At 43.9% G+C, this 71873-nt stretch overlaps 1 protein-coding gene across 4 annotated transcripts; it reads left to right on the forward strand.

The window, feature by feature from the left end:
• The first annotated feature begins 33053 nt into the window (after positions 1-33053).
• TP53INP1 (tumor protein p53 inducible nuclear protein 1) lies at positions 33054-52654 on the forward strand. Of its 4 annotated transcripts, XM_028110434.2 has the most exons (5): positions 33054-33285; positions 41870-42124; positions 42694-43051; positions 46558-46595; positions 47746-47835. In XM_028110434.2, the coding sequence occupies exons 2-4, from the start codon at positions 42013-42015 to the stop codon at positions 46577-46579; spliced, it is 492 nt and encodes a 163-aa protein (XP_027966235.1). In that variant the 5' UTR covers positions 33054-33285; positions 41870-42012; the 3' UTR covers positions 46580-46595; positions 47746-47835. The 4 variants fall into 4 exon arrangements, with proteins under 4 accessions (XP_027966235.1, XP_027966215.1, XP_027966218.1 ...); XM_028110414.2 differs by lacking the exon at positions 46558-46595 and having other exon boundaries at positions 47746-52654; XM_028110417.1 differs by lacking the exons at positions 33054-33285; positions 46558-46595 and adding an exon at positions 33684-33853 and having other exon boundaries at positions 47746-52654.
• The last annotated feature ends 19219 nt before the right edge of the window (positions 52655-71873 follow it).

Consider the following 71873-nt stretch of genomic DNA (forward strand, 5'->3'; position numbering starts at 1 on the left):
AGCAGGCTCCCCGCTGAGCAAGGAGCCCGATGCGAGGCTTGATTCCAGGACCCAGGGCTCATGACCTGAGCTGAAGACAGACGCTTAACCAACTGAGCCACCCAGGCGCCCTTCTTTCTTTTTTTAAATAACAGCTTTTTTGAGCTATAATTCTCATATCATACAACTTAACATTTAAAGTGTGCAATTAGTGGCTTTTACTATAAAGTTGTGAATACAGCCATCACCACAATCAATTTTAGGAACTGTTTTCATCACTCCAGAAAAAAAACCCATACCAGCTACCTAATATATTAGTTTACTTTCTGTCCTTATAGATTTAATTATTCTGCACATGTCACATAAATGGAATCCTATAATAATCTGTTGTGTCTGGCTTCTTTCACCTAGCATAATGTTTTTATGGCTCATCCATGTAGTAGCGTGTTTCAGTACTTCATTCCCTTTTATGGCTGAATGACATTCCATTATGTGGATATTTCATATTTTATTCATTCATTAATAGATGGTATATCCCATTTTATTTCATTTTATTTATTTCATTTAATTTTTTGGTGCATTTCATTTTATATGTGAAGAAACCAACGCAAATAAATGGCTGGGCTGTTCAAAGCCAGGTCTCCTGGCTTCCAATCCAGGACTCATTCCATAAAATCCACTAGGTCCCATAACTTAAAAGTACACGTTCATTTCTACTTTTTTTTTTTAAGATTTTATTTATTTATTTGACAGAGAAAGACAAAGCGAGAGAAGGAACACAAGCAGGGGGAGTGAGAGAGGGAGAAGCAGGCTTCCCACAGAGCAGGGAGCCCGATGCAGGGCTCGATCCCAGGACCCTGGGACCATGACCTGAGCCAAAAGCAGACGCCTTAATGACTGAGCTACCCAGGCGCCCCTCATTTCTTCTTCTAAAATACATCTATCTACGAAATTCTGCAATAGGGAATGACACTAAGAAATGCAGCATAGCTCCTATGACTGTCACCTCGGTGGTCCAGGCAGCCTCCTCACTATGTGCTATTGCCATTTTAGGGTTTTTCCCAATTTCCAGGGAAAAAAGAAAAAGAAGTCAATAAAAAATGGGTCTCTGTAGAACACAGTTCTCACTGTTGCCCCGGTCCGTTTCTCTGATTCTATGTCTCTTCTCTGTAGTTGTCTCTGAGCAATTCATAGGTCCTTAGAACGAGCCTGTGAAAGCTGAGAGAAAGAGAGAAAGTTCCTGATTAAAAAGAAGTACATCATGGGGCGCCTGGGCGGCTCAGTCGTTGAGCATCTGCCTTCGGATCAGGTCAGGATCCCAGGGTCCTGGGATTGAGCACCGAATGGGGTTCCCTGCTTGGTGGGAAGCCTGCTTCTCCCCCTCCCACTCCCCCTGCTTGTGTTCCCTCTCTCACTGTGTCTCTGTCAAATAATAAATAAAATCTTTAATTAAAAAAAATAAAAAGAAGTACATCAGAAGTCGACAGCCATCGCCACTCAACTTCAGGTGCCAAGGCACAGACTCCAGAATCCATAGGCCACATATGCAAATGTTATGAAATTCATCCCACTTACTCTTGTTTACCACTAGTTTTGTACACTTAGATGAGGCCCTCGGTGGGGCAATATCCTGGTGGAGACTACTATAATATAATAATTATTTCTGTATACAGAGATTTTATTCAATTTTAAAAGAAAACAACTTTTGGGGCACCTGCGTAGCTCAGTTAGTTGAGCATCCAACTCTTGATTTCAGCCCAGGTCATGATCTCAGGGTCTTGAGATGGAGCCTAAGCCAGGCTCCACGCTCAACGGGGAAGGGAGGGGAGTCTGCTTGGGATTTTCTTTCTTCTTCTGCCCATTCCCACCTCCCCTGCCCTGTGCTTTCTCACGCTCTCTCTCTAAAATAAATAAATAAATATTAAAAAAGAAAACAACTTTAGACAAAACTTTGACCCTATAACAAATCTGTCTAGCTTTAAATCAAATTCCAAGTGTAGCCAACATCTACTTTTCAGCAGCTAGCAAGAGCACCCTTAATGAGCCACATTGACATTTCTTCATCCCATGTGGTGTAAAACAAAACCGATCTAGGCTCCTTGACAAGCTTTACATGGTCATTTGAGCTTTACAAACAGTTTCTCTAGTGGTATGCCAAAATCATTAGTTTTGTATTCTTTCCAGATAGCTTTACTGTAACATACGGTAATGTTTATCCTGGTACTGAGTCTTCTATAAACAGGCAACCAATGCTCTACGATAGAAAAACAATCTATATGCAAATGAAACATCCCACAGGTGTTTTTGTTTTGTTCTGTTTCGTTTTCAGTAGGCTCCATCCCCAGTGTGGAGCCCAACATAGGGCTTGAACTCAGGATCCTGAGATCAAGACCTGAGCTGAGATCGAAAGTCAGATGCTTGACCAACTGAACCACCCAGGTGCCCCACATCCCACAGGTTCAAACCTGGATATACAAAGAACAGTCTGTATACGTTAATCACAACACTGTGAAGATCCGTTCAGGCTGCTATAAGAGAATGCCACAGACTGGATTGCTTATAAACAACAGAAATTTGTTTCCTGCAGTTCTGGAGTCTGGGGAGTCCCAGACCAAGGCGCTGACACATTCAGATTCTGGTGAGGACTCACACCCTGTTCATAGATGGCCATCTTCTCGCTCTGTCCTCAGATGGTAAAAGAGAGCAAGAGAGCTCTCTGGGGTCTCTTATAAGAGCACTGATCCCATTCATGAGGACTTCACCTTCACGACTTAAGGCCCCACCTCCAAAAACCAGCACATTAGGGATTAGGATTTCAACATATGAATGGGGGGGGACATAAATATCCAGTCTGTAGCATATAGCAAGGATGATAAAGTTGAATAAATTAACTCGGAAGCATCAAAATTAAATGCCAGCCTCGTAAGCCAGACTAAGAGAAGGAGGCTGATAGAAACAAGAGAACATTGTCAGAACTTACTATGCAGAATACCAGGCTGATGTTGCAACCTCAGTGAGATTTTTTGCAGTTCATCCCTCACTTCCTCTTTGTCTCCAGCTTTCCTCTCTTCTTGGGAAATTCCTATTCCAGGATCTCAGTGAACTAACCAGCTTAAATCTGGGTAGATCTCCCAGCCAGGACTGTTCCAGTCAATAGTGGCCCGCCGTGCCTTTTATCAATATTTGTGTGCTAAGAACTAATTCTAAACGTATTCTGATTCCAGTGCATCTCCTATGCTAATGTAGTGCTCTGTCCTGTCATGGCTGGGGACATAATGAGTCCCACAGATGAGCCCTTCTGGTCAGCAGACCTCCTTCAGAGGAGGGAGCTCCAAAGGAGAGGAGTGGGGGGTGGGTGAGGGTGTGTCTAAAATGAAAAACCTGGAGGTGCCTGGGTGGCTCAGTTGGTTAAGTGTCTGCCTTCGGCTCAGGTCATGGTCTTGTGTCGGGCTCCCTGCTCAGCAAGGAGTTTTTTTCCCCCTTTCCCTCTGCCCCTCTACCTGCTTGTGCTCTCTCTCTCTCTGTTTCTCTCTCAAATAAAATCTTTAAAAATAAATAAATAAATAAAATGAAAAATCTGGTCTTTCCCTCCTGTTGTGGGGGGAAGAAAACCTCAGTTCAGTCTATCTCCTGAGTGTTTCTTTTACTATCCACACAAAACACTTCACTTCTGATACTTCTGGTCACCAAATGTATGTGTGGGGGTAGTTTCCCCACAACAGCAAGCAAGTTTCCAACACCAGCTAGGTGTCTTAAAATTTGACTCAATTCTGACACTGTCTACCCAGAGATACACAAACTCATTTCAGAGGCCAGTCGCAAGCCCAGGTTATTTATTACCTGTGCTTCTGACCTACCAACTGTAGAGGGAAGTCCCAACAGCCCCTGCCTTGGGTTTGTTTAATTTGCTAGAGCAGCTCACAGAACTCAGAGAAACACATCTACTAGTTTACTAAGGGATATGATAAAGGATACAGGTGAACAGCCAGATGAAGAGATACATAAGGCAAGATCTGAGAGAGTCCTGAGCACAGGAGCTTTTGTCCCTATGGAGTTGGGTTTCATCATCAGCCTCCCAGTATGGATGTGTTCACCAACCTGGAATCTCTCTGAACCCCCCATCCCCCAGTACTATTGGGATTTTATGGAGGCTTCATCATGTAGGCAGAATGTGTCATTAACTCCATTTTCAGCCCTTCTCCCTTCTCAAAAGAATGGGGGAAAGGGGCAGAGTGGAAAATTCCAAGCTTCTAATCATGGCTTGGTGTTTTTAGTGATCAGCCCTCAACCTGGAACCACCCAGCATTGCCTTCTTAGAACAAAAGACACTCCTATCACCCAGGAAATTACAGGGATTTCAAGAGCACCGTGTCATGAACGAAGAGCAGAGACCAATATATTCTTTTTATTATCTCACAGTGTCCCACCATAACTTCTGAAAGAGACTGGAAGCAAAACATCAAGGCATACTAATACAGGACTAGGGAGAATGCACCCCTGATTTGGGAGGGTCTTTCATCTGTAAGGGTGAACGAACCAAGAATAACCAATAAAAGCTGAAGAATACTACACATAGCGTGATTACATTGTCTTAAAATCTCAAAACTACATGTCCCCAGGGATATATCCAAATTTGGAAATAAAGACACGGGAATGACAAAACACCAAATCCTGGATAGTTGTTACCCTTGGGTGACAGAAAGCAGTGCTTTCAGGGAAAGAGAAAGGAACTCAATGATATTAGGAGTTTAATTTCCGAAGCTGAGTGGTGGGTACATGAGCATTCAGAGCACCATCTTTTCACAATGGAGTTCATTTTTTTAAAATTCTGTCTTAACGACTAATAAAATAAACATTGATGGACACCACCACATAAATGAGAGCTCCTTCCAGTCCTCAATTCGTCTGTTTCATGTGCCCAAGTAGTCTTTTTTTTTTTTTTAATTTTGGTAAAATATAGATAACAAAACTTACCATTTTAACCACAGTGGTGTTCTTTTCATGCTACGGCTCCCATGTGACAGGTGAATAGGGAATGGTATCAGCATAAGACAGAAACCCAGTTGGTTCATAGGCAGTTTCTCCAGTCTGTTAATATTTTGATGTGATCAGGGCAAACCTTCTCACAAAGGAAATGTTCATCATATTCGAAGACCCTAAGGAAAAAGCTGAAAATCTCACATCAGTGCCTTCCTTGAGTGGATATAGTGGCTGGTTTTGTGGTTTCAAGAACCTCTGCATTTCCACTACCTGAAGCAGATGAGAAATTATGAAAACCCTCTCCTTATGCATAAATAAAGTGATTCAAGAAAGCTAGATTGATCATCTCTTTTGGAAGATGATTAAGCTGCAAAAAAAGGCCATGTGTTGAGGCACCGGGGTGGTTCAGGTGGATAAGTGTCCAACTCTTTGTTTTGGCTCAAGTCACAACCTCAGGGTTGTGAGATCGAACCCCACATTGGGTTCGTGCTCATCACGGAGTCTGCTTGGGTTTCTCTCTCCCTTTCCCTCTGCTATCCCCACACCAACCCTGCACGTGTGCTCACTCTCACGCTCTCTCTCTCAAATAAATAAATCTTTTTGTTCTTTTTAAGATTTTATTTATTTGATGCAGCGAGACACAGCGAGAGAGGGAACACAAGCAGAGGGAGTGGGAGAGGGAGAAGCAGGGAGCCCGATGCGGGGCTTGATCCCAGGACCTGGGATCATGACCTGAGCCGAAGGCAGACGCTTAACGACTGAACCACCCAGGTGCCCCAGTAAATAGATCTTAAAAAAAAAAAAAAAGAAAAAAGAAAGTCCATATGTTTGACTGCAAATGCCAATGAGGAGTGAAGTGTGCCATTAGGATGGTTATCATTTTTATCAGGGCTCTGCTTACAAACTTCTTAAGATTTTGAGTGGCCTGTTCTTAACTCTGTTTTTCCCATAAGCCTTTTTATTTTTAGTGCACGATTTGGCTAAGTATGAGGTTTTTCAAAAATACAGAAGAATCATTTTTGCTCCCTATGTATACTTGTATGTTCTAAATAATTTTTAAAAGTAAGAAAAGGCTGTAAAGTAGGAGAGTAACTTCTTTTCTCTTTTCTGGGCGGATGTCAACCCGGGGGTTAGGCAAATCAAAATAGCTTAAACAATAAGGAAAATATATCATTTCATACAACATAAAGTTCCAAGCATAGGGTGACAAATGTAGAGTGGCATAATGATGTCTTCGAGGACTGCATCATTTTCCATCTTCCCCCTCTGCCATCTGTAGCACCTTGGTGTTCATCCTCAGCTTGTACCTTCTGCTCACAAGATGGCGGCCATAGCTTTAAAGCTCACAGTGTCATACAATTGTGTTCAAAGGCAAAAAGAAGTTTTTGCTTTGGAATCTTTTTTTATATTAGGGAGAAAACTCTTTCCAGAGGTCCACCTGCAAATTTCCTTTCAGGTTTCTTTGGCCAGTGTAGGATCCCATGGCCAAGCCCTAGCTGCAAGACAGGCTGATTAATGAGTACCTGGCATTTTCAGCCTTTAGAGAGGGAGGCAGCTCTACCAGCAAGGAAAACACAATGGGAATGGCTCTTGGGTTGGCAACAGCACTGTCAGCCAAGGCAGTAGGTAACTAGACAGGTCTGTCTGCAGACAGAACCTATGCTTTGCTCCATGATGCCACCTTTAAGATTCTGACAGCTCTTAAATGGCCTTTTCATCACAAAGTCTATAATGTACCACACCCTCAAATTCACCCTACCTTTCTGCCTCCCATCTTCGCACATCCAGTTCCCTCAGCCTATGACTCTGTCTCCTCCCACATCTGCTTTTAGACATAGAGTCCACTCTTGAAATTGCCACTCAAACACCATGTCTCGGGAAAGCCTTCCAAATAATGGATCATACTTTGCAATTTTTCCCTCTGGTCTCCCATAGCACTAGGAAACTCCCCACACAAGGTCTAGCACAGGGTCTGCAAAGGCTCAACAAGTCTGATGAATTGAACTGTTTCGCCCTCTGAGCTACAGAAGGAAGTGTAATAGAAAACAAGTTTCTCTTCATAGTATAGTATTTGGGGGGATTTGAGTGAAGAAATATGGCACAAAAGAGCTACCCCAAAAGTTTAACATTATCTTTTTCTGGTGTACACTCTGTTTTAATTATAAAAATATTTCTTGCCCAAATTCTTTAGGAAGTTTACCTAAAAGCAGTTGTTTTCCTCTCCCAAATTATTGGAATGACTCTTTTAACTCTTCCAAATTCTTTAACTTCTAAGCACTAGTCTTCATCAATTTTTCAACTGCTTCTTAAAATTAGCAACATGGTAAGAGTTGTTGAAGCTGGATGATAGGTGTATGGTAATTCATAACAGCACTCTACTTGTGTGTATGTTTAGAATTTGCATAAGTAAAATTAAAAATTAACTGGTTCTCCATCTTTTGGAACCTTTGAAGCCTATGGCTATGTATTTAGTAGAAAGTATAGTAGACATTCAAATATTACACATGGGAAATTAGTTTCCACTCAATTCAGACACAAAATCTCCAGGCCCTTTGGTAAGGTTTTCTTCTTTCCTTCCCCAGATTCAATGAGTCATGAAGCTTTATCCTTCCATTTACTTTTGGCAAAAGAGTGCCAATGCAGTGTTTGAGCATATGCCAGCTCATCAGTGATGTTAAAGTTCTTCATTGTTGATGTGTACTGATTTTCTTTTGATTAGGTACTTCTGTGGCCGTGTTGGGTCCTTGTCAGGTGGGTTCCAAATGTGATGGTTTCACGTTTATTTAAGTAAGATGGAGAACTTTCATGAAAGAAAGAAAGAAAGAAAGAAAGAAAGAAAGAAAGAAAGAAAGAAAGAAAGAAAGAAAGAAAGAAGAAAGAAAGAAGGAAAGAAGGAAAGAAGGAAAGAAGGAAAGAAGGAAAGAAAGAAAAGAAAGAAAAGAAAGAAAAAGAAAGAAAAAGAAAGAAAGAAAGAAAGAAAGAAAGAAAGAAAGAAAGAAAGAAAGAAAGAAAGAAAGAAAGAAAGAAAGAAAGAAAGAAGAAAAAGAGAAAAACTTTTGACTCATCTGACACCAAATTTTGGTAACAATAATTAACCAGAGGCAAAATTAACCAAAATTCTTTTAGGTGAGATAACAACTTCACTGTTCAAGTGATCTCAGTAAATGTCTATTTCAGTTCAGATAAAAGGAACTACAGAGGCTGCATTTTATCACATTTTTTTGTACAAGATATACACAGTGTTATAGACTTCCTCCCTTGTTTCCTCTTTGCAAAGTTCTGTCTGTTCTCCACAGCTTAGTTTAAATTCTGCCTCCTCGGTGAAACCCAAGATTGAGGTCTCTATTATAATAAAAACAATTTTTATTACAATCTTAGCCAACTTGTATCAAACTCTTATTATACCAGAGGCAACAGGTTGAAGAGCAATTATCCACCTACTCACCAAATTCATTTGGGAAGAATATTAAAAATAGAGTCCCAAGTCCCTCCCCTAGAGATCCTAATTTGGGAGCTCTGAGCAGAGCCAGGGAATTTGCACTTTAGTAGGGGCCTTCTGGTGATTGTTTGGCCCAGCTAACTTTGGGAAACCAGGTGGAATGGAGAAACCATGGGCCCTGGACATTCCCTTGTGGCCTGCAGACCGTGAAGGTTCATTGGCTTCCTGTAAAATCCGCTGCTAAGTGGCTTTTATCATGCTCGGGCTTCACGTATATTGTTCTATTTGGTTCCTGCAACAACCCCATGAGAAAATTGTTACTATCATCTCCGCTTTATAGTAGAAGAATCAAAACAGAGGCTGAGGGAGATGCTGGCCTGCCCAAGACTCTACTGGCAACAGAGGAAGTAAACCCAGGCCTGCCGTGTCCCAGAGCCAACTAGTGTTGTCAGTGCCACATGCTGAATGTGCACACTCTGCCTTTAGTAATCCTCTCTTTATGTGAATGAGCTTATTAAAGTTAGAGATATAAAGAGTTAAGTTGGTTGGCTCCTCTGTATCATGGTGGGTCAGCATGGAGTTGGGACAGTTCTCAGCTTTGCAGCCAGAACCTCAAGGTTTCCAGTTCATGCAAACTCTAGCGACTAATTGCTTAACCAAACTCCCAGGAGGCTGACTGAGCACGTATAATGCCAGTATGTTCATGAGCGGGAGGAGGGCACCTACCTGATCGTCAACCCAGTCAAGGAACCAAATCACAGGTCAGAAGATAGTTTGGTAAATCTGGAATCAGAAATAGGAGCTGGACGCCATGGGGAGATGTTTTCATCATGCCAGGCTAACCAAACAGATGACTGTTTCTGTAGGGGAAGGATACATCAGTCCAGCAAATAGGGGTGGGGGTCAAGAGATGGAGTTCTCATCAGCTCTCTTAAGAAAGCACTGAATAAAAGGCAACAATTCTCACCCTCTAGTCTTCCTTTTAAAGCAAATCTCCATAAGCACATGCCAGCTCATCAGTGATGTTTGTAGAAGTATTTTGGTTATAAGTATCTAAAAGCCCAACTCAACCTGGCTTAGGAAATGTATTTGCTCACAGAACTTAAAATCTAAGGGCAGAAGACCTGACCTCATCATGGCCAGATTGCGGTTCAAATCGTTTCTTCCTCTCCATATATTGTGTAATTCTCAAGCTCCACATGGAAGCAAGATGGCTGCAACTCCTGCAGCCACAAGGTTCAAGTCCAAGTACAACATGGAAAAAAAAAAAAGAGGGAGAGCCTCTTTCTAGTGGCTTCAATTTAACTGGCTTAAATTAGTTGCTCGCCTTTGAACCAATCATGAGGCAAGAGGAATGTGAAATGCTGATTGGCGTGGGCCTACATCAGGTACTGTTCCTCTTGAGGCAAAGGTGGAGCCCCAGACATTTCATATCTTGTGGAGGGGTGGATGCCCAAATAAACAAGATACTCTTGCTGAAAAAAAAAATGGGGAATAGATGTAAGTAGACAAATACCTACTCAACTATGGCTCCATGCCCAATACAGTTAAGGTATCAGTTGACAATGTTAGTTTTCTTCTGACAATAACCACATTCCAGGCACGCCTTCTTCAGGATACAGCCCGCAGTCAGCTTCTTTGAGCTTGGGTGTCTCCCCCAAACCATTGTTGACAGAAAAAGTTAATAATGACCTGAATATCTGACTGGAAATGACCTTGAAGGCAGTCTCTTCAGATGAGCCATTTCCCAGTGCTCCTTCAGCTTCTTTCCTCCCCCGCCCGCCTTCCTTCCCTCCCTTTCTCTATCCCTAATCCTAGGCCCTGTAAGTACAGTCAAAAGAGCACCATACAAAAGTCTAGCAAACAAGAGCAATGAAGAAAGTTTCCAGGAGACCAGCAGCTGCAGGTCACAGGAGTTCTATGAATGTGTGCTCTCTCTAACTGCCTTGGCTCCCCTCTGCCTGAGCCTTGGTGGGATTCAAACTCAGGGCCTGGGAGGTGCACCTGGAACTTTCAGTGATGGTACACACAGGGAAGCCTTGGAAGAAGGAATAGTTTGGTAAACATCTCACTATGCCTTCATCTGCTCTTTTCTCCTCCCACACCTTCCTCCTAGGAAGATAAAATCTGGCTAAAATGATCAATTAAGATAGCTTGAAAGGGGAAAATAGACTCAAGAAAGCCACCTGCAGAGTGGAATGAAAGGGAGCCCTCCATCCCATGCACACCCCCTCTCTGTCCCTGCCTGGCCCCCCAGCAGCTTCAGGGAGGGCAGAGAAAGGCTTACCCTTATCCTAGGGGCAACCCAGCATTTGGATGACCCAGGTGGGGCTGGCAAACCCCCCACGCAGAAAGACAGCAGTGAAGAGCTGTCATTTTGGAAACAAAGCTGGGTTTGACTTCCTGGCTGCCACTTACTCGTGCGGGAGCTAGAATGCCTTGGGTTTGAATTTCAGGTCAGTCGTTGAGGCACATGTCTTCACTGAGACATTCAGAGACTCAGTACCTGTTCTGGGGGTAATATCCCCCACCTCCTAGCACAGGGCTAAGTATTAAACTGGGTCATGTAGAGCCCCTAGCACAGGCGAGATACTCAACAGATGGTCAGTCAGTCTGCCCTTCTCAAAGAACCCCTACTACCCAGTCTCAGTTGCCGACCGGAAGCTGCTCTCTCGCTAGGAACTAGGAGCTGAAGCACACAGGTGATATCTGTAACATTCTCCAAACTATTTTATAAGCATGTGCTCTTGCTATACACATATGTTTCACATATTTACAATACCCCATGGATATCTATTTTTAGGGGTATAAAAACATCTGGATTTATACAGCTTCCTCCAGATGTTTTTCTATACATTGGATTTAATGTTACCCACAATAAAAGGAGTGAATTTCGTTTGGGAGGGACCATTAGCACTTTGAGCCTACAAAGACCCTCAGAAAAAGATAGATCTGTCCACCAATAAACTTGCATCTGAGGGATCTTGGGCTAGGGGGATCTTGCTGTTAGCATATTCATGTGCATGAGACTTAGACGTCCTTTGCAATCATTTTTTAATTAAACTTCTTATTTTGAGGTAACTGTAGATTCGCATGCAGTTGTAAGAAATAATACAGAGAGAGCTCAGGTATCCTTTACCAGTTTCCCCCAACAGTTGCTGTAGTACAAGATCAGAATCAGAATATTGACTGTGAAAGAGTCAAGATACAGAACATTTCCATCGCCACAAGGATCCCTTTTGTTGCCCTTTTATAGCCACACCTACCTCTGTCCCCTCCTTAACCCCTGGCCACCACTGATGTGTTCTTCTTACCCATAATTTCATTCTTGTCATTTCAAGAATGTTGCAGTATGTCACTTTGGAGGTTGACTTTTTTTCACTCGGCATAATTCTCTGGAGATTCATCCGGGTCATTGCTTATATCAATACTTTGTTCCCTGGGGCACCTGGGTGGATCAGTGGGTTAAGCATCTGACTCTAGATATCAGCTCAGGTCTTGATCTCAGGGTCATGAGTTCAAGCCCCAGATTGGGCCCCCGCACTGGGAGTGGAGCCTACTTAAAAGATAAATAAATAAAATATATAAATATAAAAAACTCGTTCTCTTGTACTGCTGAGTACTATTCTATGGTATGAATGTACCACAGTTTGTTTAAACATTCACACATTGAAAGATGCCTGGTATTACAAATAAAGCTCCTGTAAACATTCATGTATGGGTTTTTGTGTGAACATGAGTCTTCATTTCTCTGGGATAAATGCTTGGGGGTGCAATTGCTGAGTCATGGGATAGTTGCATGTTTAGTTTTAAAAGAAATGGCCAAACTGTTTTCCAGAGTGGTTGCACCATTTTACATTCCTACTAGCAATGTCTGCGTGATCCAGTTTCTCTGCGACCTCACCAGACTTTGGTATTGTCACTATTTTTTGGTTTAGCATTCTGATAGGTGGCCAGCATTATTTCACTGTGATTTTAATTTGCATTTCTGTGATGGCTAATAACGTGGAACATCTTTTCATGTGTTTATTTGCCATCTGTATTCCTCTTTGGTGAAATGTCTCTTCATGGATTATACCTATTTTATAATTAGATTTTTTTTTTTTTTTTTTTTTTTTTAGTATTGAGTTCTGAGAGTTCTTTATATATTCTAGATACTGGTTCTTTGTGGAATGTGTGGTTTGCAAATATTTGCTCCTGTCTTGTAGCTCCTCTTTTTATTCTTTTAATGGGGCCTTTCTCAGAGCAAGTTTGTAATGCTGATGAAGTTCAATTTAACCATTTTTCCCTTTATAGATCATACTTTCAGCATTAAGTCTGAGAATCCTAGATTCTGAGGTTTTTCTCCTATGTTCTATTCTAAAAGTTTTGTAGTTTCACATTTAAGTCCATGAGTTAATTTTTCTATAAGATCTGAGACATAGGCCAAGATTTGGGGGTTTTTTTTGTTTGTTTTTGGCCCATGACGTCTAATTGTTCTAGCACCGTTTGTTGAAATAAGGTTATCTGGGCCACAAGGCATGGGATGATGGGTGCCGCCTTCCTTAAAGCACAGCATGGCCGTCCCCCTGAGGGGATGCCACCACTGGGGCCCTGCACAGGCACGCTAGCTCCCAGGCCCTTCTCCAAGAAATTTCCTCCTCTCCCTCCCTTCCTGGAACCACAGGCCTCACCCACCTCCACCTCTCCAGGGACATCCCACATCACCTGTCACTTCACTGGGCTTCGGCTTTCCTGGGAGACTGGAGGAGCCACTGGTTTCAGGTGGCTCCTCCCACTCCACAAGAATCCCTCCAGCCACGGGCACAAGAGCATGGCTCCTTGCTTGAAGGGAAGATAGAAGGGGCGCCTGGGTGGCTCAGTCAGTTAAGCGTCTGCCTTCAGCTCAGGTCATAATCCCAGGGGCCTGGGATGGACTCCTGCACTGGGCTCCCTGCTCAGTGGGGAACCTGCTTCTCCCTCTCCCCCTGCTTGTGCTCTGTCTCTCTCTCTCTCAAATAAATAAATAAAAAAGAGAGAGAGAGAATGAGAGATAGAGAGCACGAGAGGGGGGAGGGTCAGAGGGAGAAGCAGACTCCCTGCTGAGCAGGGAGCCCGATGTGGGACTCGATCCCAGGACTCCAGGATCATGACCTGAGCTGAAGGCAGTCGCCTAACCAACTGAGCCACCCAGGTGCCCCAAATAAATAAAATCTTTAAAAAAAAAAGAAAGAAGGAGAAAAGGACACCCAGAGAAGGAAGAAACGTAAATGAACACTTCAATATATGGTCACAAAACTATTTTATGTGCTAGTTTTTACTTGTGATGATTGCCTTATTAATAAGATAGGAAGAAAAAAATCGGTGCTTGCTTTTATTAATATTTTCATTTAACAAGCACTTATATAGCGGGTCTCACATACCAGGTGCTGCCCAGAGCTGTTTACAAATACTAACTTGTTTCGTTCTCATAATGACTTGTATCAGGTAGGTAGGTCCTATCTTTGTCCCCATTTCACAGATGAGGAAAAAAACTGCAACACAGAGAAATTAAGTAACTTGCTCCCTCGGGGTCACACAGCTGATAGTGGCAAAGCCAGGATTTGAACCCAGTTTGTCTTTAGACCTTGCAGTCCTAATTCCATGGTAATTACTGAGCGTTCCTCTTGAGAAGTGAATTTTTTAAATGTACTCATCTTCATAATTAGAAGCTCATTTGCCTTTAGCTTGACGTTTATGATCCATTTTTTTTTAATTTACATCTAATTAGCCAACGTAGAGTACATCACTAGTTTCCGATGTAGTGTTCAACAATTTATCAGTTGCGGATAACACCCAGTGCTATTTTAAAGATCACTTCTTCACTCTCTAAATCAGTCTTGCATGCCATTGACTAACACACTTCATCATTTTGAAAAATAACCTCTTTCATCTTTTCAGAGAACAGCTTTCCAGGAGAGCTCTCTTCCTGATGCTATCAGAGCCATTATTTTTCTTATGTAGCCTTTGTCAAGTTGCTGCAATTTGATAGATGGGAGAAGCAAGGTTGAGGTGACACAGCCAAGAAATAAGTAATAGCTGGTTGGTTTCACAACTAATACCACTATGCCTCCCTTTGCAGGTGAGTCGGAATTTTTCAAAACACATGTGAAACGTACGTAAAGGACTCTAGAAACAGAAGGTATGGTTGTCTGTTGTCTCCATGCATGAGAAACCCTAACACAGAAGCATTCCCACCAGCCTGGCCCTGAAACCTCCACAAGAACATCCAAAGCCAGTCTTGGCCAAATAGATGGGCTAGAGAAGCAGCCCCAGAGGAGAGGAAAGGAGAGGAGTGACCCACTGTCACTGCCCAAGTGCTTCCAAGCAAAGGCTGCACCAAACCTCTTAGAGCAGGAAGTTAGGTGACGCACATTGTTCAGAAGCTTCAGCTCGATCCTCCAATCCTAGTAGCTGTGGCTTGACTTTCATGCCTTTGCGGTCAAAGCCACCTCAACTCCAGCACTGGGGTCTCCAAGAAGAAGTCAAAAGTGACAGCTAAGCCTGCCCCCTGCCCCCACCCAGGGCCCGATCACTTTGACCCTAGGACTGCAACAGGGCCCCCAAAGGCCCAACTGTGTGGCCGATGTCCACTTTGTGGCTCATTTTTGCTGTGATAAATTTGGGATCCCAATTGTGTTTATACTTTTTGAGACTTTATTATTTACTCCCACAGAACAGTTGTATTTTTTTTTAAGATTGTATTTATTTATTTGACAGAGAGAGAGAGAGAAAGCACAAGCAGGGAGAGAGATCCCAGGACCCTGGAATCACGACCGGAGCCAAAGGCAGATACTTAACTGACTGAGCCACCTGGGCACCCCTCCCACAGAACAGTTTTTTTAAGCTTTAGTTGGATGCAAACTCCTCAAGGACATAAATTTCTGAATTATCTGTATCATCCCAGGACTTGACAGAGAGAGGCCGGCACAGAACTCCACAAAGGTGTGCTGCACGGAAGAAAGGTAGCCAGTCTTCCTGTGTGACCTGGAGGGGACATTTGGTAGGTTTCCTTTTCCTGTAAGTATTTTTCCCATGGGTGAGAATAGAAGGTATATACAACTTGCAGTCCTACTTCTGTTTTCAATGAACATGATATAGGCATTTTCCTGGGTGCTAGAGTCTGAATAACTGTGCCCCCCACCCCAAATTTATATGTTGAAAACCTAATGCCCAAGATGACAGTATTAGGAGGCAGAGCCCTAAGGGGGTCAGGAGGCTGTGAGGTTGGAGCCCTCATAAAATGGGATTAGTGCTCTTATAAAAGAAAGCCCAGAGAGCTCGCTTGTCTCTTTTATCATGTGAGGGTGCTATGAGAAGTCTGTGACTTCAAGAGGACCCTTACCAACCATGCTAGCACCCTGCTCTTGGGTTAGCAAGATAAATACATTTCTGTTGTTTATAAGTGACCTAGTCTCTGGTATTTTTTTATGGCAACCCAAATGGACTAAGACACCATATTACCACAAATTCTTCCCATTTTCTTCGTGCGTGCACGTGGTGCGCCTGCACCCACATTTTCTAAGCTTTTTTTTTTTTTTTTTTGGTGTTCAGCCTTTAGATTATTTCCTCTTATTAACTATTGTAAATAAAACTGTGGCCAGCCCTTTCATCTGCATCTTGGCCTGGTTTTTTAGGATTCCCTGAACTGGAATTGCTGGGTTAAAGGGAATAAACAGCTTTTGCTAATTTGATAGTTAAAAACACGTCATCTTGTGGTTTTAATCTGTATTTCTTTCCTTGTTAATGGTGCCAAACATTTTTCTTTATCTTTGTTTACGAACTGTATTTCCTCCTTTGTGAATTGTCTGTTCGTGTCCTTTGTCCATTTACCTGGTAGGGTCTTAACGTTCCTCTTACCAATTTGTATAAGTTTTTTTCCATTTTAAAGATTCTAACCCTTCTTATATTTGCTGAAAACAATTTCCCTCTTTCTGTGGCCTTGGGTTTTAATGCTATAGTGTTTGTTTATTGATATAGATATTTTCTAATTTTTTATAACTTATTTTTTCTATATTTTTAATAACTTTCTCCCATACTTCTATTTTTTTTAAGATTTTATTTTTTTATTTGAGAGAAAGAAAGAGTGTGCATGCAAGAGAGCACAAGCAGCAGAAGCGGCAGAGGGAGAGGGAGAGGGAGAAGCAGGCTCCCGGCTGAGCAGGGAGCCCCATACGGGGCTCAATCCCAGGACCCCAAGATCATGACCAAAGGCAGACACTTAACCGCCTGGGCCACCCAGCCTCCCCCCTCCTGTACTTCTATTGTTTCTAACATTAAAATTCTTGAAAGAGAGGCCCGTACCCACCAGGTCGCTTTTCTAAACTCCACTCTCTCCAAAATCCACCATCATCCAGCTGTTGAGTCTAGGACTCTTTACAAGCTGCTCTCTATAAAGTCACCAATGACCTTCTACCACCTTTTAAATCTTGTGGCCCCCACCTGACCCGCTGCAGGCATCTGGAAGGTGGAGGGCACCTCTCCTCTTGGCCTCCAAGGTGGACCCTGTTAATTGCCTCCTCAGCACCGTCTGCCCTTTCTCACTGGCTGCGCCTTCTCAGTCCCCTTCACCGGATCCTCCTAATCCTCCCATTTCTACAGGTGCTGAGAGATGTCTTCTCTTGCTCATTAAGTCTTATTCCTTAGGTGATTAATCTCCTTTAGTCCTGTGGCTATACATGCCAACTCCATGCCGATGACTCCCAAATTTCTGTTGCCAACCTGAACCTCACCCCTGAACTCCATACTCCAGCTCCCTCTGCAACATCTCCACTTGGCGATCTAATAGGCAACCCAAACTTAACATGGCCACAAGACCAAAGTCAGATCCTTGATTTAGTCTCCTAGACTCGTCCTCCTTGTCCCAGCAAATGGCAACCTCAACCTTACAGATGCTCACACTAAAAGCTTTGGAGTCATCTTTGACTCCACTCTGTCATACCCTAAAGCCAGTCTATTGGCAAATCTTATCAAATGTATCTGGAATCTAATCACTTCTCACTTCTGCCAATCCAAGACCCCATTATCTCTCACCCGGGCTCCTGCAGTAGAATCCCACCTGGTCTTCCTGCTTTCACTCTTGGCCCTTGTATCATCTGCTCCCCATACCACAGCCTTTTTTTTTTTTTAATTTTTTATTGTTATGTTAATCACCACACATTACATCATTAGTTCTTGATGTAGTGTTCCATGATTCATTGTTTGTGCATAACACCCAGTGCTCCACGCAGAATGTGCCCTCTTTAATACCCATCACCAGGCTGACCCATCCCCCCCACCCCCCTCCCCTCTAGAACCTCAGTTTGTTTTTCAGAGTCCATAGTCTCTCATGGTTCGTCTCCCCCTCCGTCCATACCACAGCCTTTTAAAAGTAAGGTGAATCGTATCACACCATGCTCGGAAACCTCCAATAAAGTCTTTACCATGTCCTATTTAAGTCTGTACCTATTGTCTCCCACCCCACCTTTTTGACTATCTTCTCCCTTGCTTACTCCGCTCCAGCCAAGTTGGTTGTGTGATTCATTCAAGATAACCAAGCATGCTCCCACCTCAGAGAGTGCACACCTGTTCTTCCCTCTACCTGGAATGCTCTTCCACAGCTACCCTTGCTGCCTCATCTGCTTCAGACTCTACTCGAATGTCATCTAATGAAAGAGGCTTCCCTTACTCTGCTTTATTTTTCTTCATAGCACTTATTGTCACCTACATATGGTGTATCTATTTATTGTTTATTGTCTATCTCCACTGACTAGAATATGGCTCTGTGGTAGAAACCTCAAAGTGGTTCCCCATGATCCTCACCTTCCAGTATTCATGCCCTTATATAATCCCCTCCCCTTGAGTGTGAGCTGAACCTAGTGACTTATTTCACAACAAATACAATATGGAAAAAGTGATTGGACATCACTTCTAAGATTAGGTTACAAAACACTAACTGTTATCCTGCTTCTTACTTGACCTCTGGCCCAATGGAAAGGCCCACATTGCAATGAGTTGATGTCTCTGGCTGACAACCAGGAAGACATGAGGCCAACAACTACATGAGTGAGCTGGGAAATAGATCCTCCCCCACTAGACCTTGAGATGACCACAGCCTTATGAGAGACCCCAAGCCAGAGGCACCCAGAGTCCCCAAGTCATGTCCAAATTCCTGATCCATAGAAACACTGAAATAATAAATGCTTGTTGTTTTAGGCCTCTGAGTTTTGGAGAAATATGTTACACAGAAATAAATGACTAAAACGAGGCCAGTGGAGCAGGATTCCTATTTATTTTATCCACATTGTCCCCAACATCTAGAAAATTGCGCACAGTAGTTACTCAGCAATATTTCTTTTTTTTTATTTTTTTATTGTTATGTTAATCACCATATATTACATCATTAGTTTTTGATGCAGTGTTCCATGATTCATTGTTTGTGCATAACACCCAGTGCTCCACGCAGAATGTGCCCTCTTTAATACCCATCACCAGGCTAACCCATCCCCCCTCCCCCCTCCCCTCTAGAACCCTCAGTTTGTTTTTCAGAGTCCATAGTCTCTCATGGTTCGTCTCCCCCTCTGACTTACTCCCCTTCATTCTTCCTCTCCTGTTATCTTCTTCTTTTTCTTTTTTCTTAAAATATGTTGCGTTATTTGTTTCAGAAGTACAGATCTGTGATTCAACAATCTTGCACAATTCACAGCGCTCACCGTAGCACATACCCTCCCCAATGTCTATCACCCAGCCACCCCATCCCTCCCACCCCCCACCACTCCAGTAACACTCAGTTTGTTCCTGAGATTAAGAATTCCTCATATCAGTGAGGTCATATGATACATGTCTTTCTCTGATTGACTTATTTCACTAAGCATAACACCCTCCAGTTCCATCCACGTCGTTGCAAATGGCAAGATCTCATTCCTTTTGATGGCTGCATTCAGCAATATTTCTGAATGAATGACTGAATTTGAGTTGTGCTAGGAAGACGGACTGTTTTGCTCTGGACAATGTGGTGTGTCTATGCAAGTACTGGAAACTACTTCAACCATTTTATTACCATTTGTTAAGCCACCCTGAATGCAAAGCCAACACAGAGTGGGCGGAGCCAAGAAAATAAAGTCGCAGAGTCAGAAACCCAATGAACACACCTGCCCTACTTGTAAATTTTTTGGTTACTTGAGCAAAATTTAAACTAGCTTGGGCTGACTTTTCAATAATTTGAAATGAAAAGCATCCCAACTACTACAGTTTTTATGGCATCATTCTCTCCCCTGTCCCCAAATGTTCTTCTTTATCTCTTTTTCCCTCTGCCTACCCCCTTAGTGGTAGAGATTACAGTTGTCTACCCAGTTTCCATTCTCCCTTCTTCTCTAACAAGAGAATCCTGATTTAGTGAGAGCAGTAAGGGGTCTAGCTAAAGAACTACATTTCCCAGCCTCCCTTGAAGATAGGTCATGTGACTAAGTTCTGGCTAGTAAGCAGAAATTATGGGGTGGGTCTTCTGGAAAGACTTCCTTGAAAGCAGGCTCACTTGGCTGCCCTCTTCCGCTTCCCTGCTTCTTGAAATGTGATGGTGGGACCTAATGTGGCCATTTTATGATTGAAGCAAATTTGAGGATGAAAAACACACACTAAATACGGTGGAAGAAAAGAGAGGGCCTAGGTCTCTAATGAAGCCAACATACTAACCCTGAGAACCCCACCTCAGAACTTCTGTGATGAGAGAAATAAAAATCCTAATTTTGTTCCTTGTTTTTTCTGTTATCAATAACATAAGTGACATAACCCTTAAATGTGAACTTCCCTGGAGTCTGTTCTCGTCTTCTCTTTTCATGCACACACTTTTCCCAGCTCATCTCATCTACTCCCATGACTCCAGGAAACATCTATGTAATAAAGACTCCTAAAATGATGCCTGCACCTCCTGCCTATTTCCCAAGCTCTAGACCTGGATCCCAACTAGATGGCACTATAGAAGCATTCTGGGGATAGCATGGATTGTGGAGTCCGGTAGGTGTAGTCGCTAACCCTGACTTCATTACTCTGAGTAACCTTGGGTGAGCAACAGCATCTCTGAGCCTTAGTTTTCTTATCTGAGATGTAATGAACCTAATACTACTATTTCAAAGTGTTTTTTATGACACAAATCTATGTAAAACAGTGCTTGGCCTATAACCAGTGCTAGATACCTTTAATTCTCTCGCTCCTATCACCCATCCCCACCCCCCACCCATATCCACTCTCTTCTGTCTGCTTACCTTCAGTTAAAAGCTTCACCAACTGCCCAGTCTCCCAAGATAGAAATCTTGGAATCTTCTTCAGCTTCTCTCTGTCAGTCCCCATCATTCCCTCATAGCCAATCAGTGACCAAATTCTGTTGATTCTGTCCTAGAACCGTGACCATGCTTTTCTATCTCCATTATTACTCTTATTTCTATGGCCAATCATAGGCTCTCTGCAACTGAACCTCCCACCCTTCTATCAGAGTTGTCCCTTTGAAAAACAAAACAAAACAAAACAGGATCTTGTATCAGCATAGCTTATGGACCTTTCCTGAATTTTCTTGCCTACGGAATAAAATCCAAATTCAACAAGTGGTCATCCAAGGCTGTCTCATTGCATCCCCTTCAGCCTCTTGCTCCGCTTTCCCTGGGTACTCACCATTCTCAGGCCCTTTCCCGACTCTGTCTTCACATCTGTTGGGATGTGTATGTCCTGCCCTTGGTCCTCTAAACCACACCATCACCATCGATATGTGGCCTAATAACTATTTGAAAGTTTAAACTTTTCTCCCTGCATTTCCCCCTCTTCCTCTCCCCATTCTAAAAGGTTCTGTCCTTCGTATCAGGGGAGGTTGGGCAAGTGGATAGCAGAGTTGGCTTGGAGACACTTGCCTTCCTGGCTTGTATTTCCCGAGCCCTAAGCCCATTGAGCTGAAGAGGTGAGAGTGTGCATCTGTTGGAAACAGGGCTAGAGGGAGGTATTTCCCCAAAACCAAGAAGAGATGCCTGAGCCTGGGGAGAATAAAGAGGTCTCTGGGGCCCCAGCAGTAGAGACGTGTACCCTGCTTTCTAGATGCACCAGAGGATATTAAATGCCCTTTCCACTTGGTGGAAATACCCATGATACACCAGGGAGAAGGGATTCAACAGCCAGGGTTTTGTGCCATTTAGACAGTGGTGCAGGGGACTGCACAGCCCTGCGGGCTGAGTAACACACCAAGATTTTAGCACAGCTTTGGGTGCAAGGGCAAGCCCCAGGAGGGACCAAGACTGAATTTCCTACAAGACTTACAAGATGGGGGCTGAGGGCAAAATGAAGTTGAATGATAAAAAAATCGTGAAATGGGATAGTTGGTGCCCTGAGTTTCCTACTTGCTTGAGAAGAAAGCCTTGACCCATCCTCTTGGGCTCCTGCCCTGTTCCTTCCCGCTTGCCCTCTGATCTCTTGCTCTTGTCTTTATGCCTCAGATTTCTGGTTCCCTAGACCTGCTGTCAGGAGTTTTTGCCAATCCTCACAACTTCTCCTGGTTCTCTGGACTTTCAGTTTCCTGCAGAGCTATTGACTCTGTCAGCAGCTAGTTCCAACGTGCCCACCACCCAGCCAGGCCAGCCTCTGGCCCCAAAGGGTAGGAGCGAGAAGGGACACAGCACAGAAAGCTTTTTTTTCCCTCTTCTCTACCTGGCAGAATGTTACTTATGTCTTAGGGCTTTGCTCAAATGTCACCTCCCGGGAACCTTCCCTGACCTCCCTAGGCAGGGTTCCTTCCCTGGGTTTCATAGCATTTTGCTTATATCTCTGTGCTTTTCACGATGCATTATTATTTATGTGTTTATAGTGTGTCTTTTTCACCTTGACTGTGAACACCTTGGGGCTGGGAACCATGTCTCATTCACCTGGCACAATGTCAGCTGCAGAATAGGGCCTCACAGGTGCTTGTTAAATGCCATTTCTCATGCAGTCCCCCAGACTCTCGCGCATCATTCTTTCCTGTTCCTCTGTATGGGGTAGAGATGCGTTTGGCTGCAAGTCACTGAGAACCTGACTACAGTGGCTTAAATAGAGACGTATTTTTCTCATGCAGCAAGAAGTCTGTAGGTAAGCAACTCGGGCCTGTCAGAGACGAAGCTTCTTCCTATCTTCCTATCTGGCTGGTTTTAATGAGTTGATCCTTGGGTAGCCGCTATAGCTCTGAGCATTACATATAAGTTCTAAGTAGGAAGAGGTAGGGAGGATGGAGAGCCAAGGATGTCCCTTTTCATTGGGAAAGCACAGATGTTCCCAGAAAACTTCTATTTACATCTCATTGGCCCAAACTGTTCACATGACCACCCTGAGCTGCAAGGGGGGCTGGGAAGGGAGAAAGTGGAAGGGCAGGGGTGTGAATGAGAACATCCTTGGGCCTCACCCCAGGCCTACGGAACCACAAATGCTAGAAGTGGAGCCCAGCATTCTGTGCTGTGACAAGTCTTCTAGATGATTCTGATTCTGCTGAAGCTGGAGAACCGCGGTCATATATTATGGCCAGTTGTATGGTAGGGGAAAAACAATCCTAGACTAGAATTGAAATCGCCCATATTTTTACTTTAATTTTTGCCACAGGTTAGCCGGGGACGGGAGTTTTCTGATCTATAAAATGGGAATATTAACGGTTGCCCTGACTTCGTTTACTGAATTGTTGTGAAGACCAATTTAAATATTGCAGATGAAAACGTATTGGAGGGACGCCTGGGTGGCTCAGTCGGTTAAGCGTCTGCCTTTGGCTCAGGTCATGATCTCAGGGTCCTGGGATTGGAGTCTCGCATCGGGCTCTCTGCTCTGTGGAGAGCCTGTTTCTCCCTCTCCCCCTGTTCTTCTCTCTCTCTCTCTCTCTCTCTCTCTCTCTGTCAAATAAATAAAATCTTTAAAAAAAAAAAAAAGAAAAAACGTATTGGAAAATGTAAGTCATTGGACAGTCGTACTGACTTTTGGAAATGTAGAAACTCTCAGGTCACAGTTTATGCCACTGACGTCTTCAGCCAAGTACAAATGCCCGGGAAAAGCAAAACTATCTGCAAAAAGTAAGAAGAGATCGAAAAATTGCGACAGTAAGGGACAAAAATAGAAATTGAAACCACAGCCGTTCAAAATACACTGTTATCAAAAACAAATGTTTGCAGCAGCCCCAGTTGTTGCTGCTACAGGTGGTTTCCATGAGAGGAAAGAGGACGTACACGGTTTCAAAACAAATGCTTTGAAGGATAATGCAATGGAGCATTTAAGGGAAAGCGTTCGTAAGAAGATACAAAACAAATGTAAGGGATTTGGTGTTCTACCATTTGGATGCACCAAGTAGAGCGTCCGTCCCTCACTGTGTTCAGACTTGCTCCCCCAGTTCCTTGTTTATTCATTCCACAGCAGTCGCCCGCAACACAAACACTGAGGGGTTTTCACCGGTGAATTTGGATAGGTCCCCAGGTGCTCCCGAGGCACCAGGAAAGTCACAGTCAGATGGATACACGCCTTCAGGTGAGCTTCTCAGGTAAGGAAATTGCTGTGACCCAGATGGCAGAGCTGCGCCGACATCCGGAGACTGGCCGGTCCACTCATGTGAGAAGCACAGCATCAAGAAGGAAGTGTAGACAACTCTGAATGCACTTAAAAACAATGAATTGTACACTTCACATGGGTGGATTCTGTGACATGTGAATCGTATCTCAATAAAGCTGTTAACAAAAAAAAAGGCGGGGGAGGCGCCTGGGTGGCTCAGTCAGTTAAACGTCTGCCTTCAGCTCAGGTCATGATCCCAGGGTCCTAGGATCGAGTCCCGCATGGGGCTCCCTGCTTAGCAGGGCGTCTCCTCCTCCCTCTGTCCCTCCCTCTCCCCATGCTCGTGTGCGCTCTCTCTCTCTCTCTCTCTCTCTCAAATAAATAAATAAAATCTCCAAAAAAACCCAGAACAAAACAAAACAAAAAAACTAAAAAAGAAGGAAGTGTTTGCAGGAGACCCCGTGACCCAGAGGCTATGCAGCAGCTAAGAGACGCTGTGTGTGTAGGTGTCAGTTAAATTTGTACAAAATGTGAAGCCAAGGTTTATTTATTGATTGATTTGTTTAACATCTGGGCCCCAACATGCAAGTGCTGTGATAAGAGAGTTTGTAGAAGCAAAATCACAAAGCCACCTGCTTCTTGGTGCTGGGGAGAAAGGGTAGCGATCTGCCTATGAAAAGCTGATGATGTAACTATCTGAAACTGGTGGTGCCCTGTAGCCAAGCTCCGTTCAAATAAATAGGCCAATGCTGGGGCACAGATCGGAAATATTCAGCCACTTTCGGAACTGGACTTCCTGAGGGTGTTTTAGTTCATCAGTGAGCCGAGTAGAGCCTCACCTGTTTCTCCTCCTTCCCCTTCTGTGAACCCCTCGCGACCTCCCTCACCCCTGCAGGTGGTAGTAGATGGCCAGGACGGCCGTAATTCCATATGTGAACATATTTCCTCTGTTGCCTTCCTCTCCTTCCTTCCTTGGGGATTGTTCTGGTTATGGCTGCTCCCAAGAACAGAGATTGAAATGTAATCAGTGGGACAGGGTGTTTCGGGGTTAGGATTCCTGGGGTCAAGTGCGAGCCCTACCACTCACAAGTCAGTGACCTGGTAAGTCATTTAACACCTCTTGATCCCATCCCTTCTCTGGTATTCCAGGACTTTGCTTCTGAAATGACCCCCTCTCCCCTGCAGCTAAGTCTCAGGTTCTCTACCGTGCCATTCTCATCAGCAACAGCAGCGGCTGGAACTTCTCGCATAGTAAAAATCCAACATAAACACAAAACCTCCCTGCCTCCCCATTCGGAGAGACGGTCTTTAGTTCCACCCCAATCCTTTGCTCTGTTCTCCTTCACAACAAAATTCCTAAAAAAGAATTGCTTAGTGTTGCAGACTGAATTGTGTGTCACCCCCCACCCCCAGAACTAATATGTGGAAGCCCTAGCCGCCAGCACCTCAGAAGGTGACTGTATTTGGAGACAGGGCCCTTAAACAGGTTTAGGTTAAACCAAGGCAGTCTGAGTGGGCTCCAGTCCCAATCTGAAGAGGAGACTGGGATGCAGACAACACAGAGGAAGAGTCCATGTGAGGACACAGGGAGAAGGCAGCCGTCTGCAAGCCGCACAAAGAGGCCTCAGGAGAAACCAATCCTGTCAACACCTGGATCTTGGACATCCAGCCTCCAGAACTGTGAGAAAATAACCGTCCAGTGTTTAAGCGACCAGTCTGCCGCACTTTGTTATGGTGGCCCCAGCAAACTAATACACTTAGGCCTTCTGTCTCTGCTTCCTCTTCCCATTGTCTCGCTTTCTTGTGACCTCCCTTTCTCTCACCAGAGTTCCGTAGCCACCAATCCATCCCCCGGAACTGTTCCTCCAAGGTTACCACTGACCTGACCGCCACCACTGACCACCACCTTGCTGGCTCCGCTTCGCTGTCCTTAATCAGATTCGGCTTCTCCGCACTTGATCACAATTTCCTTCTGAAGGCTTTTCCGGCACTTGGATTCCAGGTCACCTCGCTCTAATTTTTCACTCACCTAATTGGCTGCTACTTCTCAGTCTTCTTGGCTGAATATTCCTTATCCTTTTTTTTTTTAATGCACTTATTTATTTATCTGAGAGAGAGAGTGGGGCTGTGGGGGAGAGGGGAGTGCAGAGGGAGAGGGAGAATCTCAAGCAGACTCTCCTCTGAGCACGGAACCCGACACAGGGCTCTATCCCAGGACCCTAAGATCATGACCTGAGCCAAAATCAAGAGTGAGACACTCAACCGACTGAGCCACCCAGAAGCCCCATCCTTCTTTCTTCTAAATGTCCGAGGCCCACGCCCAGGCCTCTTCTCTGTTTATAGCCTCTCCCTGCCCATTCCATCCAGTTCTGTGTCTTTAAATATTAACAAGCTGGTAAGTCACACCTTTATGTCACCAGCCCCCACCTGTCCCTTTAGCTCTGGGCCCAAATAGTCAATTGCCCAAAACATTTCCCCCCTTGGTATCCAAAGAACATTTCAAACTCAATGTGTCTGAAACTCCAGGGTACCAGCTCTCATGTCCCGTCACATTTAGAATGAGATCCAGACTTCTCATCCCTGCTTGCAAGTTTCCTCATGACCTTTCTGACCTCTTCTCCTTGCCCTGCTCCCCTTCCTCCTCACCCTGCAGCCCCACTGCTGGACCTCTCTGCACACCCATGGTGGGCCTTCACACTCACCGTTCCTTCTGCCCCTGTGACAAGTCACTGGCTAGAGCTTCACAGAGCTTACTTGCTCCTTTATTATCATTCAGGGCTTGGCTCAAAATCCACCTCCTTGAGAGGCCTTCCTCGACCCACTGTCTTACATATCACTCTCCTGAAGGTTGTAGAACTCAGTCCTCTCAGGTTACAGTTACAACATTTTAATAAGCTCATACTGTAGTGCCAAGCACTATGTTAAATGCTTTATATGCATGATCTCATTTAATCCTCAGAGCCACCTCATAGAGACAATCTTATCATTCCCATTTATAGATGAGGAAACTAAAGCTAAGAGAGGTCAAATCCAAGGTCAGATAACCTGCACTAAGGTCTGATTGCAGAACTAGTGCTCTTAACCATTAGACACAACTGCTTCTCACTTTAAATACTGTTCTTAATTATGGACAATATGGCCTCCATGCTTGATTGGTTTCAGTTGCACTTGTGTTTGAGCAGGTAAAGTAACTCAGGTGTATCAGTGTGTGTGCCGGGGAAGGGTTTATTTTCCAAACTCTGGCTTTAAACATTCAGATGATACAAAATGCAAGTTAGGTAAGGACAAATTCAAACATGGGTCTAGACCTCTGTGGTTCTTGCTTATATAGGCTTATTAAAGAAGATGAGAGTATTTTGTCCTTAACCTTGTTGGTTTTTTAGGCTCAAGTTCTGAAAAGCTATTAAAGCTTTTAAGCTTTAGGTTTTTGCTTTTTTAAAAAAATCCTATTTCCACAAGGTGATTAGAAACAAAACCATTAAAATAAAATCCTCAGAAAAAGGTCTGTGTGCTGGTGAAAATAAACATTTATTGAATACCTCATGTCCCAGACACCTTTTTGATTGTATTGTCTCCCTGAGTTGATATGATTTTCCCCTCTTTTGTAGTTGAGGACACTGTGGGACTCGGTAAGTACCTGTCCCGATACGGAGCAGGAACTCCACAATTTCCTCTCCCTTCCTTACCAGAGAGCACATTCTCCAAAGTCCTTTTGCCTTCCCAGCATGCAACGCAATTGATTGCTTGAGGCCCATTCTGTGAGACCTGTTCTCAGGGCTCTGAAATTTAGTTCCATGTTATGATAAACACAAAAAGTTACTTCCCAGGGACCTATATGCCTTTCGGGAAGTGTTGCAGAAACCCAAAAGACTGCAAAGGAGTTTAAAGTTCTGGGATGCTTGGGTGGCTCAGTCAGTTAAGTGCCTGCCTTCCACTCAGGTCATGATCTCAGGGTCCTGGGATTGAACTCCATGTCATGCTCAGTGCTCAGTGGGGAGTCTGCTGGAGGCTCTCTCTCTCTCTCCCTCGGCGCCCCCCCACCCCCCACTTGTGTGCATGCACACACTCTCTCTCTTAAATAAGTAAATCTTTAAGATAAATTAAAAAAAAATAAAATAAAGTGCTGTGGCCAGTCCTCTTCAACTCATAGATCTGTGGGTCAGCTCAGGTAACCAACAGATACCAGGTCACACCCAATTCTCAGTGACACTGTTTAGTTTGAGAACAGTGCTATTTACCTCCAGCACAAAATCTCTTCTGCCTCTAGTCTTTGCACTGGCTCTTCTGGCTGCCTGGGCTACCTCTTCTCCTCATGCCCTTCTGTTCTTGCCGCTCAAGTGCCACCTCCTCAAAGAAGCCCGCCTGACCATCCTATCTCCCCACCAGTCTCTCTCTAACTCTTTACCCAGCTTTGTTTTTCTTCACAGCACTCATTACATTATATGTTTACTTGCTTATTGTATCTCCTCCACCAGATGGAAGCTCCTTGAGGGCTGAGACTTTGTTTTGTTCACTACGGTGTCTCTGGTGCCTGGCATAGAGGAGGTGATCATTAAATAATTACTGGATGACTGGATGGATGCTGTGAACACAGCAGGCCTGAATGAATGGGTGGATGGTGTTCAACCTTTACAGGTCTACGTATTCATGTCCTCCCTCTGTCTGCGCTACAAAGGGAAAGAAATGACTACTCCTAAGAGGAGTAAAGCAGAAGAGGCCCCCCAAAATAGAAATCAAAAACCCTCCCGCCTCAGATTATCAACGTGCTTAGGTCTTTTGCCAAAACCACAAATAATCTGGACATTTAAGAACACAAATTAATCTTGCAAAGTGTAATAGATATTTAAGGTGGTTAATTCCAGCAAAAAGAATAACCCAATAAATAAGTTTCCCTTAACTAGGAAGACTATTTAAGCGGTATGTAGCTTACGTAAGTAGCAATCATATTATCTGAGGCATCCTTTTGAGAAGAGCAGAAAGAAACGTGCTGCTGAAGCTGTCCCCGTAATAGAGCAATTCATGGTTACAGACCCCACCTCAGGCTGCCTCTGGCACATGACGACCATTGGGCAGTGACCTAGAAGTAGTTCGTGAGTGAAGAGGTAGCTTGGCAGCAGGAGCCGTAAGAGATTTTTGCTCACAGACTTCAGGTAACCGCTGCAACTGCCCTAGGACCAGGTTGGGTCGGCCCCACATGGCCGGTCCCTTCAAGTTTTGTGGCTCCTAGGGGCTGGGATGGTGTATGGAGGGACATTCTGTATCATGTATCTAGGCCACGTGCATTAAGGGATGACTCACTTTCCTCCCTTTCTGTGGTACAGTTAAGTTTTAATATAATTTTTAATAATTGGAGACTTATTTGTGCATTCACCTAGAAACTAAAAAAACCTTTAAAGTCAGGACTTTACAGGAACTGGAGAAAGCGCTGTGGGTCTGGGAGACTGTCATCAATCACTCACAATCTGGCCTGGGCCACCACAGCCCCCAAGGGCTCTTCTCCCCAAATACAGGCTGCTGAGTGGGGTAGACCCACCCCCCCCCCTTCTCCTTTCTGGTACCTCAGCCAGAACACAGACTCTTTTCATTTTAAGGATTTTGTTTCTAATCACCATGTGGATAGAGGGTTAAAAAGATGAATATGCAAGAGTTACCAGGTTCAGGGTCTTGGAAAGCTATAACACCTATGGCCCTGGTATCCTTTATGACTTCTTCCTGAGATGGTAATGGCAGCCCAGTTAGAGTTCTGTTTTCTGTTTTTATTTCAGAAAGTAGAGGTCACCAAACCTCTTGCTTTCTTCTGTTCCAGGCTTTCTGGAGACCAAGGGAGACCCTTTCTTTCCTTCTCTTAGACAATAGATTTCACTGGAATTCCATGTCATTGTTCTTTGTAAAGTGCAATTAAACAGAAATCCTTCTTTTTCAAACATTTCACAACATGCAGGACGGATGGTAAAAGCCCAGCCAACTGTATTTGCTGGGGGACAGATTGTAAGTTACCTGAGTAGATTTCACCTTCAGACTCTTCTCAGTATAGACTGGTCACTTGTTGCTTTGTTGTTCTGAGGTTGCCCTGAGTAGCCACCCAATGGGGTTCCCCATCTGTGGCTTGCTAGGAAACAACATTCTTTAGCAGCCCTGACGCCACTGGCAGGGCAATGGCCACAGCCTGCCTTTGTAAGCAGGACGCAGGGGTATTAACTGCATTGTTTCTGGATGTTGGCATAAATGTGGTCCTGCCCTATAGTCCTTCAGAACAAAACTTGAGGTTGAATCCCTTTTGTTGGGGTAGATAAGGGAGTGTATTGAGCTCCATGGAAAACGGACAGGAGGACTCTGACAGATGGGGAAAGGGTCACCTCCACAGCAGGGAGTCAGCCTGGATGTGGGTACTATAGCAACCCACTGAGAATTATCCTGCGAATTAAAGGGTGGTTGGATTCGCTGGGTCTGCCCAGGCAGGGAACCTGGCTGGGTCTTTGTCAGGCGACAGACGAGAGGCTGGTTAGCAGCTGTGTGATTTGACAGTTTGGTTGTGCTCAGACAGCTGACGCTGTGGAGATGACTTGACTCTGAGGCTCACTGCATGTAAGGATGTAAACCAGTGGCACAGCAAGGAGGGAGGCAGTGGGAACGACCCACCCCCGGAGCAGGCAAAAAGCAGCGAATTTCTGTGTGTGTAAGCGTCTGTAGAAAATTTTAAAACAATAATAAAACTAAAAGTCAGCCTGCTTTTTATTATTTTCATGCTCCAGCAGTTCCGAACAATGTATGGTGATCAAACATTTCCTCATAGGGGCAGACTTCTCCCACGCCCCCGTCCCCCACCCCCTTGGTACACTACTGGGATAAACAAGCACCAGGTGGGAAGATTACAAATCCCTGAGAGAGTAAACAGAAAGCAAATGACCCCTGAGATAAGATAAGAAGTTTTTTTATCCCCCAAATTCCACTTTGTGGAGTTTAGAGAAGGTTGATCTGTCTGCTGTGGGCCTTTCTGTTGCTTAGCTTTGTGTTTTGGTTATCTATTGCTGCTTTTCAAACCACACCAACATTTAGTGCCTTAAAACAACAATCTTTTATTTGCTCGTGATTCTGATTCTGCCCTTTTGACGGGGCTCAGTGAGGATGGCTCATCTCGGTTCCATGTGGTGTCTGCTGGGATTGGAACTTCCTAGAGCACTTTTTCACTCGTATGTTTGGTACCTCAGCTGGGATGAGCTAAATATTTAGGGGCTGGCCAGGCATGTCTCTCTTTCCAAGTGGCCTCTCCACATAGCTATGTGTGGGCTTCCTCACAGCATGGTGGTCTCTTCTTATGTGGCAGCCGGCTTTCCCCAGAGTGCAAAGCAGAGGTTGTCAGGCTTGCTTAATGTCTGGTCTTAGAGATACTAGAACATGATGTCTGCCACATTCTATTAATCAAAGCAGTCCCAGGGCCAGCCCAGATTCAAGGAAAAGAAAAATAGTCTCCACTTCATGATGAAAGAAATATTGTTGTGACCCTTTTTGGAAGCATCAGCTACCTCACACTGTTTTCTCGATCATAACAAAGTATTGTATGCTTTCACATTTTGCCTTTAACAGTTGATAAACCTTATCAAATTGGAAAAACTAGGTCTCAATTTGACTTTTTAAACATTAGACCTTTAGAATTATCATGCCTTTGTTCTGAATGGGAAGATGGTCTCTTCGAGGATTCCTAAGAAGGACTAGATTATGGAGCTCCAAGGATAGCAAAAACATTTGAGAGAAAATATGAGGGTGTGCCTGATTTGCCAAAACCTAAAATCTAAAGCACACTCAATTCCATGAGGTTGTCCAGTCCAAGTTACAGCCTCAGTCTACCTCCTGAAAAAAAGTAAGATGGCCACTACACTTTGGTCATCACTTCTGGGTATCAGAGAAATCCCTGCACTTTGATTTACATCCTTTAAAACCAGTATTGTTGGAAATGGGCTGACCACAGGTTTCCTGGGAAGGTCAGAATGTGAGAGTCCTTCAGATACTGTATGATATACCTGTCAGTGGTTGCTATAAATTTCACCCTGGGTCAGAGAATTGCATCTCAGTCAAACAGGATCCACATGAGAGCAGAGATGCATCAACATGACTCCCATGCCTCTGCCAGACACAGTTAATCCATCTATGCGCATACAGAGCTTTGGTTTGGAAAGCATTTTCCAGCCCACTGTCTCATTTTCTTCTTACTATAAATAACCGGTGAGCAGGTTGGCGCTGTGTGAATGCCAACGGTTTGCAGGTATGTAAACAGTAAGACAGAGGTCATCATCACCACCCTGGGTCACATGGGAGCCTGGATGCAGAGACTGGGGAAGAAGCAGCTCCCCATACTCTCCTTCCTCCAGGGTTCTTCAGGTCTGCTGGAGGAGGGGGCCCTCCAGGCCATGGACCTCTCTGCCTTCGGCTCTGGTCTCAGGGCCCCTTCCGCCTTGCCTACTGTAGGTTGGATCCTGAGGCTGTAGGCTAGTTCAGTCAGCTCCCCGTGTCAGTTACCACAGGGTGATGGGCCCTGGCTCAAAAAGGAGGTTAAGCGAGCCAGCACCCCTGTATCTGGAGCCAGACTTTCTTTCTCAAGGCGGCCAAGAAGCGGACCTGCCTTTACAGGGCCACGTCTAAGGCTTTACCCCTACACTGGCCTGAACGGGCCCCTTGGGGTCTTTGGCCTCCATCACTCTCAACGCCCTTAATTTTCCTCTCGCAGCAAACACGGCTTCCCGCTCGGTCCCTTATTCGGGCAAAGGGTCGTTGGGGTCAGGGCCCTTCCTCCCACCCTGCCCGTTCTTCCGCACACTCCGGCGGGTTCCCATTTCTGCGGGCCCCCGGCCCTCCCGGTCGCCCCAGTGCCGGCACCCCACCCTCCAACACACACCCCCTTCTCGCCCTCCCTTCCGCTCTCCCCTCTTCTCGCCCCCCGGCGCCCCGGCTTTTGTTGCCCGGGCTTGTTTCTAACTTGAGAGCGTCGCCCGGCTCGGTGCCAGGTCACGTGCGTTGGTGACAACCTCTCGCAGGGCGGCCCCGGGGCCCCCGCGCCGCCGATTGGCGGGGTCGGGCCTGGCGCGGCCCCGGGGCGGGGCGGCCGGCCGGGCGGGCCCGACGGGCGGGCTCAGCGGCCGATCAGCTGTTCCGAGCGCAGCACAACAACAAAAGGAGCGAGCCGGGCGGCCGGGGGCCAGTGGTTCAGCAACAGGACAGGCGGACTGGCTCTGCGCCCCGCGCCCCACGCCCGCCGTCCGGGGAGCCGCAGCTACCTCAGCAGCCCCGCGCCCGTGCGCGCCGGGTCCCGCCGAGCGACGCGCCCGCTGCCTTCGCCGCCCGTCTCCGCTGCCGGTCGGGCCCACGTAAGTGCGGGCGGGGCCGCCGCCCGGGGCCCCTCGGGCCGGCCGGCCGCCCGCCCCCCGCGCCTCCCGCCTCCGCTCCCTGGCGGCGGCCGGCCCCGCTGCCCCGGGGTGCGGGCGGAGGCGGACGAGCGGGGCGCTGGGCGGCGGGTGGGTGTTTGGTTTCTGCCTCCTCCCGCGAGCGTGGCCTGTTTTCTTGGCCGCGGCAGGACCTCCTCCTCTTTCTCCTCCTCCTCCTCCTCACTCCCCTCCACTCCTCCTCCTTCTGCCCTCGGCCGTTGGACTGGCGTCGGGGGCTCCGGGCTCCAGGAGGAGCGACCGCGGCGTCCCTCTCCGCCCGCTCGGCGGCCCTGCGCTCCTCACCTCCCCCGCCAGCCCTCGCAGCAGCGGGTCACGCCCGGAGCACCGAGGGCCCTGCGGCGCCGGGAACCCTCCTCTCTTCCGCGGCCACCAGCGCCCAAGTGCCCTGGGCGTCCGCCTCTCCGCTGCATGTCCACTGACCCTGCTTGACCTTACACCTCACTCTTTGAGGCTGCACCTGTGGAGGGGGCACTGTACTTGTCCGTCAAGGGTAAAATCCTAACCGTTTTGCTCCCTGACGCCAACTGAGCGCTTACGCTGTGCGGTGTACTGTGCTGCGGGCTTTACGTGCATCAGTAATCCCAGTTGCTCCTCGCGGAGACCCTCTGAAGGAGGCTGTATTACCGGGTGGATAGGAAACCCGAGGCCCAGAGAGATTAAGTTCTTTTACTCGAGGTCACACAGCCAATTAAAAGGAAATGGTGTCTTCCCTTTCAAAGTTGCAGATGAATTTTATGTGGGCCTTCCTCGTTTTGTATTACATTTCCTAATTGCGTCTTTTCATCCTCATCTATTTTGATTCCAGTTTAGGAGAGGTTAAGGAAGAGCCCCTTTCCATCTGTAACTCCCAAGTATTTGGGCATCTGTTGCTAAAAGAGCCTTTTCTAAATGCAGAGTAGTTTTGGAAAAGGGGAGGAGAAAGTGACCCATGGGGTCATTGAACAGAGGTAATAAGGAGGTACCCCCGAGATCCTGAAATCATTTGCTTGGTAATTGAAATACATTGTTCATTGCAGATGTGAAAATCCCTGGGAAGCGTTTGATTTTAAGTCACAGCCATTATAATTCTGAATTGGCAGCATAATTTTTAAAGGCCCCTACCTGGAACCGGGACCTCATTAATTTATATGACCACCGTCTCTGTTTTTTCATTCTGTCTTTTGTTCTTTTCTATGAATGCCTGCTCACTGGGTTGTTCCCTCATACTTCTCTTGGGAATGGCCCTACCTTAAAAATTGAAGGTTACCAGGCTAAGAATGACCACTTAACTGCTGTCTTTGGTCCCCTGTCGTTCACTCTTCAGGGCAGACAGTGGTGGGTCTCTGGGAGAATAACCCCCTATGACCAGTGGAACAGGCTGAGTAGAAGCAGAACAAGCAAAGAGAACTTTCTTGGCTTGGTTTTTCTGCAGTTTAAAATCAATTCTAAATTACTTGAACCAGCATATTTATTTTTCTAAAATAGGGTGGGATATAAAGAGAAAAATCATTTTGAGGCCGCTTTTCAGTGAAGATGTGTTAGGTTAGCCACCTGATATTTTGAAAGTTTCAAGAAGCCACAACTGTACACACAGTTAACAAAGTTAGATCATCCAAGTTGTGGGTGTGTTTTTTTTTTTTTTTTGTAATTTAAAAATGTTGTTTCTGGAGCCTCCTACTGGCAGCCAAAATCCACTGAAAAGCACTGTTCTCTGAAGTTCGTGAAAGCAGAGCTGAGGCTGGAAGGAGCCTGAGCAGTCGTGTGCAGGGAAAAGCAAGACCCTTGGAACCACACAGATTTATGCTCTAATGCTGGCGCCAAACCTGACCAGCTCTGTCACTTTCGAGCAAGTTCCTTAATGTCTGAGCCTCAGTTTCCTGTTAATAAAATGTGACAAATAAGTCCCTCAACTCACGGTCACATACAATAAGTATTCAGTAGATTGTAGCTCTTATTATTATATAAACATTTTGCAGATAAAGACATTCAGACCCAAAGATACTAAGTGCCTTACAGTCACACCAATGGCTTGGAATGGACTTAAGTATTCCAAGTTATATTTAATATTCTGAGTTAATATTTACTGGCTGCCTGCTCTGTGTCAGGCACTATTCTGAGGGATACATGCTTAATCCTCACATTGGCACTTTCCTCCCCATTTTAGGGATGAAGAAAACTGAGGCACCGAAAGGTTACTAAATACCTTAAGTTCACACAAGTTGCAGGTGGCAAACCCAAGATTTCAAACACATCAGGCTAACTCCAGAGCCACACTGCCTGTTGGTTGTTTGCGTGTCTCGAAAATAAGAAAATAAATTATGCTAACAAGCTCTTCCAGACTAGCAACGCCTTTTCTAAGTTCACAAACTAGAATGCTCTTCCCCATAAGTATTAAACTTAGCTACCTTTCTCTGCCTGGAGCCTTTCTAACTCATGTAATAATATGAAAAACATTAATGATAAAATGTTAAGTAACATAGCAGGATACAGTATTGTGCATTCACTAGACTTCCTGATAAAAAGAAACCTTATGTGGAGAAGAAAATGCATAAAATGCTAACAGTGATTACAGCAAGGCAGTGAAATAATTATTCTCCCTATTTTCTAAACTGTTTATAATGTAGTTTTGTTTAATTTTTATAGTGAAAAAGACTGTGGGGGGGGGTATTTTGAGCCAGGAGAACAGGGACAAAGCTGCCTTCTTGAAATGCTGTGGCCCAGATACTTTGTTTCTTTTCTCCACTGGGGTGAGACTGCCCTGGTAGATTGGCTGAGGTTGGTTAGTTACTGTGGAAAGCTTGCAGATGCCCCAAACAATGGCAGTGCTACCTTCCCTAGCCTTCTTTGACCCTACCTCTTTGCTAAATTCCAGAATTGTATTTGTAAATTTGTCCTCTTAGGACACATGCTTTCTCTGGAATTTTCACTTTGGTTTTATCATTGCCCTAGAGTTGTAAATATCAAAAAGTCCATGACCGGGGCACCTGGCTGGCTCAGTCAGTAGAGTGTGAGACTATTGATCTCAGAGTGATGAGTTTGGGCCCCACGTTGGGAGCAGAGTTTACTTTTTAAAAAAATTAAATTAAAAAAAAATGTGTGGGGCACCTGGGTGGCTCAGTCGTTAAGCATCTGCCTTTGGCTCAGGTCACGGTCCCAGGGTCCTGGGATGGAGCCCCACATCGGGCTCCCTCCTCAGTGGGAAACCTGCTTCTCCCTCTCCCACTCCCCCTGCTTGTGTTCTCTCTCTCGCTGTCTCTCTCTCTGTCAAAATAAATAAAATCTTTAAAAAAAAAATGTCTGTGACATGTAGTGAGAAGTGAAGTCTGAGGCTCTGCTTTGACTTACAGCTCCACATAGAACCAGCCCCATTAGGAGCCTCCATTCCTGGGCAGGAACGAAGGTGAAGGATAGCAGTGACTGGGTAGGGCTAGTCTCTGGGTAATTGGGAGGTTAGGCTATCAAGATTTTTTTTTTTATTATGTTATGTTAGTCACCATACAGTACATCATTAGTTTTTGATGTAGTGTTCCATGATTCATTGTTTGCGTATAACACCCAGTGCTCCATGCAGTACGTGCCCTCCTTAATACCCATCACCAGGCTAACCCCTCCCCCCTCCCCTCTAAAACCCTCAGTCTGTCTCTTGGAGTCCATAGTCTCTCATGGTTCATCTCCCCCCTCCGATTCCCACCCCCTTCATTTTTCCCTTTGTTCTCCTAATGTCCTCCATACTATTCTTTATGTTCCACAAGTAAGTGAAACCATACGGTAATTGACTTTCTCTGCTTGATTTATTTCACTTAGCATAATCTCCTCCAGATCCATCCATGTTGATGCAAAAGCTGGGTATTCATCCTTTTTGATGGCTGAGTAATATTCCATTGTATATATGGACCACATCTTTATCCATTCGTCTGTTAAAGGGCATCTCGGCTCTTTCCACAGTTTGGCTATTGCGGACATTACTGCTATGAACATTGGGGTGCATATGGCCCTTCTTTTCACTACATCTGTGTCTTTGGGGTAAATACCCAGTAGTGCAATTGCTGGGTCATAGGGTTAGGCTATCAAGGTTTTAGAGAGATTTTTCTAGAACTGCATTGTCCAGTAGAAATATGTAATGTGAGTTACATGTATGTTTAAATTTTCTAGTAGCCACATTAAGAAAGAAAAATAGGTGAAATTAATTTTATTAATATGTTTTAGTTATCCTAACATATTTCAAAATTACTTCTTATGTCTTTTTTTTTTTAAAGATTTATTTATTTGAGAGAGAGGGAGAAAGAGAGAGAGAGTACATGAGAGTGGGGAGCATTAGAGGGAGAAGTAGGCTCCTCGCCGAGCAGGGAGCCCGATGTGGGACTCGATCCCGGGACTCCAGGATCATGACCTGAGCCGAAGGCAGTCACTTAACCAACTGAGCCACCCAGGCGCCCAAAATTACTTATTTCAACATATAATTAATATAAAAATTATTGAGATATGTAACATTATTTTTGAGGGGGCACTAAGTCTTTGGAAATACATTCTGGTATATTTTAAACGTATCACATCTTAATTCATATGTAAAATTTTCATCAGAAATAGTTAATCAGTTGTTCAGAACGTACGTGAAAGTTTCCAAAAATTGGCTCAATTGTCACCTTTCAAATTTGAATTTGAAATGGGTTAAAATTAAATAAAATCTAAAATTCACATTTTTGAACAAACAAGTCATATTTCAAGTGCTCATTCACCTGATGTGCCTTGCGGCCACCTCGCTAAACAGCGTTAGCGTGTTGGGGGCTCTCCAACAGCTCCTCGTCCTTTCTGACTGCTACAGAAAGCAGGACCAAAGGAACCTTGCAAAGTTAGTCCAACCCCACTTCTTCATTGTGCTAGAGGTCTATGGGGAGAGTAAAGAGGTGACCCCAACACAGTCTCCCCGTCTTTCCGGTGGTGAGACTGAGGCTCAGAAGGGCTAGATTGTTTAGCTCCAGCCACCTATGGTAGAGAGAGAGCCAGAACCCTCTCCTGCTGGTACCCAGGCCAGCCCTCCTTCCACCTCTCCCCAAACTAGTCTTTGTCCTTCCCACAGGGCTTCAACAGGTGTGTCATGTAAATACGAGCCCTGACTCAGGACAGATGAGAACGAGCTCTCCCCTTGCCTGGCTGGGCTCCTGAATATTCTGCCCACTCAAGGTGGTGGCCCTTGCCAGAGATACGGGATATCTCAAGGCAGCCTCTGACTTCAGGAAACCAAAAGAAGATGGACTTGTGCTGCCCTGTGGAAAGTTCCCCCAGAGGCACCTTTCCTGTGGCAGAGTTGTAGGTGTTCTAGGCGTAAGCTGGCTTCTATCACGTGAGTTTGGAGCTGTAGCCAGAGGGGGAATAGTTTGCAGTTGGGAACCCACAGCTGCCCAGCCACAATGACGCCAACACTGTTTTCTGCCTTGTAGCTGCCCCTTAACTGGCCTGGGCCCCAGTGAGTTACCCTCATGTGGCATCACAGTTGGGGGACAAGGTGCTCATTCAGAACGAGCAGGGGTTTTCTGTGGGGTACCCTGCTTTACACCCAGCAGCTCCAGCTTCCTAGCTGATACAGGGCCTGGGGCCAGCCCTATACTCTGGAAAACTGGGATTATTCTCTCAACTGGTCCAGCAGACACAAGATTGTACTTGGGGCCAATATATGCCTTCATAATTTAAGAGAAATGGGGGGAAGATTTTTTAAGTATGTTTTTTTCCCCTCCTAGCTTATATGCTGAAAACCTTTATTTACATCAGACGTTGTGATAGCTCATCTTTTAGGCTATAACTATGACACTACAGTAGGTCAAGCTAACTACAAAAGCCCACTTTTCTTCTAACTTCTCTTACATGGAACGTAAGGCTGAATTTGAATTCTATACTAGTGCTCCAGCCTTCGTGATTTGGCCATGCTGCTTTCCAGAAGGGTTTCTGGAAGACTGGTTATGCAAGTAACATTTCCTGTTTACTCTCTTTTAATAATTAATGGCTGATGATGACGGATTGTGACCACAAAAGTGTTCAGATGTCATTTATTTGAACACATTTGTAGTACTGCACATTCATAGTAGCGTGCCAAGCTGTTGTAGCAGTCTCATTTGCACATAAAGAATTCAACCAAGAGTCTCCTCCACTGCAGATTATAACTACCTTTACAGCTAAAAATGATCGTTTTGAAAGTGAAGGGTCAAGAGTCTGAAGTTATGGACTCAAGGCTGATGCTCATGAGAAAGAGTATCATTTAGTGGATGGTTTTTGCCATCCCTGGATGGTTTCACCTACTCGTGGTTTCTGTTACCCCCTTTGTGTTGACAGCTCCCAAATCTGTGCGCCCAGCTGAGACCATGCCCTTGCACTCCAAGGCGCTATATGTATACTCAGCTACCTAGTAGACAACACCAAGCACGTGACTTGCAGATTCCCAAATTCAGCATGTCCAAAATGCCCAACCTACACCTTCTGCAGTATGCCTCTTCCGCTAAATGGTCCCAACATCCCCCCCACTGGCTTCTGGTAGAGGGTCATCCTTGACTTTTCCCTCCCTGTACGTAACCTCTGGCCCAGAAGGTCCTATAGGATCTGGTTCCCGCTTAGCACCCCCAGCCTGCTGTCATGACCATCCATCTGGATCTTGAGTCATACAGAAGGTGCCACATTCTCACTAATCTATAGGCTTCCTCCATTCTTGATCTTCCCAACCACTCAAGACCAAAGTCATTTACTGCAGGCGTCCTTCCTGACCGCTACCTGCCTAGATCTGAGGAACACCCCATTCTTTTTCCGTGGCATTCATCCCATTGGGTTGTTAACACTTGCCAGGGGAGGGCCGGATTCGCTGCTGCCTCCCCTGTGCCTAGCACTCTGCCTGATGCATGATAGGTACTCAGTAAATATTTGTAGAATAATAGTTGACATTGAGAGCTTTGTGCCACGTGCCCTGCTAAGTAGGTTGCCGCGTTATCCCATTTCGTAAGAGTAGGATCAGGGAGACGGGCAGGGAGGTAGCGGTTGGCGGAGTCCAGAGGGACGCCGGATTGGCTTCACCTAGGACGAAAGTGGTGGCAGGCAGTGGGCAGATGTAAGGCACACGTGCAGCTAGAGTCAACAGGACTTGGTGAAGGTTTGGTTGAGGGGTTGGGGAGGGAGCAGAAGGGGTAACTGCTGGGTTTTTGCCTGAATAAATGCCGGGCACTGCTGCTTCTTGCTGAGAAGGGGAAGGAGGACAGTGTACGTGGGTTTGTGGGGGGAATTAGAAGTTCTCTTTGGCATGTGCTGGCTTTGATATGGCCATCAGGTAACCAGGGAGAAATGGTTATATATATCTGGAATTCTGGGCTAAGATCAGACAAGGCCACAGTTCTTCACTTGGAACTCACCGGGGGACGCCTGGGTGGCTCAGTTGGTCGAGCATCAGAATCTTGATTTCCGCTCAGGTCATGATCTCAGGGTTGTGAGATCGGGATGTGTGTTGGGCTTAGCATGTAACCTGCTTAAAGAGTCTCTCTCCTGGGGCGCCTGGGTGGCTAAGTCGGTTAAGCGTCTCCCTTCGGCTCAAGTCATGATCCCAGGGTCCTGGGTTCAAGTCCCGCATCGGGCTCCCTGCTCCGCGGGAAGCCTGCTTCTCCCTCTCCCACTCCCCCTGCTTGTGTTCCCTCTCTCGCTGTGTCTCTCTCTGTCAAATAAATAAATAAAATCTTTTAAAAAGATTCTCTGTCCTCCCTCTGCCCCTCCCTGCTCCCCTGCTTGGTGTGCTCTCCCTTAAAAAAAAAAAAAAAAGAACTCACCAGAACTCCATGAGGTAGAACTATTGCCAACTGAAGTAGCATGACCTCTCTCACATGGAGTGCAAACAGCAGAGCCAGCGTTTGAACCCAGGCGTGTTGACCACAACACCTCCCTGCTTGCTGCCACACGGTGAATGGTTTCCAGGGCTAGCTGCTGTCCTCCTCAATTTTCTACAGTGTAAATTTCTCTGTGCCAACTGTGGGATTATGCTGTATTACTGATTTTTAAATGGAATTAGGTATGCTTACAGTCATATAGAAGAACAGAACAGAAGAGAAAATGAGCCAAGGAAAGCTGGTGGTCATCCAGTACTGTTGCAGGCTTCCTTTGGCAGCTTCTGGATGGTTGAATGTCATATAGCAAGACCGTTAATATCTGGTGTTTGCTCTTCTTCTTACAGAAAAGCAGTATTTCAGCTTGAACTACATGAGTCAGATTTATCCCTTATAAAAGCACAGATGTGAAAAACAACCAACTCCTTCCCTTTCATTTCACATTGATTTACAGGTTGCATTTGAGTACTCAATTCATAATGGTTTATAAATAAAGAGGTACTGCATTTCTCGTGTTTGACACCTGTAGGAAGGGAACGGCTGTAGCTACAGGCTAAGGCTTGAGCTTTCTTCTAAAGGCGTGTGTGCATGTGTGTGGGTACACGCTTTTGAAACCACACACACATATTGTGTAAATATATGCTGATTGCAAATAACCTTTTTTTCCTATTTTATTTTAGGGATAACGACTCCTCTCTCGCCTAAGTTGAATAAGCACCTTGTGCACTTTAATCTCCTGTCGTGCCATCAGGCTGACTGAAGACAGTGTTTTGAAATCTCAGCTGTAAAGACATCCCGCCAAAGTCTCAATCTTGCCTTAACCATGTTCCAGAGACTGAATAAAATGTTTGTGGGTGAGGTCAATACTTCTTCCAACCAAGAACCAGAATTTAGTGAGAAAGAGGATGATGAATGGATTCTTGTTGACTTCATAGGTAAGGTATTCTTAGCTGTTAATCATCACAGCAAAAATGGAAACTCTCACGTCTCAGTTTTTGCAAAAGTAAACTAGTAACTCTGAAGGTTTTGAAGCCTGAAAAGTAAATAAGCAAGAATTTGTCTAAAAAACTTGCAGGCAACATCCTGTGCCAGATGATCAGTCAGTGAAATTGATTGACGTCAGATCTTCCAGTTTGGCAACTCTCCTACGCTGTTCAGATCAGATGCACTTTAATAGGAAATCCTGTGCTAGATGAACAGTGACCCACATTGCTCATCACGTTTACTCAGCAGGATAGACACAGCCTTCAAAACCATTCCCCAGAGCCACCATAATCCATCTGATGCAGAGTTACACCACACTGCACACACACTAGGTGCTCAGAAATCATTTTATAATCATTATGAGGGAATATAAATGGTTTTGTGTCTTACCTAAACGAAAAGAGGAATGTGAACATCAGCTAACGGTATCGTCTCTTCTTTTTCTGTGCCCCGAATATGATACCATTGGGATACTCCTGTTCCCGTGGGACTTCATCAACGAACGTGGACTATGATGTAGACGCTTGCGCTGGTCTCTCAGCAGCAGAAGCCAAAGCCGAAGCCATCAGTGAAGAGTCACGTACTGAGCACCCTCCAGTCTTTTCCTGTTTACCTGCATCTCTCGAGTGCTTGGCTGATACCAGTGATTCCTGCTTGCTCCAGTTTGAGTCCTGTCCGATGGAGGAGAGCTGGTTTATCACCCCTCCCCCGTGTTTTACTGCAGGTGGATTAACCACTCTCAAGGTGGAAACCAGTCCTATGGAAAACCTTCTCATTGAACACCCCAGCATGTCTGTCTATGCCGTGCATAGCTCCTGCCCTGGTATCAGTGAGGCCAGCTGTGGGACTGAGGAATGTCCTGACCCAAGTACCCCCAGGTATGTCGTGAGTACAGTTAACCCTTGAACAACGTGGGTTTGAACTACATGGGTCTACTTATACACAGAATTTTTTCGATAAGCAGAGTACAGGACTGTAAATGTATTTTGTGTTCCTTAGGATTTTCTTAATAACATTTTCTTTTCTCTGGCTTACTTTATTATAAGATTACAGTAGATAATACCTATAACATGCAAAATATGTGTTGATGGATTGTTGATGTTATTGGTAAACTTCCCAATCAACAGGAGGCTCTTAGCGGTTGAGTTTTGGGCGAGTCGTAACTTACACATGGATTTTCAACTGCACAGGGGTTGGCGCCCCTAACCCCTGACTTGTTCAGGGGTTAACTGTATTTTACTCTATCCACAAGCAGTCTGTTTGGCCTGCAGTTTATTTATTTATACTGCAAGTCAAAGCTGATTTTTTAGAAGATGCAAAGTAATCTTGTTAGAGATTTATGAAAGCACGTGCATAGTGCACAAGGTAGTGGATGGTATGAAAAAACATGTTCATTTTAGATTTTCAGAAAAATTCATTAGAACATGGCCCCAATTATATAATGGGAGAGCTGTTGGATTTATAGTACTCTGCTAGTGACAGAGAAGAAAAGACTGGCATTTCTGCTAAGTGTCTCAATGTAACTGGCACTTTATACACTGAGTTATTTGGGGTATCAAATTCAACAAGAATCGTATATCTTTTTTTTTTTTAGAGAGAGCGTGCGAACAGGGAGGGGCAAAGGGAGAAGGAGAGAGAATCTTAAGCAGGCTCCCCGCTCAGCCCAGAGCCTGATGCGGGGCTCAATCTCACAACCCCGAGATCATGACCTGAGCCGAAATCAGGAGTCAGACGCTCAACCGACTGAGCCACCCAGGCGCCCCAAGAGTAGTATATCTTAAAATAAAACTCTTATTTTCTTCCAGGTAGTCTCAGCTGGGTCACATCAAATGGCACTTAACCTCGAAAACTTGACAAATCTTAAACATGAAGTAGAATAGCACTTTTACTGAAACATGTTCCCCAAAGAGCTGTTTCCTGCCTTACAGAGGAAAGATTTCATACCCAAACAGTATTTTCCTGTTATGTGGAAGTCCTAATTGGTCTGAAAGGCTCTGTTTGAATGGCAGATAGGCTGAGGGCCTGGAAAGGTTCAGGGCAAGTGTCTGGTCAGTAAAGATTGATATGTTCCAAAGCAAATTTACAGACATTCTATGGCCTTTATCCAGAGAGTATATTCAAGATTGCTTCCACCTGCTAAAATAAAGCCCATGGCCATGTTAATCACCCCAACGTCTGGCTATTCACAGTGCATGTTAGTGGAATGTGCCTATGGCATTCCGGTATTTGGGGGAGCGCCCTAATTCCCTATATACCTGTCAGCACTACAGGTGACGTGGAATCTTTGGAGCAGTTCAGAATGTTCCTGTAGTTAGTCTTGTAATCCAAAGGGCCTCTTTTTAGATTATTTGGGCTCTAACTCAACTAACTGGATAATTGTATATATCTTCTGCTATTTCCTGTTTGCCAAATACAAACAAAACCCAGGCAGCTCATTCATTTAAGTTTACCAGAGTTTGCTGCACTCACAACACTGAATACTGTAAGTAATCTTGTAATCTTCTATGAGGATAAACATGTCCTTTACCAAACTGAGAAACAATTTGCTTATATAGTTACCCGGCTTTATACTGGGTAAGATCTTTGATGGGAAATGTTACTTTAACTGGCACTTGATTCAGCGCTTTAAGTTTATCAAGAGATCAGTGTTTCAGGCATTCCAACAAAAATTTAAAATTTCTTAGACATGGTGTTGATTAAATTGCCTTATAGTTGATTCAAATTAAGTTCCCAGAAATGCTTCCCACCTGATTCTGATCCCCACTCTGTGGAATTCCACTCAAGAATTTAGCATGATTAACAGTCACTTTAAACATACTGATATTTGTATATTTACTAGTCAGTGTTTAAAGTGTGTGTGCATATGTACAGCAGCTTTGTAAATAATATTATTCCAGAAGTAGTACACGTGCATTGCAGAAAATTAGAAAATGCAAAGAGTAAAAATTTAAAAAGATGTTTGCACGACCCAGAGATGAACACTGTGAACACCCTCAGGCACATCCTTCCAGGTCGTTTTTTCTCTCTGTGCCCACCGCGTGCACATGCATGAGTGAGCGTACACACACACACACACACACACACACAAATACAAATACACAAATGAATGCGCAAACACATTCTTAACCTAAATGGGATCAAGCTGTATATACTGTTTTATAACCTGCTTCTTTAGGCAATGATCTGCCCCTTTTTCTTCTCAGTAAGATTTCACTTCATCCACTACCCACACCATACTCTGCTTTCTGCACTAGACAAATTTCACCTCATTTGTCGAAACCAGCATCTAGTCCAGGACCATGCTCTGCATCTGGTTATGTATTTGCAGTTTTGATGCAGTCAGAATGATCATTTTTTTGTATCTTGTTTGTTTTTATATCTCGTTCTGTGTTTTGATATAACGTATAGGAAAGTTAAACAAATATGTACTTTTCCATATAGATAGGATCAAAAGAACACACTTCACTTTCTATGAATTCCTTCTTTTTTTTTTTTTTTTTAAAGATTTTATTTATTTGAGGGCGCCTGGGTGGCTCAGTTGGTTAAGCAACTGCCTTCGGCTCAGGTCATGATCCTGGACTCCCGGGATCAAGTCCTGCATCAGGCTCCCTGCTCAGCAGGGAGTCTGCTTCTCCCTCTGACCCTCTTCCCTCTCATTCTCTCTCTCTCAAATAAATAAATAAAATCTTAAAAAAAAAAAGATTTTATTTATTTGACAGAGAGAGACACAGTGAGAGAGGGAACACAAGCAGGGGGAGTGGGAGAGGGAGAAGCAGGCTTCCCGCGGAGCAGGGAGCCCGATGCGGGGCTCGATCCCAGGACCCCGGGACCATGACCTGAGCCGAAGGCAGACGCTTAACGACTGAGCCACCCAGGCGCCCCACTATGAATTCCTTCTGAACATAGGAAAGTACTGCAAATTATCAGTTTTATAATAACTAAAAAATTTTTAGCATCTTTATTTCTGGATTTCAAATTCTTATTTAAGAAAAAAAACCACAAACCAAGATAGATCAGGTGTCACCAAAATTAGGATGGCTATTTAGTAAATATCTATCTTTTCTGAGTAGGAAATAAATGGTGTCTTTAAAAGTTAGATTGCTTCCATCCTGTCTATCCTTGGGGGTATTACCATAAAGCATGTAAGAGGAGGGTGTTTCATAATTTCAGATGGGCTTCAGAGAGTGTTTTATTATATTTTGGCCTTTGTAAGTACTGTTTATGAGGTTTATGTGCTATCATAATCCTAAATAATACATGTGCCTTTAATGACCCATAGTAAACCAGGTTTAATTACAGAAAGTGCACCATGTCCTAATAGTAAAATTAAATAGCATTTTAAATCTTACTAGTGATTTAATAGTTCACCATTTAACATTTGTAGGGCCAGGAAAAGCTGCTTATAAGACTCACGGGCACAGAGTAAGTATATTCCCTTTGAGACTGTGTAATATGTGTTATCAGTCTGATCAGGAAGACTAAGGACTCAAAATGCCCACCTTTTAAAAACTCCTGCTGTCTTTATATTAACTTCTTTCTATTAGCTTCTTAATGTGACCCCTTTTAATTCTATTTTTAAGAAAAATCTTAAAAAATAATAGTGTTTTCCTCTAGTGATTACAGATGCAATCTATAACTGCCCTTGTTGTATAAAATAACCCTCTTAAGACTCTTCATGTCATGTGTTTATATAGCTTATGTCTATCCTATTAGAGAGCTTTTAATGTAGAAAACATAGAATAATGATGTGGTTTGTAGCCGTATTTTAAGATGTGTTCTCCACGGGTCTTTGTGACATTACTATGCAAAGGCCGTCCCAAAATGTGCCCTGTTGCGAAATCAGTTAAAAACTTAGAGTTGTCTTTTATAATAAGCAGGTAGCTTTTTATCCAGAAATATATGCTAAATGAATAGAATTTTCTTATGCATATTTCTTTTAAATATAGATTTAAAGCTAGTTTCCTGGAACATTTACTTATAAGCAGAAAACGTGTGTGAAGGTGCAGTTAGCGTAATGCATCAGTATCGACCCTGCTTCCTAACCACAGTCTTTGGAGTAAAACCTGTATTAGAATCTTGGTTGCCTGAGGTAGTAATTGTGACCTTCGCATCACTGAGCCTTAGATTTCTGAGCAGTAAAATTTGGCAATTCAAATATTGTCCTTTTAAGATTATGGTGAGAATTAAATACAATTAGATTTGCAAAACAGTTGGCAAATACAAGTATTCAATAAATGTTAGTCCCCCTCACAGAAAAGCTTATCTAAATGCCGTTTGCTGCATAATTGAAATTCACTCAAAATGTATAAAGCACTTTTTAGAAAAATGCAGTCTACCTAATTAATCATCTGTGGATTATATGACATATCTCTGTGAAAAATGGACTTCTCCTTTCTATCATTATCAGTTAGTGTGGTCACGAAATACAAACTTGTCTGTCAGCCATGAGACACTACGCTTTCATTCAGCCATAAACAAATTGGTGTGGCAAATTGAATCACTAAGTACCTTTTTCAAGTTCATTAATAACACACTCTGTTACTTAATACGTCCCCGTGTTTTTCCGTTTCAGGGTGGAGACTCAAGATGAAATGGGGCAGCACATCCATTGCTATGTTGCAGCTCTTGCAGCCCATACAGCTTTTCTGGAACAACCCAAGAGCTTCCGCCCTTCCCAGTGGATAAAAGAACATAGTGAAAGACAGTCTTTGAACAGAAATAGCCTTCGTCGCCAAAATCTTACCAGGGATTGCCACTCTAGGCAAGTCAAGCACAATGGCTGGGCTGTCCATCAGCCCTGCCCCCGTCAGTACAATTACTAAGAATTTCAAGATTGGTTGGATTCTCTTGGTTTGTGCATATGTGTGTGAACGTGTGTGGACGGACAATGAAGATGCTGTTTCTTTACAGCCAACTGATGACCAATCACATAGTTTTATCGATGTGTTTAGACACTATCTTGAAAACCAGATTTACATGCTGTGTACCACATAATGCCTTGCTTTTAACATTTACGTTTTTGTAAATTTTTTCAGAGTATTTTTGGAAACATATCAATACAGTTACAGTGTTTGGTGTTTGGGGATGTCTTTAAATCTATTAAGGTGTACATGAGTTAGCATTCTAAAGACATTTCTTCCCAAGTATGAGAATAGGCATCTTTCAATTTCATTTTATTTTGTATTACTTAATCAATATTTTGAGTAAGCAAAAATTTATTCTCAGGGTCAGCCATACACTTTATTGACCAGTACTTGATAATCTTTTCTGTATATAACGAATACATTTTTACACACTAACATGAGCATTAACAGGTGATAGTTGCCATGGATACAATGGAATTATGGCTGAACTTTCTCTTGAAAGAAAACTTGATATATTTCTGTGTGTATAGGTTTGGTTTTTTTGTTTGTTTGGTTTTTGTTTTTTTTTTTTGTTTTTTCCTTCCAGATTAGCCATGCAGTTCATTTTGGAATTCAGGTACATATTAAGTGTTAGCGAACAGTGCATTCGGTAATTCCGACGTGACTGTGTGACGTGGTACAGAGACATTGCAAGTATCGTGGGACAAAAGCACTCATCTCCCACGCAGAGGGATTCAATTAGATCTGTGAAATTGTATTTGGAAAAATGTATGTCTACAACTAACCTGTTAGTCCACTATTTAACTCGTTTGGAGTCTTTCCTGTCAGCTGTCAACTCAGAAGTACTCGTCCGGGCACTTTAGTGACTTCTTATTGGTGACTGTCCAAGGGAAAAGAGGTAGGCTTTGTATGGCTGATACGGTGATCCGTCCTTTGCCGTGGAGCCTGTCCTGCCAGTGGCAAGCAAGGCTGAGGAGGGACTCCTGGTGATGTCTTTTCCCAGCGTCTAAATATGAAGAGTGACAGGTTGGCTCCCTTGAGTTTCCTTTTTTTGTTGTTTTTTTAGCTGGGGCTTCAGGCAGAATCTTTAACCACTTTGGCCTCTGTTTCCTCCACCAGTGGGGGAGTAGTAATATTTACCTCCCTCACAGTTGTTGTGAGGACTGTGTACTGATGGGAAGGCTGAACCTGGTGTGAAATTCCAAGGGCCTCGCTACTGAATCTGATGATGGGGATGGGGCCTGTGGCAGCTTTTCTGCCACATCTGTTCTTCAGAGTGTTGGTGCTAATGAGGCCAGGGGTCAGGGCTCGAGTCACACAGAGGCCAGTTAACACAGAGAAAAATCTATTTCGTACCTCCAGCCAGTCACTTTATTTTTTAGCAGTTGTGATGGGTTTTGCTGAGCCATCCACATTCACCGGGTCCCTCTCAAACTAAATTAAACATACACAATCCAAAGCACATTCTCCTGACAGAACGGTAGTATCCCCTTTGTAATCAAATAGCTTATTTTTCCATCTCCTCTGCAACCCTAATTAAATAAATACATGTCTATATAAGGTTTTCAAGGGAAAAAGCCTATAGTTATGTGAAGTATTATATTTTTCGGTAACCCTGTAACAGCTCGGTGCAGGGAACTATGGGAGATTTTTTTTTTTTTTTTTTTTTTTTTTTTTTTTTAATGAAGAGCTGTGCTCTTTCTGCCTGGGACGTTTGGAGTCAGAGGAGGTCAAATAGCGTCATGAGATGGTGGTCGTAGGTGGTTCTTCCCCTGGCCGTGATGAAGTGCCAGGAATGTCTCTTTAGAACAAGAGTCTACATCCCCCTTCTTTCCTCATTCCCTTTCCAGTTCAACTACCCCTTTATTTATTTGTTTTCTGATTAGGGGCCAAGTCTGTAAAGTTTTGTCAAACTGAGCTAGAAGTTATTTTGTTACTATTTGTGTTTACGAGAGTTGAGAGGTTAAGGTAGAGTTTTCATGAAGGTGTGTATGTTTTACACCATATCTGTTATGGGCCATATGTTGGTAACTTGAAAATAGACCAGCTAAATGTTTTCTGGATGTAAGCCTCTCAATACATGGGGGTTTCTTTTTTCATATATTACATGCAAGTTGTTAGTACCTCACAAACTACCGAAGTTCAGCCATGAGAATTTGTTTGGCAGCATGAACAGATTTGTATATAAAATAGCAATGGTCTTTTTTTTTTACTATTATTTTTTCAAATTTCCTGATACCTGAAATACATTTACATCTCTATCCGTTACTCACTTTTTGTTTGCCTTATATCTAGACCAGTTTTTTATGATTTATACCTGGAAAGCAAACACTTTCAGTCTTGGGGATGTTTTCTTAGGCTAACCATGCCATCTGTCATATCAGACTGGTTTCTGTATCAATAGCTAAGGTTTCTGCCTGAAATTGGCACGTTAGAACTGAAGAAAGTGGTTACACAATTCATTCTTGATCATTAGATGTTTGTTAGGCATCTACTGTGTGCAAGGCACAAGACCAATAATAACAGAATGATGTTGACCTGTTAAGTATTCTTCGAAACATGGCCAAAATGCAATTTATTATAAGTTAATTATTATTTCTGCTGTTGTAAATATTAGTGGTTTACATTGTGCTTTCGTGCATATTTCTTAAAGCTTCAAGAAGGCAGCGAGAAATCAGACCCCTCTGAATTTAGTGCTCTGACAGCTTCTAGACTGATACATAGAATGTTACTTGGAAAAAGTCTGGAATATGGGGTGCACACAAGCCGTGCTTCGTGAATGAGCTTCTTAGTTTTTAAAAATGCACCAGGTTCCTCAAAGTTTGTGTTTTTGTTAATAAAACATTTTATAATGTATTTTCTATGTTTATTACTTTTTCTCTCTCAACTAATTATCTATTGCACTGTAAGTTGAACATGAACCATCCATTATTTATCTTCTGTGGCAATGCATTTATATGGTTGGGTGGGTGGGCAATTTTTTGCAGAAGGTGCACAGTGACTGGATTTTTGACTTTCTACTCCAGTGAGCTTTTTCTACAATAATTTCCTGTACATTTTCCCCGTTCCCAGGCAGGCTGTTCCTGCTGACATACCTTCTCTGTTGCATCAGTACTCTGATTCTAGTGAGAAGACAGTTTACTTAAAACTTGAACGGGCCGTTCAGCATCGCCTATTGATTTTACTTCTCAAATCTGTGTAGTACACTGGTTTGTCATCTTTACATCTTCATTGAATCCGAGTGTCTCCTATTTCTGTTCCTCCTCAAGGAAAGATACTGTCTTTCTATACTCTTAGTAGAAAAGAGCAAAAAAGTATCTTATCCTCATTTTCTTTGAATTGGAAACAAAAGAAAGCAAAAAAAAAAAGAAAGAAAGAAAAGAAAATGAAGGATTCCAACTGGAAGATAGACATTTAAGTTTAAATAGATTAGTGGAGAAAGTTTAAGAGTTTCCAGGTATTTTTGTTTTTAGAATCAGTAAAAAGACTGCTCCTTGTACTGGAGATACTAGCATTTGTTTGTAATGTTACCTTAAAATTATCTTTTATTTTATGAGGCCCATTCATACTGGTTAAATTCTTTTAAGAGTCAGTTTACTCTTTTGGACGGCTTCCCTGCCATCAGCCGTGTTGATGCGTTATAACTGGCATCCTTATCTACTTATTTTAATGCTTAAAATTTTATATGAAATGCTTTATTTAGAAAACCTACCTAATACAGTGGTGTCAGCCTTGCCATGTACCAATTTCACTTGAAGTATGACACCAATTACAGTGGTTTAGGGCGGAGAAAGAGGTACTAGAAAGTATACAGGTAAGGACATCCGTTTTCTATCTGCAACAGTATCCTTTATGTAGGAGGGAACGTTACTATTCAAAGGAAGGCAGCTTCAGTGGATGTTTTGTGTATCATTTAGAATTTTCCTTACAACATATTTTTTAATTGTATAATTATTAAATGCCCCATTTAGCTCTGTATTTGCCTGAAGTTTTAATATTTGTTTTCTAGGTGGACTTCTAAAAACCAAATCAGGACTTGGGGAGTTCGATGTGTGTGTATCCAAGCTTGATGTGTGTGAGTGGTTTTGCTTGCTTTTTGGTTGTTTTCCTCCAGAGGTTTGGAACTTTAATCAATAATTGTGTGTGTTATTTTTTTTTTTTAAGTGGCTTGGGTTTTTTCCTCAAGTGTAATTGTGAACACATTTGCTTTTCAAGGGCAGGGCATCAGTTATAGAGACTGGAGAGTATTGTAGATTGTACTATGTGCCTTCTTGACGTATTTCTGGACACAAATTTTTTTCAACTTGAAAACTCAAAAGGGACATTTGGTTAGATTATATACTGTACATCATCTATGCATAAATGGCAGCTTGTTTTCTTGAGCCACTGTCTAAATTGTTTTTCTGTTTTTATAGAAATTTTTATACTGATTGGTTTATAGATGGTCAGTTTTATACACGGACTAAACAATACAGCACTTTGCCAAAAATAAGTGTAGCATTGCTTAAACATTGTGTATCAACACCACGTCTTTGTATTTGGGTTCAGTGGTGCATTTTGCACTACTTGAGTTGTGGTTTTTAACCTGTCAATAAATAAAAAGGTTGTTCAACTTCACATTCGTCAGATTCTCTTTATTTTATCTTTATGGTCACAGTCTTAAAACTATATACAACTTAAATAAATTCCTTGCTGTTTAGTAGTTTTACTTGCCCAAAAGATGTGGGTATTTTTTAAAGATTTTATTTATTTATTTATTTGAGAGAGCAAGAATGAGAGAGAGAGCACATGAGAGGGAAGAGGGTCAGAGGGAGAAGCAGAGTCCCCGCTGAGCAGGGAGCCTGATGTGGGACTCGATCCCAGGACTCCAGGATCATGACCTGAGCCGAAGGCAGTTGCTTAACCAACTGAGCCACCCAGGCACCCAAAGATGTGTTTAACATGCACTTTAAATATTGTTTTTGGGGCATCTGGGTGGCTCAGTCGTTAGGCGTCTGCTTTTGGCTCAGGTCATGGTCCCAGGGTCCCGGGATCAAGCCCCGCATCGGGCTCCTTGCTCAGTGGGAAGCCTGCTTCTCCCTCTCCCACTCCCCCTGCTTGTGTTCCTTCTCTCGCTGTGTCTCTGTCAAATGAATAAATAAAATCTTTTAAAAAGAATATTGTTTTTAAAATTTGTATAAAACGAGTATGTTTAAATTTTTCACCTGAAATGAATAATCATTTAAGTGAACGTGAATTTGAGGATGACTCCCAGCCAGTACATTTTCCCTCCAACCTATATGTGTTAAACAAATACAGAATTTAATACACCAGTTCTTAGCCTCTTTTTAAAAAAAAAAAAATATTAGAGAGACAGCGAGCACAAGCGGGGGGGGGGTGCAGGAGAGGGAGAAGCAGACTCCCCATTGAGCCGGGAGCCTGACTTGGGGCTCAATCCCAGGACTCCAAGGTCACGATCTAAGCTGAAGTCAGACACTTAACCAACTGAGCCACCCAGGTGCCCCTGTTTCTTAGCCTTTTTAAAGCTAGGTTGCTGAATTCTCAATGGCTCTTTTCCAGATGAATACCTACACAATCTTATATAAACATTTTAGGACAATATGGACATTTCTGATGTCCACTAATGCCCTTATTGTGGAGCTTTAGTTTAATTAGGCCAGTAAACATTCAGAGAGCCCAAAGAATATCTCCCATGTTAATGAATCCTTGGAGAAGATCTGCATTCTAGAACTAGACTATTTCAATACAGATTTTTATCCTCTCTGAGACTCCATGCTGAGATGTAAAGACTGATAGGGGTGAGGAGGGGTCACCCTGAAGATGGGAAGAGCATCTTGAAATGAAAGCGCCTACTTGGAATAGCAGGTGAATGGTCACTGTTGAGAAGGGTTTACCAGGTCTACTTACAAGGTAAAGGGGTGGCAGAGGGAATCTGGCCTAATGAAACTAGAGCTGAGGGAATCTAGCAGCTCCATCACATCTCAAGGGCAGTGACTGCATGGAGTCTAAAAGTAGGTAAGTCAGGGAGCGCCTGGGTGGCTCGGTTGGGCTCCCTGCTCGGCGGGGAGTCTGCTTCTCCCTCTGCCCCTCACCCTGCTCATGCTCTCTCTCACAAATACAATCTTTAAAAAAAAATTAAAAATAAAAGGTAAGTCAGAAATGAAGCTGTTTTGTAGGGATGGGCATGTCAAAGTTTCAGTTTGACATGTGGCTTCAGAATATCCAGCTCCTTTGTTTGAATTTGTACTGGCCAGTAGGTTATTCGTTGCAGCATTCTCTGTAAATGCAACCTAAAACCACCTAAATGCTTATACAGAGGAGAATGATTGAAAATATTATGGCACATCCACAAATAGAGGTTTATGCCCATTAATCCAAAAAAAAAAAAAAAGGGATGAGCTCTGTGAACTGATCTAGAATGATTTCTCAGACTCTTAAGTGGAAGAAAAAGCAAAGTGCAAAAGTGTACACTAAGCTAACCTTCATGTAAGAACGAATATAAGAAAACACACATTTGAGGGCACCTGGGTGGCTCAGTCAGTTAAGCATCTGCCTTTGGCTCAGGTCATGATCCTGGGGTCCTGGGATCAAGCCCTGCATTGGGCTCCCTGCTCAGTGGGGAGTCAGCTTCTAACTCTTCCTCTGTCCCTCCCCCTGCTCATGTTCTCTCTCTCTCTCAAATAAAATAAAATCTTTTAAAACAATGGAAAGGGCCTAGGTGTCCATTGACAGGTGAATGGATAAAGAAGATGTGGTATATATATATGCAATGGAATATTACTCAGCCATCAAAAAAATGAATTCTTACCATTTGCAAATGACATGGATGGAACTAGAGAGTATTAATGCTAAGTGAAGTAAGTCAATCAGAGAGATAATTATATGATTTCACTCGTGGAATTTAAGAAACAATACTTAAATGATACTTAAATACTTAAAACAATACTTAAATACTTCTCCCTCTGCCCCTCACCCTGCTCTTGCTCTCTCTCTCTCTCTCTCTCTCTTAAATACTTAGGGGAAGGGAGGGAAAAATAAAAGAAGATGAAATCAAAGAGGGAGACAAACCATAAGAGAGTCTTAATTCCAGGGAACAAACAGGGTTGCTGGAGAGGAGGGGGGAGGGGGATGGGGTCCCTGGGTGATGGACATTAAGGAGGGCACTTGATGTAAGGAGCACTGGGTGTTATATGCAACTGATAAATCACTAAACTCTACCCCTGGAACTAATAGTACACTATATGTTAGTTAATTGAATTTAAATAAAAAATTTTTTTTAAATCTTAAAAAAGAAAACACATTTGTGCAAAATACTGGAGGAATAAACCTGACACTACAGAGACTGGTCACCTACAGAACACGGGTGAAAAAAGAGTTGGACCAAAGGGAGGAATTGGAGCAGATTTGTGAGGGTCGGGGGCACCTCATTTCTCTGGGCATCCCTGTTTGCACAGCTCTGACTCTTGGAACCATAGAAATGCTTCCAGCACCCCCAGTAAAAAATGAAAATCAACCAGGGTGTGAGGGGAGGGAGAGGAGAGAACCCAAATTGAACACATAGCAATTAAACCTAACTATTAGAGATGAGTATATAACCACAGTGGAAGGAAAGAACTAAGTCAACTGGGAGTCAGCACCTCCACAGGATATGGAAAGTGAGGACACAACCTCACAAGCACACTGCTCTAATTAGTGAATCTGTTTCTCACAGACGTAGCAGTTAGCAATTCTGTGTCTACCAGGACTGAACTGTCAAGGTCTGATAGAAACCGAGAGCCAGCTTCCTCACAGTACGTGCTGGACACGCCCTCAGGGGACCCCTGGCAGTCACGGCTTCTACAACCAATCCCTGCCCCTTCAGGGAGGGCCGGACTTGTTACTCCTTCTCACCAATAGAATATGACGAAGGGGAGGGGATGTTGCTCCCAGGTTAGGTTACATTCTATGGCAAAGGTAGGGATTTTTTAAAAAAAGATTTAAGACGTAATCACAGTCTTAATCAGTTGCTTTTAAGATCAAAAAAAACATTCTCCTGGATGGGACTGACCAATCAGGCAAACCCTTTGAAAGAGTCTAGAGGTCACGGACTTGAAGCAGCAGAGACTCTCTTTCCATTGCTGGATTTGAAAAACCCAGATGCTGTGAATTCTAGTTACAAAAAAAAAATCCATCTGCTAGTGACCCAGGGAGCACGGGGGGCAGATCCTTCCTCAGTCAAACCTGTACCACTACTCTGCCACATAGCTCTTTCTCCCACTTTACCTGCTTCAAGTTACTAGAAACATTCAGGCTGCCCTCCGCTTTCTTCTCAGCCATCCTTCCCCCATTCAGCCTAGACCCCCCCTTCTGCACCATTTGGCCATCCTGATGATTGCATGCTCGACTGAATCTCTTATCTTTCCAACATGCCTGCTCTGCTAATCTCCAACATCATGTCAACCTCAGTCCAGGACTTTGTTTCTATGCTTGAGCTGCCCAACAGCCACAGGAGGATATCACACTGCTGTGGGGATCAGAGCCATGAGACACTTCGGGTACAGAAGCTCAAGTGCTACTCTTCAGCCATCCTTCTGTGTGACCCTGGTCAACCCCGTGCACTTTCCCTTCTCTGCTCTCCTCAAGCCTCCAAGTCCAGAGCTATCAAACTTTAAACTGCAAACGAATCACATGGGAAACCTTGGTAAGAATCCAGATTCTGTGGGGCGCCTGGGTGGCTCAGTCAGTTGGGAGTCCGACTCCTGATTTCGGCTCAGGTCCTGATCTCAGGGTCATGAGCTCGAGCCCCACATCAGGCTCATTCATGCCCGGCATGGAGCCTGCTTGAGATTCTCTCTCCCTCTCCCTCTGTCCCTCTCCTTTACCCCCACTTCCGCTTGTACACATACATGGGCATGCACACCCGCTCTCTAAAAAAAAAAAAAAAAAAAATGCAGACTTTGATCCAGTAGGTCTAGCGTGGGGCCAGAGATTCTGCATTTCTAATAAGCTCCCAAGTGATATCCATGCTGTGAGCTCATGGGACACATTTTGAGTAGTCAAGCTCTAGCCCAACAGTTCTCAAACTTGAGTGAGCATCAGAATTACCTGGAGGGCTCTGCAGCCACTCTGGAAAACATTACGGAGTTTCCTCAAAAAGTTAAAAATAAAATTACCCTACAAGCCTTGGAATTGTACTACTAAGTATTTACGAAAAGGATACAAAAATACTAATTTGAAGGGATGCATGCACCCCAAAGTTTATAGCAGCATTATCAACAATAGCCAAATTATGGAGAGAGCCCAAATGTCCATCGACTGCTGAATGAATAAAGAAGATGCAGTATATATATACAATGGAATATTGCTCAGCCATCAAAAAAGAATGAAATCTTGCCTTTTGCAATGACATGGATGGAACTAGAGAGTATTATGCTAAGTGAAATAAGTCAGTCAGAGAGAGACAGATACCATATGTGGAATTTAAGAAACCAATGAACACAGGGGGAGAAAAGAGGAAAACCAAGAAACAGACTATAGAGAACAAACTGAGGGTTGCTAGAAGGGAGCTGGGTGGGGGGGATGGGCTAAATGGGTGATGGGGATTAAGGAGAGCACTTGTGATGAGCACGGGGTGATGTGTGTAAGTGATGAATCACTAAATTCTACACCTGAAACTAATATTACACCGTATGTTACTGGAATTTAAATTAAAACTTGGAGGGAAAAAAAAAGAATTACCTAGAGGACTTGTTCAAACACAAATCACTGGGTCCCACCTCCAAAGTGTCTAATTAATGAAGGATAGCGGGAAGAAAGGCAGGCAGGGACAAGGGGCCCCCTGTCCTAGGAGCAAACTACTCTTAAAAGGAAAAAGCCCCCATCCTGTTATTCTACACACCTTGAAAGGAGCCCTCCACCCTTTCCCACATGAACAACTCCCTGAAAGGGAGACGAGCTCGTGGACCAAAACCTGATGGGGTGACAGGTGCAGGGAGGATTAATCAGATGAAAACAGTGTCCAAAAGCCCATGAAAACCCCTAGACTTAGAAACGCCCACAGCAGTATATATACACAATGGAATATTATGCAGCCATCAAAAGGAATGAGATCTTGCCATTTGCAACGACGTGGATGGAACTGGAGGGTGTTATGCTTAGTGAAATAAGTCAATCAGAGAAAGACATGTATCCTATGACCTCACTGATATGAGGAATTCTTAATCTCAGGAACAAACTAAGGGTTGCTGGAGTGGTCGGGGGTGGGAGGGATGGGGTGGCTGGGTTTTAGACATTGGGGAGGGTATGTGCTACGGTGAGCGCTGTGAATTGTGCAAGACTGTTGAATCACAGATCTGTACTTCTGAAACAAATAACGCAACATATTTTAAGAAAAAAGAAAAAGAAGAAGATAGCAGGAGAGGAAGAATGAAGGGGAGTAAGTCAGAGGGGGAGACGAACCAGGAGAGACGATGGACTCTGAAAAACAAACTGAAGTTTCTAGAGGGGAGGAGGGTGGGGGGATGGGTTAGCCTGGTGATGGGTATTAAAGAGGGCACGTTCTGCATGGAGCACTGGGTGTTATGAACAAACAATGAATCATGGAACACTACACCAAAACAAATTATGTAATATATGGTGATTAACATAACAATAAAAAATTAAAAGATTAAAAAAAAAAAGAAACGCCCACAGCAACCCTCTCAGCTCCCCTCCCTCTTCTGGGGCTTCCTCATACTGCTCAGTAAATTTGCTGCCCACCATTCTTCGTCTGGTCTACCTCTTCATTCTTCCAAGTAGTGTGACCAAGAACCGCGGGCACTAAAGGAAAAGAAATGCCAAAATATAAATATAATCAGTAACTCTGGGGTGGGGCCCAATTCTATGTACTTCTAGTAAGCCCCCAGGTGTGGCTGCCGCTGTTTGGTCCAGGGACCCCACTTTGAGACCACCCCCCTAGCCCACAGCCGGCCTTATCCCTCAGCAGACGACTGTCTCCTCTCTGACAGAGGCAGTTGAGGCCAGCGAGTGAGAAGCCTGCGTGCGCCCCGGGGCAGCCTTCTCTTACTGCCGCAGCCTGCACGGGACTGAGGGATGTCCTTAAGAGGAAGAATACACCTGTTATCAGGAAAAGCATTGAGGGAAGCAGAAATGTACTGTTTTGTGGACATTCTGTAACCATTTTCCTTCTGACAAGAGCATCCCAATTTTCTTCTAGGGACCTACTCTTCCTCCCACCGTGATCCACTTTAGTTACCAATGGCACCAATTACTCCCAGCTCCGGCAGAAAGCACGTGAATCAGGCCTGGCCTAGCAGAAATGCGCCACAGCGGTGGGTGAGCCCGGGGATAGGACTGTGACCCAATCAAGGCGAATGAGATGCATTTGAGGCTCTTTCTGGCCCTGCAGAGAGCGAGCCCAAGACCCATTTCCACCTGACTTCAGTGAAGGAGCACCTGAACCTGGAACTACAGCTGTGACCTCAGCCCACAAAGCGGGGAGGCTAGCAGAGGCCGGGCCGGCGTGCAGGAGGTAAAGAAGGGAAGGAGAGACAGCCCTGCCTAGTGATGATGCCTTGATCAAGCTCAACCCTTGGACTATTGTGTTAGCTGAGCTATGATTTCTCTTTTTGCTTAAACTGGTTTGGGTTGGGCTCTCTTAATGCCCTGTTGGCTTCCAGGAGAGCGCTCAAGGGCTTTTCCGTTAGCCTCACCAGCAAGGTTAAGCCGGGAATGCTGGAGAGGATGAAGGTTGAGTGCTGTGCCTGTGGAGATTGGGCCCAGGGTGTGGCTGAGACCTGGAGCAGGGACACGAATGAAAGAGCTTTGCTTATGAAGGCTCGGCCCTCGCTGCGCGTAGCACCCCCAATGGGGGACTGCTGTGGGCCGCTTGTTGGGTGTGCACGCCCAGCCCTGGCGGCACCAGCGGTCTTGGGGCCGGGGAGCTGGGAGGTGGGGTGCTGGGATGCCTGGCAGTGACAGCAACCCCCCAGCCGGGCCCCTCCTCTTCTGTACCACCTGCTGGCGCTCGGACACACAGTGACCGCTGCCCTTGGCTTTCTCATGGGCCAGTCAGAGGGGTGCTTGGAGCTCGCTCAGGATTGATTTGTAATGTCCTAACATCCGGTGTGATGTGGTGCAAAATTTGTATCAGCTGCCCTTGTTTAAATCTGCTTTTCCCACCAAGTAGTCTATTCCCTCTGAATTTTCTATACTTCTTTGCATTCCCCTCACTGTGGAAACTTCCATCTTTAAGGTGCATGTTTATTCTCACTTTAACACCTGCGATACCCACACATGTCTTACACTCCATGGCATGTCCTAGTGTAAGTGACAGTGTTTGTTCTTAGTGACACAGACAACGGGCTTTCTTACAACTGGTGGCACCTTAGATGTAATGAGGGACGACCGAGCTGTCTTTCCTTCTCTTGGCCGCATGCTGCATCACTCCCAGCACCGCTTCACTTTGGGGCTCGGGGCCCTTGGCCACGGGTGGCGGGCCCTCACTGGAGCATCAGTGCCCGGCACACAGCAGACCCTCAACATGGGACCTGGCCTCACGTTTTCATTTGAAACGGGGACAATTAAGACGCATCCTTCTTACTTGGCTGCCTCCTCTAAACTTGAAGTGTGACCCGCCAGAGTCGATAAGTCTACGGAAAATTCTATATCCAAAAAAAAATTATATATATATATGTATATATATATATATATATATCTCCCATGGTTCCTCCCTGAATCAGCTCTAGTTTATTTAGAAACTTTTGGTCCAAGCGTAGATTCTCAATGTCTCTGTCATATTTTATTTATTTTTAAATTCACTGCTCTATTTTTAGACTCTGTTGCTAACTTGATTTGTTTATAATGTTGACTGTGGATAATGAATTCAGATAGGACAAACCTTCTGGAGCTCAGAACGGCTGCGGAAGTAGAACAGTGGCCAGTCCGAGGGGGCCTTGTGGCCTGGGAAGAGGGGACCTCATTCTCTGGAGGGCTTACAGGAGCCTCCCTGTCACTGGGATAGACTAAGGGTTGCCAAAAGCAGGTGAGTAGACTCAAACCCATGAATTCCTGGTCTCTCTGAAAATGATGGAGCAAATCATGGGGACTGCACAAAATGAATGACATTCCGAAGTATTTGATTTCTTACTTGAGCATACATCACAATCAGTAATTATGGGGTACATTTAATCAAGGAGTGAACTCATAGCCATTTTAAATGCTTTTTATCAAATAATAACACTGGTGTCTCTAGTGGGGTGATAATTTATTTTCAAGTTCTATAAGCTAAAAACCATGTATTCAAAGGAATAGGAATCAAAGGGATTCCTAAAAGAAGTGAGGGATTTATTTCCTCTAGAAGATGAAGAAAAATTAACTTTTTTTTTTTTTTTTTTTTTTTTGCTGTTGAACGATTTGCCTAAAGAGAATGTGTCCCAATGTTGCTTCAGTACACCCTGGCCTGACGGTTTTATATAAAATTTAACATTAAACTAAATTAAAATTAGTCTCCTCTGCAGATGTAAGGAATGAAAGGGGAGATGGATATTATCAGTTGCTCAGCATTTCCTGAACACCTCTCCAGGGCAGAATGTGGAGGACGAGTCAGAGAGGAGGGGGCTGGGGGTCCCGTCACAGAGCTGAGGTGTGTGACAGAGGTGAGGCTGAAGAGGACAGGAAAAGCTGATTTTGAGTTTGGGCAAGGCTGGGGAGAGAAAAAGAATCCACTCTAGTCCGCGGACTTCCATGTGGGGTGCTGTTCACGAGAAACCACAGGAATAAAATTGTCCATGGCAAAGAAACTTTTGACAACTATATTCAAGAGTAGGTCATAATGGGGGCGCCCGGGGGACTCCGTCGGTTAAGTGTCCAACTCCTGATCTCAGCTCAGGTCTTGATCTCGGGGTCATGAGTTCAAGCCCCGCTTTGGGCCCCATGCTGGGCGTGGAAACTACATTAAAAAAAAAAAAAAAGGTCAGTACAAAAATCAGTAAAGTGTTATTTTATACAGCTATCTCATAGTCTGAAAACAGCCTCTAGAGAAGTTCATGAAGGTGAAAAATGGGTTAGTAATTAAAGAACTGACCAGGCTTTATCTGTGATAAAGCCTCTAGAATAACAATAATAGAGGCAGATGTGGTGGCTTCAACGGACAGCTTATTTCTTGGCCAGCCTCCCAGGACCTACGCTGTCACCATTGCCTCAGAAACGCTGAGAGGCCCAGACTAGGGTTCCCTGCTTCAAACCAAGCCCGGGCCCCAGGGGACCCGAAGAGCAGTAGCTTCTCCCCGATGAGCCTGCATCGTGCTGATAGCCCCAATCAGGAAGGGAGCCCACCCAGTGAGGTCGGCGCACTTAGAAGTTCTTGAGTTTTGCAGTATCTTTTCTGGGGAGGAAGGAAAAAAAAAAAAAAAGAGATTAGAAATATCTATCGAGAAATCCAAGGCAAGTTAGAAAACCTTGGAACTAAAAACTTAAAAGAAACAAAGAGAAAGTTTTGCTGATCCTAAAACATTTGACCAAGACAGCGTCTGACAACATGGGCTAGAGAATGCCCACTTGCAGCCCCCGAGGTCTGCAGAAATCCGTGGGGGCCCTATTAGCACAGGGAGGCTGCTCTTAAGATCTTGTACTTGAGTGGCAGATACGAGGAAAAGACTGATGTATATTCTTAAAGGAAAGTGAATAAACTTAAGAATTATTTCTTGTCTACCTTGTTATAAAATTGGATTGGTAAACCATTCACCCATGAGGTTATAATGTTTAGGGGATGATTTGACAAAGAGTGGATGACATTACTTCTATGTTCCAACTGAAATTTTTGCCCTAGTTTTTAATAGAATTTGTACATTTTCTTAAAGATTTTATTTATTTATTTGACAGAGAAAGATGCAGGGAGAGAGGGAACACAAGCAGGGGGAGTGGGAGAGGGAGAAGCAGGCTCTCCACTGAGCAGGGAGCCTGATGCGGGGCTTGATCCCAGGACCCTGGGATCATGACCTGAGCCAAAGGCAGACGCTTAACGACTGAGCCACCCAGGCGCTCCGAGAATTTGTACATTTATCGATGTTTTCTAAAATCTCTATAGTGTTGACACACTAAATTGCTTCTTAGAGATTCTTTGTGGTTGCTTTTGGTGGGTTTTTTTGTTTTTGTTTTTGTTTTTTTGCATTTTCTATTTTAAAACCAGTTTGGGAGGTGCCATTGCCAATATATTGACTAGTAATTCAACCACCTTGTCATTACACAAAAATAATCCATTTCAGACCCAAAGCTTTATATATTTTATTGTCAATTTTGACAGAGCTTACTTTTACTTCTCTCTCTTGTTGCTGTTGTTTAAAGATCTTATTATTTGAGAGAGAGAGAGCGAGAGAACACGAGTGGGGTGAAGGGCGGAGGGAGAAGCAGGCTCCCCGATGAGCAAGGAGCCAATGCAGGACTCGATCCCAGGACCCCAAGATCATGACCTGAACTGAAGGCAGATGCTTAACCGACTGAGCCACCCAGGCGCCCCTCTCGGTTGTTATATTGGAGGAAAATACACTAGTCTGGCCTCTGGGAGATGTGGGTTCTGGTTGCATCCCACAGCAGCGCCTGTGTTGTCGTTGAAGTTCCAGGAAGTGTGTGAAAGCACCCAGAGGATATAAGGCTAATGCCGAGACGTTAGTAAGTGCCCCCAGTACTCTCGAATGAGGATACTCTGGCGTGGGTCGAAGCCAGAGGACTGCAATCCTCAGATTATTAATTTTTACTATAGGAACTTGTAAGTTGATACTACACTGTCCAGTGATCTATCTTCTGCATTTATTCTTTGTGGCTGTTGTTTTTCAATTGGCAGTGTAAACTGAACTGAAATTGGGCCTACTCTGTAGTCATTCCTTTTTTTTTTTTTTCTTAAAGATTTTATTTATTTGAGAGAGAGAGAGAGAGCGAGCACATGAGAGGGGGTTGGGTCAGAGGGAGAAGAAGACTCCCTGCCGAGCAGGGAGCCCGATGCGGGACTCGATCCCGGGACTCCAGGATCATGACCTGAGCCGAAGGCAGTCGCTTAACCAACTGAGCCACCCAGGCGCCCTGTAGTCATTCCTTTAACTGTAAATACTAAATAAACCCAAGTGGCTGACAGGATGACAGCTGGAATATAAAGGGGCCTGGACCATTTAGGAGGCAGGGCCCTGGCCTTTCCCCCCAGACGGGTGGGCTGGCGGGCAACAGCTCCATTAAGGAAGTCTCTTATTGTTGGGTGGTACTGATGGCACGGGACAAGGGTCCCGCTTGCCTCTCTTGTCTGTCGTGCTAGGGACCACCTCAGCTGCTGCGCCGAATTGCTACTGAGAAACCAGACAGAAAAGCCTTGCATCCGGCTCAAAGAAATTGCCCGAGGCTTTATCTCTTCTCTTTTCTATACCATCCTGCTATTCCCTCAGCTACTCCGTGACCTTCAAACGAGGCACATTTTTAGGCCTCACTGCCTGAGTTGTATGCCCCATTTCTGCTTGCGTTCCTCGAACCGGAGCGCAGTCCGCGGCCTCGCCTGGCCGCGAGGGAGGAGGGGAAACCTCGTCTTCGTTGCAGCTGACCTAGGAGGTCTGTTACGGACCCAGGGGGCGAGCACAGGTGTCGGGGGCCCGGGATCCCCCGCGGTCCCTTCCACGTCCTCACACCCCACTCATCCTACCAGGTCTCGTTCGGCTGTCACTTCCGATAGGTCTTCCTGCTCCTTCCCTAATTCTTCGGGGCAGACTCTTCATCGCCCATTGTTCTCAAGGCCCCCTTTTGCTTCTGCTTGCTTTTTGCCTTATGATGACATGATCTGTGTTATTTCGGGTCTCCTTCTCAATTTTAAGCCCTGAACCATGGACACCTATGGCTCACCTCTGTATGTGGGAGTGCACGTGTTACTCCCTTCTGTACTTTTAAGGGCCATACACTGATGTCTGCTTGCAGAGCCTGAGACCTATGTGGAAGTTTGCAGCATAATACCCTTGGGCTTCTGGTAAAACTAGTAAAAGTCATCTGTGCTATTTTCAATATGTATTTAAACTACGTTATAAAGCCAATAAGTTTTACATATAAGCTGAATTGGTGTGCCAGTCCAAATGGTTCTTCCTACGAATGACATCATTTCGGTGTGATGAGGCTGGTGACCCGTGGCAGTCAGAACCCTTGTTTGGTCATGAGACACACATTGTTTCAAGACTAAAGGGGGGTCTCTGGTTAAAATATATATATATATATAAAAGGAAGTTCCTGTCCTAGGTGCTCAGGAAGCATTTCTTCATATAGCAGGAAACTGATATTTCTTCCACTGCATAAAAAATACTCTACAAAAAAAAAAAAAAAATGAGGTCCACAACTCCTTATCTGCAATTCTGATCTGAAAAGCCCTTAAAACCAAAAGTTATCCCATAAGTCTGACACCAAAACTTATTTTGCAGCAAAACGGGCTTGAACTGACCAAAGACTCAGCTGTCACAACACCCCTCTCAAAATATCTGCTGAGTGCTGGTATTTTGTGGCCTTTTTTGTTGTTGTTCTTTTGTAACCATGAAAACGTCAGCGTCAAAGATCCCCTTCTGGTAATAGAAGACAAAAAGAAGAAAAGAAGCATCTCTCATTAACAATACAGCACAGAGAGAAAAGTCCTTACAGAAGTTCAGTCCTGGTGCGTTTGTGAGGTATTTTACTAAAGATTATGAAGTTGAATCATTACTTCCTACGACTTAAAGAAACAGAAGTTGTTTAAGTTTTATAGTGATGATGAACAAGAATAAAAATAAGAAAACATTGCATGAGACAAAAATTGAAGATTTAAAAAAATTTTTTAAGTAATCTAGGGATGCTTGGGTGGCTCAGTTAGTTAAGCATCAGCCTTCAGCTCAGGTCATGATCCCAGGGTCCTGGGATCGAGCCCCGCATCAGGCTCCCTGCTCAGCGGGGAGCCTGCTTCTCCCTCTCCCTCTGCCACTCCCCCTGCTTGTGCTCTCTCACTGACAAGTAAATAAAATCTTTAAAAAAAAATTTTTTAAAGTAATCTCTACCCCCAACATGGGGCTCGAACTCACGACCCTGAGATCAAGAGTCACAGGCTCTACCAACTGAGCCAGCCAGCCGCCCCCCCCCTCAAAATTTAAGATCTTGACCACATTTTGGTTGAGTGGATTCAACAAGAAGTGGATCTATAACTAGAATACGGCTAGAATCTACCATGAAGAACTGAACCTTCAAGATGTGCCTGAACATTCATCAAGGTGGCGCCAGGAGTTGAAGAAGCATCATTGCATAAAACAGCCTGCACGTCAGGTGGGGACAGCTTCTAACGATCAGCAAGCATCGGAAAATTGATGAATTTGATAAAATCATATCTGATGAAAACATTTTTCTTGAGCACACTGAAAGTGCTGATGAAACCGCTCTTTCCTGGAGCAACATCCCTGGGAAAACCTCAACAACATGGGTGAGTGAGTGGAGAACGGGATAGAGCAACAGGCAAGGCATTCAAAAGGTATATATAGTTTCCCTGGGCTTTTCCATGCAAATCATGGGTGGGGCGCCTGGGTGGCTCAGTCGTTAGGCGTCTGCCTTCGGCTCAGGTCATGATCCCAGGGTCCTGGGACCGAGCCCCGCATCGGGCTCCCTGCTCAGCGGGAGGCCTGCTTCTCCCTCTCCCACTCCCCCTGCTTATGCTCTCTTGCTTTCTCTCTCTCAAATAAATAAATCTTAAAAAAAAAATAAAAATAAAAATGCTTGGCAGGGTGCCCAGCTGGCTCAGTCAGTAGAGCATGTGACTCTTGATCTCAGGGTCATGAATTTGAGCCCAAGTTGGGTGTAGAGATTACTTAAAATCTTTAAAAAAAAAAAAAATGCTTGGCCTTGATATGATGCATAACCACACTTTGATTATGAGAAAAACTAGACTCAAACTGAGGGACATTTTACAAAATATGCCACCAGCACTCCTCAGAAGTTTCAAGGTTGTGGAAGACAAGGGAAAACTAAGAAAGTACCACAGACTAGAGGGGACTTGAGACAGGGTGATTAAATGCAGTGAAGTGTCCTCGATGGGATCCTAGAAGAGGAAAAAAAAAAAGGCCATTAGTGGGAAAATCAGTGAAATCTGATAAAACGTGGATGTTAGTTAATAGTACTATACCATTATGAATTTCTTAGTTTTGACAAATGTGCCATGGTTAATTAATGTTAGTGGAAGATGGGTGAAGGACACACTGGAACTCTGCACTATCTTTGCAACTCGTCTGTAACTCTAAGATTACTTCAAAATTAGAAATTTATTTTTAAAAAAGCTTGGCGTGGACTTTGGGTTACAGTGATGTTTGAAACCAAATCTATGAAGACTTTGAAGGATTTCATAGCACTAATGAGGAGACAACGTATGCCAAAAGTTTGTCAGCCAGAATATAAAGCCGACACCAGCGAAATATTCCACATCGACAGTGACCCTCCTGTTGTGCAGGTCTTGAATGAGAACATTGCTCAAGTGGTGTTTTTGTTTGTTTGTTTGTTTGTTTTTAGATTTTGTGTGCACAAAATTTTTTTTAAATCATGGTAAAATACACATAAAATTTACCATTTTTAAGTGCACAGTTAAGTGGTATTAAATACACTCACATTGTTGTGCAACTATCATCACTAAGCATCCGCATTATTCTTTTCATCTTGAAAAATGGGAACTCTATACCTATAAACAACTCACTATTCTTTCCTCCACCCCAGTCCCTGGCAACCTTACAACTTCTGTCTTTATGATTTTTTGACTACTTGAAGTACCCTATAGGAGTGGAATCATACATTATTTGCCTTTATTGTGACTGGCCTATTTCGCTTTGCATAGTGTCCCCCAAGGTTCATCCATGTTGTGGCATAATGCAGGACTTCCTTCTTTTTTTAAGGCTAAATAATATTCCATTGTACGGGGGTGCTGGGCTGGGTCTGTTGGTAGAGGTAGAGTATGTGACTCTTGATCTCCGGGTTGTAAGTTCGAGCCCCACGTTGAGTGTGGAGATTACTTAAAAATAAAATGTTTTTTTTAAAAATTCCATTGTATGTTTTACTACATTTTGCTTATCCATTCATCAGTTGATGGACACTTGGGGTGGTTCCGTATTTTAGATACTGTGAATAATGCTGTTATGAAAATGGGTGCACATTATATCTGAGACCCTGCTTCCAATTCTTTTGAGTACCCAGAAGTCTGACTGTATGGAATTGCTGATTACACGATAATTCTATTTTCTTGAGGAAATGCCTTACTGTTCTCCACAGTGACTGCACCATTTTAACATTCCCACCAACAGCGCACAAGGGTTCCCATTTCTCTGCATCCTCGCCAACACTTGTTCTTTTTTATAGTAGCTAACCGAATGGGTGTACGAAGTGGTTTTAAATATAGATAATCATGAGGATAATAGCGCTGATGAAGATGAAATTGTGAACAGGTGGAAAAAACTTAGATGATATGGCGAAAATGTGTCATGAGTCAACAGCTGGCCTTGAACCACACACATTTATCAACGTATGTTGAGTTTATGGTAGTTTTGGTAATTGAAGAGGAACTGCTTAGATGGAAAACCTACATTAATGAACCATCAGGCAGGGGGAGAAATCCTTAAAGAGGCCCCTATTAGAATGCTTCCCTTAACCCAGCTCCTGCGGTCACGGGGCCACCTCCAGCCCGCAGCTGGGGAGAGGCACTGAGGCTCCTCTCCTCTGGATGCTCAGGCAACCAGAAGTGATAAATGTTCATGGTTTGCATATGTACAGGCATATTTAGCTGAATTTGAACCTGCATGTATTTAAAGATTTATAAAATGTTTTCTTAGACATAAGGGTATTAGAGTAGTCACAATCTATTTTTATCCCACTATTTCATTTAGTAATTTATTATTATTTAAAGAAACTACACGCTATTTGTCCTAATGAATGTTTGACTGTAGAAGTATTGGTATGTTTGATTCTGGTCTGCTGCCTTAGGCCCTGCTGGAGCTGTTCTATAACATGCAACATTATATACATACTACCTTTCAAGAAATCTGAAAAATTCTGAGTTCCAAAATTCCCCAGGCTCCAAGGATTTTGGAGTATAGATTGTAGACCTTATTTTAGCAAAAAAGCAAATAACACACTTGTAGGAAATCATTCCATTGTTCCAGGTTAATATCCTTTTTAAACAATTTCTAATACCTGTCACTCTTGGCTCTGCAGATTTCTATCTTGCCCTCATTGGATAAAGACCTCTGTTATATTCTGGCACTAATATGAAACTGATACTTAGTTTTTAAGCAGCAACACTGAAAAAGTTTAATCCTCTCTGGTAGTAATACTTCTAGACTGCATTACACTCTAATTAGGGGTACTTAAAAGATTATATAAAGCATGAGGGATGCCTGGCTGGCTCTTGCTCTTGGGGTCACGAGTTCAAGCCCCATGTTGGGTGTAGAGATTACTTAAGTAAATAATTTTTACCATATTATGTAAAGAATGAATTAATTTCTCCCTAGTAATTCAGCATCGCCATTTTGAAGATGAATTATTCACTGTGAAAACGGCCTGGCTCCAGGCCATCCAGCTTGCTGAGTCCTTGTGTCTTCCAGGCATCCCTGGGCTCAGACCAGCCGTCCCTCCTGTCTGTTGGCAGGGTGCTGCCTGTCATAGCATCCCCCCGAATGTGCCAGGGCTAGAAAAGCTTATTTGGGTTGTCTAAAATAAGAACAAATGATCCAGTAAGAGCTTGAACTTTAGGACATCTGTTTTGGCTGCTCAGGGGTCCTCTTCAGCCCTTCCTACTTCTCAGCTGGGTTACTGACTGGGGTCCTGGGTAAATAACCCCCAGAGGGCCGTGGCGCCATTGTGAATCATTCTTACTTTGTCTCTATAAGGATTAAGGAGGGAAATAGAGATTATCATCCGGATATTTTTTCCCAGAGAGACACTAATCCACATCTTTGGCAGGCCAATGTCAAACTGAGAACATTGGGATAACACACACTGGTAGCATTGCCAAAAGGTTTTGTGTATTTTAATACTCTGCAGATTGCTTGTGTAGAAGGAAAAAGAAACAGAAGGATTACAATGTAAGACATGCTTTGTGTACTTTAATCAAACACAGTGAGGTAGATATTATTCCCCTTTACAGATGAGGACTGAGGTTAGGTAATTAACCAAACCTCTTACGACTAGTAAGCGACAGAAACTAGATTATAACCCACCTGTCTATCTCTCAAACCCATTCTCTCAATTTTTTTTCACTTTAGTAAAAAAAAAAAAATCACAATATCACTTGTTGTAACAAGTCCAACAACAGACATGTGTTGATGTCTCCGGCCCCGTTCCAATTCAGATCACAAATTTTACTACAGCTGAGATGGCATCCTGCCCCTTCTTTCTCCGTAGTCATGTAATCACATAGACACACACATAAAGATTTCTTTATTTTCCCCATTTCATTAGTGTTGATCGGCAACTTTTACTACTACTATACTCACATGATAACATTCAGAGCCTTCTCAGTCCACACATGGAAGCCTGACTCCGTTTTTAAAAAGTAACTGCATGATACGTTCTGTACCACAGACAAACCACAATTTATTCAACACTTCCTGACAGAAATTCAAATTGTTTTTAGGCTTTTGCAATTACAAATAACGTTGTGGTAAACTTTCTCGAACAAATGACTTTACAAACTGGAACCTTGATTTCCACAGGATGAACAACAAGAATAACATTACTGAATGTAATGTCTGTATTGCTTTTTATTTTAATAGATAGGAGGTTGCATTCCAAGAGGTAACAGTAATTCCTATCTACAGCAGCAATGTATGCGGGCTCATTTTCTCATCCTCTGGCCAGCACAAAATATTAGCAAACTCTCTCTCTCTCTCTTTCTCTTTGCCTAGTGGATGGTTGAAAAATGGCATGTCATTGCATTTCTCTGATTATGGTAAGATTAAGGTTTGTGCTCTTGTTTGTCAGGCTCGACTCATAAAGACAGAGTGATGTGCAAGGCCAGTCAATGGAATGATCTTCCCTAGGGCCTGGTAGAGTCATTCCTACTGGACGGAGGCAAGATTCCCTGCAACATGAACCCTCAGCTAGCCGGCAGGGTCTATACCAGGGGGCATCAGAGAAAGAAAGAAAAATAAAACTAAGTTCTGAGTTGTGAACAGTTCAAAACCAGTAAATAAATGGAGAATGAAATGAGGTTACTTTTACTAACTTTCAAACTCCGCAACCTTTATCAAAACCAGATCTTACAGGGGAGGCAGTAGGGAACCTTGGCTGGATACCTCTTCCGCAACTCTCACCCCTCACCTGACAGGTAAATAAGAAAGAAGGAAAAAGAAATGACAGCAGAAGAGAGAAAAACCAAGTTTCCTTCAGCTGGGGCCACGCTCCTGTCAGAGCTGGAGGCTTCTGAGGGGGCTGCGCTTCCAGGGGCTTCCAGAGGCTCCGGTGCAGGAAAGCAGAGGGCAGCTTGCTCTCCTACAAGTTCAATCCACTCTCTCCAGCGGAGAGTGAAGCCTGAAGACAAACCAGAGCCAGGAAGTGAAGGAGCCAGCTTCAGTGTAATTACTTCTTCAGCTGGAGATGTGCCTTGAGATACGTCAGAGAACCTCTCCAAATCTTACATTCCTATTTCGAAAAATGAGGGACAGGTTTGAAATTCTTGATGTGCAAGGCCACCTCCAACTCCAAGATTCTACAGTTCAAATTTTGAAATGTTGATTGTTTTCTATTTTGTCTCACCTTCTATTGGTATCCATGAAAAAGAATGATCATAAAACTTGGAGTCAAGTCTTGGATTCAAGTTCCAACCTGTAAGCTATGTAATCTCAGACAA

The sequence above is a fragment of the Eumetopias jubatus genome, unplaced genomic scaffold (assembly GCF_037043125.1).
Source record: "Eumetopias jubatus isolate StellerSeaLion01/CBP00866 unplaced genomic scaffold, mEumJub1_p1.0 scaffold_4, whole genome shotgun sequence".
Classification (NCBI taxonomy): Eukaryota; Metazoa; Chordata; class Mammalia; order Carnivora; family Otariidae; genus Eumetopias; species Eumetopias jubatus.

Coding starts and splice junctions, on each gene's coding strand:
- TP53INP1 (XM_028110414.2), top strand. CDS start 42,013: ATGTTCCAGAGACTGAATAAAATGTTTGTGGGTGAGGTCAATACTTCT. Junction 42,125..42,693: donor GATTCTTGTTGACTTCATAG/GTAAGGTATTCT, acceptor ACTATGATGTAG/ACGCTTGCGCTGGTCTCTCA. Junction 43,052..47,745: donor CCTGACCCAAGTACCCCCAG/GTATGTCGTGAG, acceptor TTTCCGTTTCAG/GGTGGAGACTCAAGATGAAA.